This window comes from Canis aureus, chromosome 11 (genome assembly GCF_053574225.1).
Source record: "Canis aureus isolate CA01 chromosome 11, VMU_Caureus_v.1.0, whole genome shotgun sequence".
NCBI classification, from domain to species: Eukaryota; Metazoa; Chordata; class Mammalia; order Carnivora; family Canidae; genus Canis; species Canis aureus.
This window is the reverse complement of record NC_135621.1, coordinates 35,894,233-35,955,180: the sequence shown is the minus strand read 5'-3', so window position 1 is coordinate 35,955,180 and position 60,948 is coordinate 35,894,233. Positions and strand designations below refer to the sequence as shown.

General features: G+C 42.9%; 1 protein-coding gene and 1 long non-coding RNA gene across 6 annotated transcripts; one reads left to right on the top strand and one right to left on the bottom strand.

Moving 5' to 3' along the window:
- The first annotated feature begins 388 nt into the window (after window positions 1-388).
- C11H12orf75 (chromosome 11 C12orf75 homolog) lies at window positions 389-38,091 on the top strand. Of its 3 annotated transcripts, none has more exons than XM_077914797.1 (6): window positions 389-1,001; window positions 13,603-13,627; window positions 32,588-32,623; window positions 33,410-33,489; window positions 34,310-34,339; window positions 37,199-37,337. In XM_077914797.1, exons 1-5 carry the CDS (start codon window positions 404-406, stop codon window positions 34,330-34,332), a joined length of 762 nt encoding a protein of 253 aa, XP_077770923.1. In that variant the 5' UTR covers window positions 389-403; the 3' UTR covers window positions 34,333-34,339; window positions 37,199-37,337. The 3 variants fall into 3 exon arrangements, with proteins under 3 accessions (XP_077770923.1, XP_077770924.1, XP_077770922.1); XM_077914798.1 differs by having other exon boundaries at window positions 34,305-34,339; window positions 37,199-37,300; XM_077914796.1 differs by lacking the exon at window positions 34,310-34,339 and having other exon boundaries at window positions 37,199-38,091.
- An 18,554-nt stretch (window positions 38,092-56,645) lies between these two features.
- Window positions 56,646-58,970, bottom strand: LOC144323867 (uncharacterized). Of its 3 annotated transcripts, none has more exons than XR_013389228.1 (3): window positions 58,268-58,970; window positions 57,981-58,173; window positions 56,646-57,248 (listed from the first exon to the last, which is right to left on the bottom strand). It is a non-coding gene; the product is annotated as an uncharacterized LOC144323867 (long non-coding RNA). The 3 variants fall into 3 exon arrangements; XR_013389227.1 differs by having other exon boundaries at window positions 56,646-56,981; window positions 57,100-57,248; window positions 57,981-58,959; XR_013389226.1 differs by having other exon boundaries at window positions 57,981-58,970.
- Between the last annotated feature and the right edge of the window lie 1,978 nt (window positions 58,971-60,948).

Here is a 60,948-nt window from a genome sequence, read left to right as displayed (position 1 = left end):
ATTCCAACGGACTTAAGAGCAGGAATAGCTGGCATTTATTTAGGATCAGGCTCTGTGTTAGGTGCTTTACACGGACCTGACTTATTACTGCTACTCACAGGTAAAACAACGGATACACCAATGGGGTAAGTAACTTTGCTGAGGTCTCACAATTGCTAAGGGCAGAGCAGGGATTGTAGCTCGGCCAGTGTGACTCCAGTGACACTGGCCCGAATGTTAGGTTACAGGGTCCCGGTGAGTTCGCAGCTCCGTGGTGCCCCGAGGTCGGGCAGGCGTCGGGACTGCGGCGGGTGCAGCTACCGTGGAGCGGGCGGGTCGGCCAACCTCAGGGAGACTCGGCTCCCGGCCAGCCCGAGGGGATCCCCGGGGATCAGAGGCGCCGTAGCTTCCTGCGAAAGCAGAGATGGCTTTGGGGTCGGCTCCAGACCCGAGTACCTTTCAGGATGGGCGAGTCTGCCGCGGCCCCTCCCGCCCGCGCCCTGAGGCGGGGGGCGGGGGGGAGGGGCCGGGGGCAGGGGGGCGGGTGGGCGCCGCCCCCGCCTCGCCCCCGCCTCGCCCGCGCCCCGAAGCCCACTTTAAACTCCCGCCCCCTCTTAGCGCCGCCCAATGCGCGGCCGGAGAGCCCGGGGACGCCGGGGATTGGCGGGCGCCGCGGTTGCCGGGGGGACGGGTGGGCCCGGCGGGGACCCCGACCGCGGCCGGGGAGGGGGTGCCCCGCGGTGTCCGTCCCCGCCCGCGCCCGCGCCCGCCCGCCTCGCCCTGGCCGCGCCCCTCGGCGGCGGAGGGGCTGCCTCGCGCCCCCCGGCCCCGCGCCCCCCGCGCCCCGGGCCACCCCCCCCCCGGCCCGGGCGCCCCCCGCCGGCCTCCGGCTCGGGGCGCGCCGCACTCCGCCTCCGTCTCCGCCCCCAGCGCCCGCGGCCGCCGGCTCCCGAGCGCTCGCCCGGCCAGCGGCGCGATGGGCTGCGGTAACTCTACGGCCACCAGCGCGGGGACCGGCCGAGGTGAGCGGGGGCGACGCCGGGGGCTCGGGGCGGCGGGGCGGGGCGGGGCGGGGCGCGGCGGGGGCCCGGCCGGGGGAGGGCGCGCTCGGGACCGGGAGGCGGGCACGCGGCTCGCTTTGGGGGCGACCGAAGCGGGGCACCCCCCCCCCGCGGGGGCGGTCACGACTGGACGAGGGGAGCCTGCGGGGCGATCCCGCGGGGGGGCCCTGCGGCGGGGAGCCGGGACCCTCCCGGGCGCGCGGATCCGCGGGGGAGGCGGGCAGGCGCTCCTCCCCTCCTCCCCTCCTCGCGCGGCCCCCGGACCTGGCGCCGGCCCCTCGGAACCCGACGCTGCCGCAGGAAAGTGCAGCAGAGCAGTTCACGACTCGCGCTGCTGCTGCTGCTGCTGCTGCTGCTGCTGCTGCTGGTTGGGGGGGAAGCGAGTTGGGTGGGAAGAACTGTAAGCGGGGCTCTGAAGGTTCGTCCGAGCTGTCCTGACGCCCGAGAGCCGCTGGGCTGCTCACAGGATTTCTCCGGAAGCTGCAGTATTAAGGATGTTTTAGAGAGTGTGATGGAGCAGTGATCTGTTCATGTATTTTTCATTAAAAATGTATATATTTGAACTTCTTTTACATCACTCCATTCTGTTGATTGGCAGGCGAGATCTCCTAGGTTTCCCCAGTCAGCCAGGCTTTGTGTTAAGTGACTTATTCCAAAACTCAGCCCTTCCTTCTTAACCGAGCAAGTGTCTCCCGGTTTAGGAATCTGGATCTGTTTTGAGTAATACCTGCTGGCCTATTTTAGAATCCTTAAGGATGAAGAACTCTTATCTCCTGCAAATGAGAGATATCAGATGCCACATCCTATCCCCACCAGCAAACAGCAGTCTGATGCTGCAGTATTTCCTAGCAGACGGGTGTGGATGCCCTGTCAATAACTTTGTGACCTTGGGCCTTTCACTTCCCTTCACCCAGACCTCTGGGGAAGATGGAGCCTAAAATTCAAGTCTGACTTGCTTATTTATTTTAATGTTGATTTTGGTATTTTCTTAGTGGAATCAAATGTGGAAATCTACTCCGTTAATTGGCCAGGATTGTTTTTTTCCTTTTTGTCCGTAACCACACATGGAATACTCTGTTTTCCGAGAAGATACTGAAATGTGGTGGGGTTCTCATCCTAGAGCTGTGAATGAACCCAGGTAATAATTCACTGGAAAGTTGATCTCTTACAGATAATCTTTACAATCTTGAATTAAATTCTCCTCCTTGTGATATGCAAGGAGCCGGCAGGGAACATATCTTTTCCATCTCCAGCAAGACAAGTTCGTTATCTTAGTTACCATCTTATGCCAAAAGGGCAAACAAGATTCTGAGAGTGGCCAGAAAACTCTGCATGGAAACCTGGAACAGTATCAGGGCCACATCCTGCGCCATGCATTGTATCTCTCAGTCTACCAGCTACTGGGGCCCCATGCAATCCACCGCATGAGCACCCCATCTTTAGAAGGGCTAAGAACTATTATCCGCATTAAAAAAATCATAGAAAGATTTGTAACATTTTCTTTGCAGTGGAGCTAGGTTAGTTCATTTACATTTTTATTTATTTACAAACTGCTTGTCAGATTTGGGGGTAGGAGGGAGGGGTTTCATTGATAAATCAGATGATGATAAGGTCATTTGGAAATGGTGATATGAGGAAATGGGAAAATCTGATTCTCCTTACAGATACTTGGTTGACCTTTTTTCTCCCCTGAGATACACATCCCTTATTACATAAAAGTATAGTTATATTGAAAGAAAAAAAAAAAACACTTGAAATGCACAGCTTCTTGTTGAGTAGCTTCTGTTTTGCTGATGAAGAGCAATGCGTGTAAGAGCATGTTGTCTCCTCTGGCTTGCTCTTTGCTAAAAATTACTTTTGGTTCAGGGAAGAGCAAGATAGCAAGTGCAGACTGTAAAGCATTAAGGAGAAAACATTATGAGGAGGGACTTATTGCATCACCTCTTTGATGGATCTGCCCTGGTCTTTTGAGAAGTCATTCTCTAAACATTTCCTTGCTGGAGTCCAGCTGGCTGGCTTTGGAGTTTTGGTCATTGTTATTTAGAAATTTTCTATCAGCTGGTGGTAGGACTTCAGTTGCAGAAAGGAAGTGCATCAGGATGAAACATGTAAGATGAAGAAAAATAAACCTCAGTGCAAAGATATTTGAATGTCTTTTCAGTCGTGAACTTTGACATCTGCATTTGATACCCTATGGACCAAGTTGCATACTTGTGGTCTTGAACCCAAGTGGCATGAAATAAATGCATTAAATAGATGTGTCCCTGGGATGCCTGGGTAGCTTAATTGGTTAAGCATCTGACTCTTGGTTTCGACTCAGGTCATGATCTCAGTGTCCTGGGATTGAGCCCCACATCAGGCTCCATGCTCAGTGTGGGGTCTGCTTGCCCCTCTCCCTCTGCTCGTTCCTCCCCCCAATAAATAAATAAATAAATAAATAAATAAATGAATAAATAATCCTAAAAAAATAGATGCTGTCCCTGTCCTCCAGGTACTTACGATGCTCAACTTCTGAAATGTCCCACATACATACAATCCAGTAGTTATATTTAAGCTTTTCAACAATTTATCAGTCCATCCATCCATCCAGCCATAGATACATAAACAAAAAAAATACAGAGAAAAGGTGAGAAAGGTGCTAAACTTGGAGCCTGGAGAGTGAGGCTCAAGCTTCACTTTGGCTCTGTACTGGTTGCATTGCATTCCATTTCACTTTTCTGAGTTACAGAGTGAAAGCACTGTGTAAACTATAATTATTCCAGAGTAGTGGAATATTACCACATCGAAGGTGAAATGGCTTTCCCTGAACATTTTTCTACAAGAACATGGCAAATCTACTTCCAAAGGGTGAATTAGTACATTATAATAATACCCTTAAACCTGAAATCTCCGTTATAAGCCCTGTTTAATTCTCCAAGTAACTCAGGTAAAATGAGATAACTGTATCCCCTTTCCCTGAGCTACCTGAACAACTGCGTTTCTTGGCTTTTGTGTAGAAAAACTGGTTAATATGACAAATTGATATTTAGTAATATTTAGTGCTTGAGTAAACTTGATTCTGTATGTCTAATATGTGGGGAAACTGATATGTGGTAAAATGATCAAACAGCCATAAGAAATCAGTTCCTAGATCACTCAGGCCCTGGATAATTCCAGTTAGAGTTGTCCTAAAGATTTCTAACTGTAAGTTTATATCCATTGCACTGCTACATGCAGAGCACTGTACTTGACTAAGAACTTTTGAGGCAAAGGTTGGGCAGCCAGCAATGGACGGTTGGATGAACTCAAACTTCCATGCTCTTGAGAAGCTGATAGTCTAGGTAAGCTTGACCGTTGGAGAACGGTAGCAGAGCACAGGATGAGAGTACATTGATCAGCCAGGTGTCCAGGAGATGTTGAAGAATATAGTTTAACCAGAGAAACTTCGGGAAGGAGTTGAGCTGTCGGTCCAGATGGGGTCATGAGGACCATTTTGATTGCACGAGAGCTCTCTCCATTTTCATGTTTTACTAAGATCACTCTCTCAGTGTAGGAATTTGATTTCCCCCAACCTAGAACTGTATTGGGAGGACTTCTTATATTTTACGTTCACTGAAGATTCAGGACATTTTTCCTGCATAGTCTAGAGTCTAGATCCTAAACCGTAGAGAAACATCTGGATTAAAGAATCCATTTTAAAAGTGTTGCATTTTCCATAAGGCAGGGAGCTCTTGCTCTGTTTCTCTCTGCTCTCTAGCCCCACCTCTCTCAGCAATCAGATTCTCTGTCCCCTTGTTTTTCCTAGAACATATTTTTTAACTAGGCAGAGAAATGAGCAGCCCTGCGTTTAAGCTAATGATCTAAACACGTTGCCGTCTGTATACCCGCACATACAGATGGGTAAGCAAGTCTGTAACATAAGCCAGACAGTCTCTTTTCAGGTAAACCAGAAAATCCCTTGAAAAGTTTGGGTGGTTCCAAATATCTACAATAGCCTGTTTCAGTGCAGGCTAAGGCTGTAGAAATTCTTTGCAGCAGAGGACTTATTTCAGAAGTATTCTGCTCATGAGAGTTGATTGAATTTTTTAGTTGTAGTTTTTCTACCAGAGATACGTAACTGGCAACTGTCTGTTCATAACTCTGGCAGTTTATTATCAGAATGTTTCTGTAATGGTTCTTCTGCTATTTATATAACAATAGTCTGAAGAGGAGAAGTTTAATAATTATCCTATTTTGTCAGTGTACCTGGGGAGTTAATACAATCCTTTTGGATCCAATTATTTAGATTAGTTTTCTCTTCATCCTCAATTAGCTAGATAATTGCATTCTCTTCTTTTGATGTAGCTGTATGGTCCAGCCGTACTTTACATCTATAAATGCTTTGGTAGATCTGCGATGTTGCCACTGTGCTTAGCATGAATCTAGGCCAGATGGAGGAAATAATATAAAATTTTGTTGATAGCGTTCAAGAAGTCACTTGCATCTTGTGCATTTCCCTGCTACCACCCTTAGACTCCAACCCCACCATCCTTCTTTCTATTCCCTAAACCTGCTGAACTCACTCATGTTTTCTCTCTGTTTGAAACACTTTGCTGGAGAGCTGATATTTTGTTTATTTATTTATTGCCTCTTCTGTTCCCTTCCTCCAAATATAGGCCTCATGAGAGCCTCCTGCGGCTTGTTCCCAGCTGTACTCTCAGTCTCTAGACTGGCATCCAAACTCTCAATGGAATTTTTGGCTCTCAAAGAAATTTTTTGCTGTTGTTGAATGAATGAATATATTGGGGAAACAAGATACAGAACTAAGTCCTAAATTGTGTGGCTGATAAGAGCAATTGAGAGAATAAAATAAAACCAAAAGTAGTCAGGGTAGCCTGCTTGGAAGAAGTGGCACTTGATTTGATTCTGAAGAATAGATAATGTTTGGATAAGCAGATAGTGGAAGGGAGGGCATTCTTAGTGCTGTGTGAAATCACAGGGACTGAAATGGGCTCTGTGCATTTCAAGGCCGTAGGTCTGGCCTGACTGGATTTGGTAGCTCACATTGGTTATAGGGTGTTGGGAATGAAGAGCATTTAGAATAGAGAGCGAAGAGGACAGACAGGAAAGCTAAGCCTCAGAGTTGAGGGTAGGCTCCGATGCCCAAAGGCCCCAGTTCACATCCTACTTTTGTCATTTATCAGCTGCGTGACCTTGGGCAACTTGCTTAAATTGTACCTTGATTTTCTCAACTGTAAAATGGGAGAGTAAGAATAGAACCTGCTCCAAGATAAAATGAGCTCACATAAGTAAAGGGTGTAGAACAGTGCCTCGTATATTGTAAGTACTCACTGCTATTTATTAGAACGACTTTTGGGTCTGGTGTAAAAGAAAAGAGTGGGCATACAGCAGTGACTGTCTGGGGTCGGGGCAGTGAGAAGGGCCTGGAGGTGGTTGATGTCTGAGACCCCTGGGACAGCCAGGCTCAGGATGGACTGCATGGGACAGAGAAATAAAAATGAACCCAAACTAATGCCTGGGCAACTGAAAGGTTCTGCTGCCTCTGAAGGGAAGGTAGGAAGGTGCAGGTGATCAGTACGCTCTTGGAGGGTCCTCTTTGGAAGTGATGATGGTGAGTGACGGAGATTCGGAAGTGCCTCTGTGCAGGTGCTTACACCAGTGCTGCGACCGATTCAGACGTTCAGGAGTCCCAGTTCCTGGCCCTGACCTTGCAGCCACGTGGAGGAGTGTGAAGGTGACCTGCATGAGTCGTATTCAGTTCTGTCACAAGCCACATACCACGCGTATAGATGTGGCTTAAATTATAATATAGCAGCCAGATGTCAATGCCTTCCCTTAGGTGTGTACTTACGTGGCTGCCTTTATTTATTAATTTTTAGCTCCCCAAAGTGTAGCTACTCAACAAGAACAACCTGCAAATGAAGAGATTTTCTGTAAGAGCTTCCATATTCATGAACATAATTTTATATTTCTAGGACACATTGGCCTGAATTTTCTTTCTCCTTTATTGAAAAAATGATTTACGAATCTTGTTCTTTTATTGGCTTCTTGAAAAAAGAACATTGCTTTGGATGAACTTAAGAGTTGTTATTCTACTTCTTTTGGCCACACTGAGACTATGACATAGTTTTGGAACTATTATGGGTCAGAGGAGACATCACAAGCTGTCAAAATTAAAGACAGCTTTGTTTATCTTTTCTGGAGTTATGTTTATACAGGCCTCAGAGGGCCTTTTCTTTTCTTTTATAAAACAAATAAAAAGTAAGACATTCCTGCATATTTTTATTATTTCTCACAAGAGCCATAATCATTTATGTTTCTGATCATTTACACTGAGTGATATGAAAAATCTTTAGCGCTTTTTAGAAATTCTTCATGTAAATAATTTTAATTTTTTTGGTACGTGTGTTTAAATCATTACCACTCAGTCGGAAGATAGAAATACAATATAAAACGTAACTTAGCAATTCATTTACTTGTGAATATTTCCAGTCTATTCCATAAATTTTATACAGTGCAATAGGACAGAGATGCAAAAAAGTGTCCATAGGCTAGTTTTTCAAATGAAAAAATGTATGTGACCTTTCTTTTTAAAAAAGATAGATCTTTTCTTTATATTAGAATTTGGCATGTGGGAGGAAACTCGAAAGGGTAAATGTACGACTCTGAACAACGCTGAAAACATAATGGGCAGTATAGCTCACTCTTCTAAACTTGTAAGACTGATTAGATTATAAAAGAACATTTGTCTGTAGGAACCAAGATGTTCTATCTACCTAAAACTACTGAACCCATGCAGTGTCTTGGGGCTGGCTTGCTTTATTCACAAGGAATAGCATTTTGTTTCTGTCTGTGAGATGTATGTTATGTTACATTAAATTTAATCCCCAAAGAGAGTTTTTGGTTTTGAAGGGATGGGAGAGGACAGGATTAAGAAGGTATAGAGGGTTCAATGATGGTCTCTAAAAAGATGTCCACATCCTAATCCTTTGAATGTGTGAATGTTATCATACTTGGAAAAAATGATTTTTGCAGATGTAATTAAGGATTTTGAGATAATTTGGGTGGGCCCTAAGTCCAATGATAAGTGTCCTTATAAAAGAGAGAAGGTGATGTGGGGACATGGGTAGGACAGAGTGTGCACCACCTTGCCACAGGCCGAAGAATGCCAAGGCAGGAATGCTCAGCGTGGAATTTTGAATCTGTTGACACCTTGATTTTAGGCATCTGGCCTCCAGAACTCTGAGAGTATTTATTTCTGTTGTTTTAAGCCACCCAGTCTTTGGTGATTTGTTACAGCAGCCATATGAAACTAAAGCAGAAGGTTTTCCTGGAGTTATTCGGGAATGGGATATAATTAGAAAATAAGGAAATATAGCTTATGAACTATACCAGGAGTGTAAATAATTATTTGCTGTAGCAAGTACTGTACAGTTCAGTCTTGGTGTGTGATTCAGAGAGCACTTCGAGGTGGTTTAGAACCTCAGTGACCTCTTAGGACACCCCATTTTTATAAAACCTGTTATAGAACATGAAGAATACCTGAGAGGTTTTTTTCCCAATCCAATTTTCCAGTTCTCTGACACCAACTGGGAGTCCTACAATGCAGCTCACTTCTGACACCAACTGCCTGCAGTCTGTGTTAGTTGCTACAAGTTTAAGGGCAAGGTTCCACAAGATACCCTCACCTCTGACTCCAGTCCCAAGTATCGGGTCCTAGATTACTCCGACTTGTATCCAAGTTGGCAACAAAAGTGGGGGTTCGCACAGCTCCCTTTCTGAGTTTGATAATTTGCTAGAATGGCTCAGAATTCAGGAAGGCATTTTGCTTATGGGTTTAAATTTACCAGTTTATTATAAAAGATACAAGTAAACAGCCAGATGGAGAGATGCAGAGAGTGCTATCTGGAGTCATGGGTCCTGAGCATGGGATCTCTGTCCCCGTGCAGTTGGGGTATGCCACCCTCCTGGCACAAGGATGTGCTCACCAACTGAGAAGCTCTCAGAGCCTCATTTTTCAGGGTATTTTTTTATGGAGGGTTCGTTACAGAGGTGCGATTGATAGAATCATTGGCTATTGGTGAGTAAGTCAATCCCCAGCTCCTCTTCCTTCCCTGGGGACAGAGGTGAGGCCAAAAGATCCAAGCTTCTAACAAGGCTTGGCTTTTCTGATGACCAGTCCCCATCCTGAAGCTATCCTGGGTCCCATTAAGAGTCCCTTCTTTAGGGATCCCTGGGTGGCGCAGCGGTTTGGCGCCTGCCTTTGGCCCGGGGCGTGATCCTGGAGACCCGGGATCGAATCCCACGTCAGGCTCCCTGCATGGAGCCTGCTTCTCCCTCTACCTGTGTCTCTGCCTCTCTGTCTCTCTCTGTGTGACTATCATGAATAAATAAATAAAATCTTTAAAAAAAAAAAAAAAAAAAAAAAAAAGAGTCCCTTCTTTAGAATGGAAGAGGCTCCAATTACCCTTATCATGCAGGAAATTCCAAAGGTTTTAGAAGTCTTGTGCCAGAAAGACGGGACAAAGCCCAAATATCTTTCTTCGACCCCACAGTATCAGGTTAAGTTTTTTGAATGCTTGAATAAATTGGGTTTGCTATGCATTTTTTATTTTTAAAGATTTGTTTATTGAGAGAGCACACGGGGGTGGGAGGAGGGGCAGAGAGAGTCTTAAGTGCAGAGCCTGCTGCTGTGGGGCTCGATCTCATGACCCTGAGACCACAACCTGAGCTGAAACCAAGAGTCAGACCGGTAACCTACTGTACTACCCAAGCGCCCCTTGCCATGCAATTTTGAGTGACTGAGACTTTTGACTTTGAGACTCATTAACAAAATATTAAAATCTTTTGAAAGGTGTAAAGTAGAACATATACACAGTCTTGGTGAAGTGCTGCTTTGAACAACCAACAATGTTTAACTGTTTCCTACTTTCAGAAGGAAATGTTCTTCCTTACAGACCCCTAACCATTTATAATTATTATTATTCTTTTTTGTCACTGAAACTGCATATAATACTTTTCTGAGAATAAACCTTTGCCCCGTCTCTTTTTTAGGAAGATACTTAAAATTATCATCCTTTATACAGTTTTGGAAAAGAGTCATCAAATCTTTAGTCTTACATACTTTGTGGTGCTTTCATTCTATGATGAGCATTGTTGCCTTTTCCCCATCTCTGTTTCTTCTGAGGCCATTATAGTAATGCATCAGGCTGTGTTTAAACAGTCAAGAGTCATTTTGGCAGGAAATGAAGTGGTGCTAACAGGAATCAATGGTCTATCCCAGGGGCCTGGAAGGAATTAGATACCATTGTAAATATTTGTTTAGCAAAGGATATACCACATGAACCATAAACACAATTTCAGGCAAATGGGATTTTGCCACTATCTGAATTGTTCTAGATAAAAGTGTTTTTTTTTTTTTTTTTGCATAAATTCTCTAGAGTAGAGATTTCTTAATTACAATCAATATATAGGTGAAGTGTGATTACAAGGTTGTAGTGAGGGTAATAATGATTTTTCTTCTATTTCTATTAATTTTATTATCTTTTATTTTTGGAAAACAAAGATATTTTACATTTTGTATGCCTGATGGTTATGCCGAGGGTTTCCAACAATGACACATTTTCTCCCACTCTGAGAGGTTGTGTTTTGGGGCGTCTTCTTCTACCTGTCCTGGTTGTAAGCTTATCATTAATACCATGCTACCTTGCTTCTAAGATGCACATTTTCTTCCCTTAAAATAAAAAAAGGAGCACATATTACAATCACGTGTATATTGGATGTGGCGTTTCTGACATTTTTGCCCACCGCACCCCTGCGCTTATGAAATAGATAGTCCCCTTTCAATGAGGGACATTTGGGAACAGAAGAAATGGTGTGCTGACTTCCATTTGGAAGTGACCAGGCATCTGCCTGGGGCCTACTGGGATGCGAGGAGCTGATCCCTGCCAGGAAGCCGCTGTGAGGGTGCCTGGAGCCCAGGGCAGTTGGGGGCGGTGAATGGAGGGTTCCTGGTGGCTGATTAAAATCGGTGCTCCTGCTCCTTACACTGCGTGTTGCTGTTTTGAAACAAGTTAATGCACATGTTACTGCCTTGTCTTCTCCGGTGCCTCTATCTGCCCAGTACTAGAAACTGAAGCAGCGATTTTCTGACCTTTGGATGAATGATCTGAGCAGGGACTTGGTGTCGGTGTTTGCACACCCCCCTCCCCCTGCTCTTTCCCTACCACTCTGGGGCCCTCCCAGAGCCGTGTGTGTGTGGGGGGTGGGGGGGTGGGGGGGGGTGGGGGGGTGGGGGTGTGGCTTCTGTGCCCTCTGTTCACCCTGTGGACCGTGTTAGGTGGCCCTTCAGCTCTGCTGAGGACTCACGGGTCTCATTACAACCTCTGCTCTCTTCCCTGTGTAAAACCTTACAGAATCAAAGTTTCTGACGCCTCTGGCTCTCCTGTCCCCGGCCCACAACAAAACCCCAAAACATTCTCTGTACTTTTGCATGAATGTGAAAATACAAAAATCAGGATATTACCTTCTTTCTAGACTTTGTTCCAGGTTCTGATGCTTGTTTTGACCTTGGAATAAAGCATTCATCTGCATGGGTTTTTGGTAACATTAATCCTTTGCTTATTTTTTCCTAACAAAACAGCCCTCTGTTCTTATGTTAAGATGTTTTTTTTTTAATTTTAGCTTTTTTTATTTTTTGGTTTTATTATCTCTGATTCCAAAGCAGTTATTTATTTATTTATTTAATGATTTTTAAAATTTATTTAAAGAGAGAGAGAGAGAGAGAGACAGAGACGGCCTGACCATGAGGGGCAGAGGGGGAAGAAGAGAGAATCTCAAGCAGACTCTATACTGGGTGCAGGGCCCAACTCGGGGCTTGATCCCAGAACCCCAAGATCATGACCTGAGCTGAAAACTGAAACCACGAGTCAGACACTCAACTGCCTACACCACCCAGGCGCCCCAAAGAAGTTTTTATTTATATAATTTTAATGATAGTTGTGACATAGAAATGTTAGTCTTCCCTAAAGAAAGGAACAAGGTTTGTTACAAAGTTGAGGTTTGGTCAGAGCCTTGAGGAATTTGTTTGAGACATAGTCTTGATTATCTTTATCCTTTGATGTGAATTTGCAGTACTACAGATCTTAAATTAATATCACCAGGGTATAGTCTTTGCAGTTTTGGCACTAGCCTTTCCTGCAGGCTTATTTGCTTACTTTGTAGCACATCTTTCTTTATTTTCACATCTGTGTAGCTTGGACAGAGGTTATTTTAATTCCCATATGGAAATTGAGGTATTAATTTTTCATTAAATTGACTGCTAATAATAATAACTTATTGAGCTGTTTTTATGTGTCAGTTTGTGTTAGGTGTTGACATGCATTTTTTTAAAAAGTCTTCACAGTAATGTCAAATAACAAAAGACAAAACTGCAAGCTGCAGAATTGAATATGTGCATTTATTTGGGGTCTTAGGGATTGCAATTGAGGAGACAGAGGATTTGACCAAAATTGAAAACATGCTCTGGAGAGACAAAGGAGGTTAGAGTTTTTAAAGAGGAAAGAGAAGACTTGCATAAAAGTTTGGTCATGGTTTAAGTACAGTTACGTTAAACTATGTGTGATTGACTGCTAGCACTGATGTTAGAAAGTCTGCTTATGTCTATTATGACATAAGTGTCGACACCTTAGCTTTTTAGCTGAGTTCAGCAAAAAAATTCTGAGAATTTGGGACAGAAGATGTGCATGAGCCCCACATCCTCAGTGTCCTCCCCACTCTCTTAGCAGTGGTTCTATTTATTCTCTCTGTTGTATATTAACTTTCGAGAAAGATACTCTTAACTATCCTCATTTGACACAAAGAGGGAAGTGAGGTTTTAAGAGAGTAAAAGACACTTAATGTTATGTACCTGGGCAAGTTGGAACCGAGTTCTGTGTGGCTCAGATGAGGACAGTTGGAGGAGGGAGTGCGAACATGGGATGGAGCATGTTGTGACCGAGAATCTGTGATGAGTGATAGGAATGGAGTCTGAAAGAGATGGGTTGTTTTTGGTCTGTGGGTGGGAAGCAGAGATGGGGATGGAGTTCAGTAGCAAATAGGAACAGAGTTAGAAATGCATGTGACTCCCTTTGGAGCTAGGCTGGTATCCTAAGACTTCTAATTTTCTGAGGATATCACCTCTGTTTTGTCTTGTAATTTTACGTTGTGACTTAGTGCTCAGTATGACTTAGAACAAGGCCATGTGGACACTGGTATAGGAGGTGTGTGACTTAGAAATGTATGTATTTCCCATCTTGGTCAGTTTGTCTGTAAAACAAAGGGATTGGATTAGGTGATCTGTAAAATCCCTTCCAGAGCCGATACCTTATAACTTATGGGAATTGTTAAAAATGGGCAGAATAAATTCAAAACTTAAGATTTGAATGTAATGATTTTTTCCTACTCTTTTTTTCTTTTGAAATGATCTTTTTAAAATGCATATTTTCAATTTGTTTCTTCTAGAACATTATTTTAGATGGATATTGGGCTTCACATTTTTGTATTACTTCTATCACAATAATGCAAACCTTTTTTCCTTCTCCAGGCCCTGCAGGAGCAGCTAAAGATGCGTAAGTAGTTAATATTATGATTTTCTAAACTCTTTTTGAGGAAGACACTGTTTTTCATGATCATGACCTTTTGGTATATGTAGGTATACCTGAAAAGATATGGGAATACATGCTATATTATGCAAAAATCAGGATTATCATCTAGTCCATAACTCAAGTGCTGTTTGAAGAATATCACTGCTTTATTATTTATTCTGCCTTTCATTTGCACTGTAATTCAGAACCTTAAGCAAGGGAAACATTTACTTGTGCTTTCTTCCCAACTTAGGCTAAGATTTCTTCTAAGTGAAAGCAAATGGATGTGGGAGAATTAATTGAGCACACAGCTCCTCTGACTATGTGTCAGCTTAGCCAGCCGGGAAAGGCTGGAGCGAGCACGGGCCAAACACGCACTGAATTGTCTTAAAGTCGATGATTAGATATTTGAGTGAATGTATATGACCATCCAACATTGTCAATATTGAGTTGATATTTACATCACAGGACATTTAATCAAGGGGCATCCATCTCCCAAGATGTTTCTGGAACTCAGGAGCCCTTCCAGTAGTTCAGTCCTGCCCCTTCTCTGCATCTTTCTACCCTTAAACTAGGACAGTAAGGACATTGTAGTAGTTCACTAAGAGTTTGTGGTTACTCCATGGAGAGTGGATGGACCCCTGCCCTACCCACCCATAGTCGGTTTGGATGTTAATACTGATGTTACCACACACACACACACACACACACACACACACGCTAAGGAGGGTCCAAAGATTTCATACTGAGTGGGCCTGGTTGAGGGCTCCTGTGCATGGGGAGAGGTTTGCATGGTTTTATCGTCCCCACCAGCACAAAGGAAGGACTTCCCCAGCATTCTTAGCTTGCACTGAAGTGAGGCAGAAGCGAGGGTGGTGGGACTTGAAAGCTGTCAGTAGTCAAATGTCAAAAACAGATTTATTATTTTTATTAATAATAATTATTATTATTAATAAAAGAGGAATTCAGAGAAGATTAGAATGTACTGTAAGTTTTCCCAAGAGTTAAGTAAATATTTTCTATGGGATTTTAGGTACCCAAGAAGCAATATACATTGTTCAAACTTCTGGTTGTAGTATTTGAGTTTATTATCAAGACATGTAGCAACAACTAGTTCAGCATCCTTACCTTATTTCTCTCATTGCAGTGTCTGGGTCTCCATCAGCCTCTCCCTTTCCATCTTTCTTTCTTTCTTTCTTTCTTTCTTTCTTTCTTTCTTTCTTTCTTTTTCTTTCTTTCTTTCATTTATTTATGAGAGACACACAGAGAGAGAGGCAGAGACACAGGCAGAGGGAGAAGCAGGCTCCCTGCAGGGAGCCGGGTGTGGGACTTGATCCCAGGACCGCAGGATCAGGCCTTGAGCCGAAGGCAGATGCTCAGCCACTGAAACCCCCAGGCGTTTCTCCCTTCCATTTCTGTACATTGTTGCCAGATTCATTTCCTCAAGCATTCCCCTGCCCTGGTACGACCTCTGCTCAAAAACTTGCAATTATTCTCCATTGCCTGTTGGACTGAGCCCAGAATCCTCTGGGAAAAAGAAGGCCATTTATGCTTTTAGTCTGTATTTGACAGATTGTGCATGAGGTGGAGGGAAGCACTGCAATCAGCGTGAGCAAGGCCGAGGACAAGAAATGAACTGAAGTCCTGCACCATGAGACCACTGAGGGGCTCACACTGACCTCCCATGTTCTGTCTCTGTTGTTGCTGTTCCCTCTGCCTGGAATGGCATTTTTCTCAATTCTGTTTGTAAAAATTGCTATCAATTCTTCAGGGCTTATACCTTGTTCTTTGCAAGAAGAATTTCTTGGAGCTCTTAATTGGATAGAATGTCTTTTTCTTTTGAACTTTCATAGCGTTTTGAACCTTTCTTATGACACATCATATTGAGCTTTTATTAGTTATTTATCTTCTTGTCCCTCTTGGGTAGTGAAGGAAGTGAAATGTCTTACTCATCTCAGTGTCTCTCATAGTTATTTATTAATACTGTGTTTTGAACGTGGTATTTAATGAACAGTTGCTGAATGAATCCCATTGTTTCTATTCAAGGAGAGATTGATGTCTTGACTTCTTTCTTTTAGAGGCATGGACATTTCTTTTTTCTTTTTTAAAGGTTTTATTTATTTATTCATGAGAGACACACAGAGAGAGGCAGAGACACAGGCAGAGGGAGAAGCAGGCCCTTTGAGGGGAGCCAGATGTAGGATTCGATCCTGGGACCCCAGGATCACCACTTGACCCGGAGGCAGATGCTCAACCACTGAGCCACCCAGGTGTCCCGAAGCATGGACATTTCTAATAAAATTGAGTGATGCCTTGGTCAATGAAATTAACTATTCCACAATGTAAGATGCCATTTAATTACTTTTTGAAATCCTGAATTCTCCAGATTTCAATTTATTTGTGACTATATATACCTCATTGTATGTATTACGAAGACATAGTTTTATTTAATAATTGACCCTTTTAGAAATAAATGTAGTAAACTAGAAAAAGTTAAAGAATATTAATTATAGTATTATTTTTTCTTGCACAAAAGGTATATTCAAACATGTTCTTTTTTTATGTGAAGTAGAAGGTGTAGATTTATAAATCTTGACTATGAGTGAATAGGGAGCTAAGAAATTAAGACAATTGAAACTTTTTATTTTGAAGATTTAAAAATTTCTTTTTTAACCTAGAGAGACTGATCCCAAACCAAAAAAAGTGGCCAAAATCACATAATGGGTGCTGAGTACAGAACTTCACAAAGGGTGATCACCATATTATACAGGCAACGTAAGTCTTTTGTGGGGTGAATTCTGGTAAATTTTGGAAGAAACAAATATTATAATCACTCTCTAAATGTAACACAAAATCCATTCTCTAGGGGAGATATGTGATTTTTAGTATCTCTCTCCTCTTTGTGTTTTTTTTTTTTGGCCAATTTTCTATAGGCAGGAAGCCAGATTATAATAACAGAGAAAATGATACCTCTGGCCTTAAGTAGGTTAGTATCTACTGGGGTCTAAAATACAGTGTGATAAGTTCTAATTATCGAAATAGTCAGAATTTAATGCCGGTTTGGGTCTTGAGGGATGAATAAGAGTTTGTGCAGAGAAGGGAAGAATGGAAGCCCAGAGCAGAGGAAAGAGCATGACCAGAGGCACAGGGGTGCAGGTGAGCCTCAGCTCTTCTAGGAGCCTGTCAGTTTGTTCTGGAGCCCGTGGGGCATGCTCAGCAGAGATGAAGGATGAGGCCCAGGGGCTGGAGCTGGCTTGTGAAGGGCCTGTGGTGCCGGGCCAGTAATTCCACTGGATATTGTACACATTTAGAGCCATTAGGAATTTCAAGGCAGGAGAATGCAACGATTATGTTTGAGCTTTAAGGTGACCGTTCCCAAAGCAGTGCAGTGTGTGAGATTGGGGAAGGGTGAGGCCCAGGAAGGGCAGGGGCTGAGGCCACGAGCGGGGCAGACTGCAGACAGCAGCAGTGGGAAGGAGAAGAGCGGACGTGTTCAGAGTCCGCTTGGAATATGATTAAGATTTGCTGAATGACAGAATGGGGAAGGAAGGATGACGCTGTGGTTTTGAACCTGAGCCAACAGGAGGGGTGGCCGACAATCCAAAGAGGTCAGATGGGCTAAAAGGGGAAGGGAAGCCACTGGCGGGGTGCGATGCCGACACTGGTCACTTAGGGGATGGTGGTTTCCAGCAAGTGTTGTGAGGAGTAGTTGAGTCAGAGTGGAAGCGGTGCATGGCCTCGCATTTACCATGTTTGCCATCAAGGGAGGGAGGGACGCTAGCAGGTTGGAGAAGCTGTTGGATGGCCATGTTGAATCATTGTATGGTACACCTGAGACTAACATTACGCTGTATGGTCACTAACTGGAATTTCAGTAAAAACTTGTAAAAAAAAGTTACCAAAAAAAGTAGCATATTTTCAAGAATATATTTCTTTTTTTTTTTTTTTTGTTAAAGACTTTATTTATTTATTCATAGAGACACACACACACACAGAGACAGGCAGAGACACAGGCAGAGAGAGAAGCAGGCACCATGCAAAGAGCCTGACATGGGACTTGATCCAGGGTCCCCAGGATCACGCCCTGGGCTGCAGGCAGTGCTAAACCGCTGCACCACCAGGGCTGTCCTCAAGAATATATTTCTGTTAAAAAAGGAATACCTAGAAATTTTGGAGAAAAAATTTTTAAAGAAAAAAATTGGCTAGTATCTCCCACCAGAGATAGCCACCATTAACATTTTACATGATTTTCTTGCATTTCTTCATTTCTTTTATTTCTTCTGCCCTGTTGTGTGTATGGATGATTTTGTGTATGGAAATTTGTTTTGCCTTTTTTGTTTATTTTTTACACATCTGTGGACTTGAGGGTAGGAACCAGTGGAGTAAGAAGCACAGAGGGTAGTTTGGGGAGGGGTCACCTGCGAGGAGTGGATCCCAGAATAGGTGGGGAGGCTCAGCAACTTAGAATGTTAACCTTAGAAATTTGAGATGAGGCGGGTGGCAGGGGTGAAGATGTACGGGCATATCCTCCTTTTATGGCGCTCCACTTCTACGCTTTGCAGATAACACATTTTTCACAAATTGAAGCTTTGTGTCACCCCTGCATCAGGCAAGTCAAGTCTCCTGGTGCCATTTTCCCAATAGCATTTGCTCACTTCATGTCTGTGGCATGTTTTGGTGATTTTCACAATACTTCAAACTTCTTCATTGTTACAGTTGTTATGATGATCATAACATAACATCGGTGATCAGTGATTATGACGTGCTGAAAGCACAGAGGATTGTTAGCATTTTTTAGCAATAATGTAGTTTTTAATTAAGGAATCTACATTGTTTTTGTAGACAACGTTATTATACACTTAATAAACTATGGTACAGTGTAAACAAAGCTTTTATATGCACTGGGAAACCAAAAACTTCATGTGACTCACTTTACTGTGATATTGATTTTATGGCCGGGGTCTGGAACCTAGCCTACAGTATCTCTGAAGTATGCTTGTATAGAAATTTAACCACCATAACACAGACTCATGCGTATCAGGGAGTGAGCCTTTCTTTTTCTCTCTGCCTCTGTCTCTTCGAAATTAAATCACAGTGCTGTAATATGCAAAACAAAATAGATGTAAATTTAATGTGATGACATTTGGCTGCTTTTACGAACCTGGAAAAATCAACCAGGCTTTTATTTTATTTCAGTGAATTATCTTAGCTACTTGGCACAAATAAGTTGCATTGGGATATTTTTGGTTGGAAATGGCAGAAGTCCAGCGTAAACTGGCCTAAACAAACAAAAAGGAATTTATTGGCATGTGTAATGGAAAAGCTCCAGGGGCTTGGCCCCAGTCACAGCTGGATCCAGGTGATCAAATGACAGGAAGAAACTCATTTCTGCTTTCCTGTTTCGGGCTCCATTCTTAGGACACTTTCCCCACTTGGTAATGGAGATGGTCATCTCTTATCTCTTATCAGCTTTAATAATTCCTGTGGGAAAAGAGCTTTTCTTTCCTAATAGTGTGAACAAAAGTCCTAGGATTAGGGATCTCCCTGCCACAGCGTGAGACCATATGCCTCCCTTGGGGTCAGCCAATGAGCCAGCGGAATGTGGGCTTCTTATTGGTTAGGCCTTGGCCAGGATGTGCCCATCTCAGGAGCCAATCAACATTATTACCTCCACCCTGACCATATGGTCAAAGCCTGGGGAAGTGGTGGTCCCCATTCTAAAGACAGATCCAGATGCTGTTACCCAAATGGGAAGCACTTAAGACTGGGCAGGTGGAAAAGTATGTTCTGCAGTAGGTCAATTTTCATGCTATTAAAAAAAAAAAACCAAAACCCTCTTTATTTAAATTTCAAGCGATATTTATAGGAACATTACATTTTTTTAAGAAACAATATTAAATAACTTGACACTAATTTAACGTTTGCTGTTGAAAATAAAAGATCATCACCACTCAGTTTAAACAGGTAATTCAAATATTTCTTTCACTTAAAACTTGTATGGTGACATTTCATGAAGATTCTTTTCTTGACGAGGCAGTTACGTTGTTATGGAAGGTAGTGACCATAGAAAAGAATATCTCAGAATGAGTTAACAAAACACACTAGAAGTGGTGCATTTAAATAAAATGAAATTATGAATCTTTCATTTTGAATGTCCTTGGAACTCTTTATGGATTTCTTATGTCCAGTGCGCCTGTCAGCTGAGCCCTCTAGTCCTTGTTACAAACCTGAGGGTATCTGATGGGCTGGCTCCTCCTCTGTGAAGTAGCAGGAGGTTGAGGAGGATGGTGTGGAAGTAGCATTTGAAAAACCATGTATTTTGGAAGCAGTGAGACCTGCATTTAAACTTCCTATGACCATTTACTAGCTATGTGATATTGCGTCCTCAGTAATCTTAGCTGTGAAATTGGGATAATTGTAGGTGTACAGGACAACCATCTTCATCATTGCCATCATCATTCTGTTACTAGAGCTCACCTTTATTGAGGACTATAACCCACATGGTGATTTCCAGATACTACCTTATCTCATTCGATACCCATGACAATCTGGTGGAGACAGTAATGCTGTTTCATTTTACAAGTGAAGAGATGGGGCACGGAGAGGTTAAGTAACTGCTCAAGGGGTTGTGATGGTTATTGGTACAGTATATTTAGTATCCCGGTGTAATACTTGGCATTGTGCTTTGCTGCTACCCATAGGTGGCAGCTAGAATAATTATTAGATGTTTTAGGTGTCGTTGAAGAGGCTTGGCAGAGGCTTGGCCATGAATATCCGACGTAGGAGAATCAGTACATAGCTGCAGTTAGGAATTACACAGACCCATTGTTTGCCCATCAGTACACAGTCAGATAGTCCTTAGTAGAGCCAGTGCAATAGGAACCGAAAGAAAGAAAACAGATGGGTGGGTCCATGCCCAGACACAGAGAGATTGGTAGTGACCAGCAAGTGCAAGGCTCATGCTAGAGAGGGCAAGCCTTGTGGGGCTGATGGATGGGGAGAGCAGGAGGGTGGCTGGACTGGAGGCTTCTTGGGGATGAGGGTGGGAGGGGAAGATTGGAAGGATGATTTTTTCCCCTTCAGGGAGTGAGATTGTCTACTGTAAAATGTCAGAGGTGAAGTCGATCCAGGAACTAAGCTCCTCTGAGCAGTCATGGGAGTGGGTGGGTTATTAGCATAGTAATAAAAGTTGTTGGATTAGAGGAAATCAGCAAAATGTGAATCAAGGGTCGATTGGGTGATTTTCATTGAATTTAAAATTATCCAAGATAATGATGGTTCAGAAGAAAAACCTTTGAGTCAGGGCCAAAAATCATTAGTGCAGTTGGAAGCTGCTATAGCGGGGTTCCAATGCCCAGAGCAGAGGGTTTGAGTGAAGGTGAAATCGGCCCCATCGGAAAGAGTTCTGGGGGAAGATCGGGAGCCTGCCGGCTTCATCTCCTGTTTGGAGACACTGGGATATTTTGAGAAAAGTGATACCATCAGGGAGAAGCAAGTTTTCTTAAGGTAAGGAGGTGGAGAGAACATTCCTGTCCTTAGCAAACGATGCTTCTGCCACCAATGCCAAAATAATCCTGAGCACCGTGTGCTTCTTAGAAGGAGAGCAGAAGGAGGGTAGGGAAATCACAGTTTGGCTCTTGATCCATTGCCTCCGTACAAAGAGTGAATGTTATTCATATTTCCCAGTTAATACATTCTGGAAGAGAGGGACCAATATTAGCCAAGGAGCTCATACAAGGAGAGAGATTTAAAGATAACTGTCCAAAGGAATGTTAGAATTTTGAAGAAATGAATGAGATTACATATAGTCCAAAATAGTCAATGATAATATATTAATCCTGCCCCAAATCCTACATAATTACGTGGCAGAATTGCTGGAGGTCACACTAAAAAAGCAGGAGCCATCATGAGAACATATTATAAAGAAAATTAAATGATTATACCTTATCTGGAGAGCTGTAGTGTCAAGGAAATAAACATTGTCAATTAAGAAGCCTATTCCAAAATATTATTGTGAATGGCAACTAAAAATAATTAGAGCTATGTACGTGGTCTTAAGACATTTCCATATTAAATTTTATTGTTTACAAATCAAAATAAGCTTAGCCTCTTTAGTGACACTGCAAATATGGAAAAAGAAAAGACTGCATGCTGTTTTTCTACTTCTTAGATTATCGCTAATAAGAATAGCTCTATATTTAGAACATTTTTCTTGATAAATAAGTAAAAAATAAATCATTTGTCACATAACTATGTGTGTTCTGGAAGACCATTTTGTTCTGAAAATGAGAACTTTGTGGATTTTAAGGCAAGCTATATAGCCAGGCTGAAACAGGAGATGCTAATTGGAGTGGCTGGCTGCTGGCGGGCTAATACTTGTCATCTATATTTGATCTTAAAAGTACACATAATGTATCCATGCCATGATTCCATTATTTTACCTTCAAAACTTTTTTTTTTTTTTAGGTCACTTGGGAAAGCTATTTTATACAACCTAGAAACCAAACTAATATAGTGACAAAAATATTTTGAACCAGGTATTACTGAGGAAGGAAATGTAGTGACTTATGTTTGATAGAGTAAATCTAAATAAGGTTTCTCTTAATTAATGTGATAGCTATGGATAAGATGACAATCACAGTGTAGTAAACTAAAAGGTTTAAGTGTTCTATTCGGATATTTGGTTGTAAACAGGCACTCACAAATATATTAATGCAAAAAGAATGGGCAGAGGGGAGCCAACCTGCCCCAGAGCAACCACAGACATGTAGCTGGCTTTGAGGCAGCTCATTTTTCTGAAACCTTGACTTTACAAATGTCACAGCTTATTTATATTTAGAGAGAAATTCAGTCGCTCTGGTTCATTTAGGAAAGGTCTACAAAGCTGGCATGAAGCAGAGGGAATTTGAGAAGTGTAGGAAGAGTACCCTGCTGGTTTAGCAAGTTCACAGGAAGCAGGCTACAAGTATTTGATGGAAATGCTGAGATATAAGAAAGGGGTTTTGAAACCTAAAGTTATCCAACTGTAGCTTAATTGTGGTGGTTGCCGTTGGTGGGTTGGGTTTTTTTTTTTTTTTTTTTTGGTTTTTTTTTTCTTCTTTTTCTGACATGCCTGTGGGAGGGCCATGGGTTAGGTCAATTTTGGTGAGATAGAGATTACTAAACAATCTACTACTCTGCATGGGTGTGTCATTTTAACTATCAACAGAGGATTTATCTTTTCAATAATCTCCAAAGTGGGGGGAAATATGTTGACTTGTGGTCCACCCTCAGTAACACTTGTCTCTGCAAACGTTGTTGATGCCATGACCAAGAATCTGAGTCAGAGCCCGAGAGCCTGTCATCTTACTCTAGGAAATTATCATGAGTGTCAAGGGGTGGCTTCACCCTCGACATGTTCTTTCTCCACGAACATCTATTCTTTGATAAAAGAAACTAAATCTTTGCCCACAAGAAGGAGACCCTATTTTAATAAAATGCCCACTGTTATTTCTTAAACCTGATCCAGAATTGTTCCTACATGTTCCACGTGTTAGTTAGAAAGGTTCTTGTGGCTTAAAAGATTTTCCTCATAGGATGGGTTGTGAGCTTATGATTAAGATGATTTCACTGTTAACATTTTTTTCAAATGTTACATCACTTTCCACACATTTGCATATGCTGTGAATGATCAGAAATAAAACATTCTCTTGATAGCAGAGAAAGCCACTTACCAGCAGGCTTTCGGTTGTGTTCCCTTCGGAGAAAACAAGTGCATCCTGCACACGCCCTCTGTAGAGTAGTGGCTCACATGTAACTAGAAAATGGAGCACCGGGGTGCCTGGGAAGCTCAGTGGTTGAGCATCTCTGCCTTTGGCTCAGAGGTTGATCCCGGGGTCCTGGGATCGAATCCCACATCAGGCTCCCGATGGGGGAGCCTACTTCTCCCTCTGCCTTGTGTCTCTGCCTCTCTCTGCCTCTCATGAGAGGCATGTGTCTCTCATGAATAAATAAATAAAATATTTAAAAAAAAAGAAAATGGAGTCCCTACTTAAAATTAATTCGAGCCTGTTAGCATGACTTTGCTCTTGTCGCTGGAGACATAAGCCTTGGTCCTGGGCACCACTGCAAAATGAACCTTGTGGATCCCTGAACCCTTGCTCCCAGTTCTAGACCCTTCCCCCAGACCCCCTTCCATTGCTCATGTACCTGCCCCTCCACTGAGACTAAGGTGCACATGACTAAGAACTTGAATCTGTAACCTGAGCCGTTGAATTAAACTCTATTTAAATCTTGACCTTTCCAGACCCTTAAACCTATTCAAGTAAGTGTTTGCTTATAGCACTGAATTAAAAAAAAAAAAAAAAAAAAAAAGCCTACTTGCCTCTTCAAACTTTTCCTTTCTTCTCATTACTCTTTATTGAGCTGGGGAAACCGGGAATGAAGGGAGCCGTGACTTTCTGTCTTGTTGTGTTTTGGGGCATTGAAATCATGTCAAATGGAAGAGCTTTTCTGTTAGTGGTTTTATTTATTTAAAACATTAAAAAATTTTTAAAAAACATTTTACTCGTTTAACAGAGAGAGTAAGAGTCCACAAGCAGGGGGAGCAGCAGAGGGGGAGGTAGAAGCAGGTACCCCACTAGGCAGGGGGCCCCACACGGAGCTTGATCTCAGGACCTTGGGAGCATGACCTAAGCCAAACGCAGATGCTCAACCACTGAGCCACTCAGGCGCCCCTCTGTTAGCTGTTTTATTTTTATTTATTTATTTATTTATTTATTTATTTATTTATTTATGTTAGCTGTTTTAGATTCAGTTCTATCTTGTAGGGAGCACTTTGTAGTTGTTCAGCCCCTGGTTTGGCTGGAGACAGCTGTTCTAGCCTCTTCAGCTTCTCACTCCTCTTGTGAGAGCACTAGACTGGCCTAAATTAGAATTGAGATGAAACTAAGCTGACTTAACTTTCCCCATCTTTGCCAGCCAGAAGCTTCCAATTTTCCCAGGAGTGCCTTTGGGAAGGGGATGGGTCAGCTAGGTGGGGGGAGTGTGGAGTTGGGTCTTCTCCCCTGGGGAGGTGGCCATGTTAGGTGATGCCTGTCCTCCAGACCTACTCCAGCCACCCTTTCCCACCTTCTGGCTCTAGTCAGTGCTCTGTGTGCTTCCAATGGACAGACACACAGTCTGACCTGAAAGGAATGAGCTTATATTGCAACGTAATTGCAGGATTTTATAGTTTATATTACCAGAAATCTAAGGCATGTTTGTGGAAATGGGATCCTAAGGGTGAGAGACCAAGGAGGAAGGAGTATATACTGATTTAGACTGAATTTATTGATAGTTTCGTGTTTATCAGAGATTCTGGATTTAATAATTTAAGTGCATGGTGGGGACTCAATGGGTTTATTAACCTGGTTGGCAAACTCAGACTCAATGAGCTTACACTCTGACCAGGGGCAGAATAGGCCAGAACTTTCCTGGGATGCCACAGAGGAAGGAATCCAAAGGCTTAAGGAGATAGGAATGTTGGTGTGAATTTCTTGAGTATGATGTGCTCCCCACTGCTGAGGATGCTCCCTCCCCTAAGGCTTTGAGAAATTTGAGGAACACTTAGTGACAGGATGTCCCTGATGGGCTCTAAGGTGGAGGTCCTCTGTAAGGTGGCTGTGGCTGAGGAGACACTACCCCTGAGATGGGCTCTTTATCTCCGGGCATGACGGGATCCCAGAGGACAGAATTTCTACTAAGCAGTAGAACTTAACCACCCGAGACAAGGTGAGGACATTTACCATTATGGGCAGCAGAGTTGGGATGAAAAGGCTGAAGGGCTCCTCCTAGAAGGCACTTTGATCATAGCTGGTTGGTTATAGTCTCCCTGGTGATAAATTAGGATAGCCTTCTAAAGGTTCATTTTCTCCCTCTCTATATTTTTATAAGACAAAAACTTCTGGTCTGTGAGCCAGAAGCCTAACTTGAGTCACCACAGTGGAAAGGCACAGCCACTTAACCCAGTTTCCAGACCCAAGTCGGACTCCCAGTGGTTGAGGCCATGTTGCCTTGAGGGAACTTTCAACACTGCCAACCATAAGTACTGTAGCTATTTCTCCAGGTTTTCCTCAAAGGGACTTGTGTCCATTTACTGGAGCAGTCGTATCCAGAGCAAATGGAAGTGTTTGAACCTGTTAGAGCTTTCTAGCTACTGGTTTTGAATTGGTGTTAATATCTGAGGACCCCAAATGCCACTGTGGCCCACCAGTCCATGGGCAGGCTTATGGTAGTCAGGAAATTCGGCTAATTAAACTGTGCCCTGTAGTCTGGAGACCTGTGCTCTGGCTTTCCCTTAGTTCTTGAATTCTTTTTTTTTTTTTTAACTTTTAAAAAAATTTTTTAATTTATTTATTGATAGTCACACAGAGAGAGAGAGAGGCAGAGACATAGGCAGAGGGAGAAGCAGGCTCCATGCACCGGGAGCCCGACATGGGATTCGATCCCGGGTCTCCAGGATTGCGCCCTGGGCCAAAGGCAGGCGCTAAACCACTGTGCCACCCAGGGATCCCTAGTTCTTGAATTCATAATTAGGGGACGTATTTTGCAACTGGCAGAAGCCACCTATTGCCCCCCCAACCTGTGAAGTCACGGCTGTCATGGCAGGAAGGCCAAGTGGAAGCCCATGGAAATTTCCTTCCCTGGAGTTGCAGAAATTAGTGCCAGCACGAGAGACTTGAAAAAATGAAAGCATGGAGATACTTCTCACATCCCCAATTAACTTGCCTGTGTGGCCTGTGCAGAAGGCAGGTTTATTTTAGTCAGTGACTTTGATTATTGTAAACTCCATGAAGGGGTGATTCCAGCTTCTAGTTAACGTGTAGTGTCTTAATTGAAAGTAATCAGCATAGCCTCCAGCTCCTGTTATGCAACCTTTGGTTGGCAAATACTTTCTCTCTCAACCGGTTTGCAAGATTACAGAAACAGTTTGCTTTTACCTGGCGTGACCAACAGTATATGTCACCCTCTGACCTGTTCCATAGATCCCCTGCTTTCTCTCATCCTCTGTTCTGCAATATCTTGATCTTACCGATAACCCTTCTGCACATCATACTGGTCCAGTACATTATTGGCCTGACAAACAGCAAGTAGCCAGTGCTTCAGCTGCTTTGGTAAGACATCTTCACCCCGGGGATGGGAAATAAACCCCATTCTTGCTACCACTTAATGTATCATTAATGTCCAGACAAAGAAAAGAAAGACACATTAGCTATTTTAGCAGAGAGAATTCACTATGAAGAATTGGTTCAGTGGGTCGCAGAGGATTGAGGGTGTACAAGAGGGAGACTGAGGAATTAGGGGTGGTCATAGCAGGAAGTGGCTACCACTCCTCGGGCTGGAGTGACAAAGGAAAGAGACTGGAGTGATCAAAATCTAGGATATAGAGGAGAGGGAGTCTACGGGACCCAGAACGCTGAGGCAGTGGGGCTAGGGGCACCCTGCCAGGTCAGTGCTGTCACATCTGAATTTTGTCATCCAGGGCTTGTTCTGGAAACTGGAACCAGCTGCTGGGGTGATGCAGACAGCACAGCAAGCAAAGCTGGGAAGAGCAGCCCTCTTTCCCTCCTTTTGCACTTATGTCTCTTATGTCTCTCTGGCCTCCCCTTTGGTGGAACGTAATGGGGGACCTCGATGACAGAGGAGAGTGTTTTCCAGAGTCCCAGCCCCGCAGCCCAAGGTATGGGGAGGGGCAGGATTCGGAGGCGGGAGACCACAGCAGACAGTAGACACCAAAGTTCAGCCCAGGTTTCCTGGCTGGATCAGAATTTGTCTTGAAATGCTGCATCTTCATCTCCAGATCACTCTTCTCTCCTTGGTAATTTGGGCGGGGTTTCCTTTCCTCTCCTTGTCCCCAGCCTGGGGCTCGTTGCTGGTAAAAGTGGGGCCAGGGGCGGGGAGGGGTGGGGTGGTGGTGGTGGTGGCAGGGAACTGGTAAAAGTTACCTTTCACCTCTTGTTTTTAGGTGATTTGGTTATGGTGGCTGGTCCCTTACCTCCTGTAACTCTGCTTTTTTTTTTTTTTTTTTTTTTTTTGCATTTTCATTCTCCTGGTAGAAACACTATTCTCAACATTTCTTTCTCATTTTGGGTTCATTTTCCTGTTTTCAGTGTCTCTGTGGTAGGGGTCTGGGCATTGACTCCTGAACTGTTTCAAAACTATTCTTTGGGAATGGATTACTCTGATAGGAGGCTCACCCTGGTTGATGTGTGTGCACTTGCTCCTTTTCTAAGGGAATGCGATTATGGGTAGGCCAGGTTTGTAGAAATATTTGGAACAACTAGCTCCTGAGGGGTGTTTGTTTTTGTTTAATGAGAGAGAGATAGAGAGAGAAAGAGTGAGTGAGCAAAGAGAGAATCCCAAGCATGTTCTATGCCCAGCACAGAGCCTGACGCAGGGCTCAATCCCAGGACCCTGAGATCATGACCCCAGCTGAAATCAAGAATTGGACTCTCAACTGACTGAGCCACTCAGGTGCCCCCTAAGGGGTGTTTTTAGCGCAGTAAAGCAGACTGCCCTCTCTTCCAGGTCACCTGCAGTGTATTGTCCATCTTTTCTAGCATGCAGCCATTCCATCTTCCAGCTCTTCTCTCAAAGGAGAGGTTCAAGGGTGGAGTCATCTTAGTCTTTGTCCTTACTACCCTGCTTTAGTGCCGGCAGAATGTAGGGTAGCGACGCCTGTTTCCGAGGACCTTTTTGACCATCTGTCCCTGGCTGCTGTTCTCACAAAGCCGGGGGAGGTGTGGCTTCCTGTCCTGCCCTCCCTTCCACTTCTGTCCCTGGGTTGGGGCACAGATTTAGTAACTGAGCAGCAGTGACAGCTGCAGGCCTCACAATAGCCACACTGCCTTCCCACTTAAGCTGTAGTGACCAGAAAAGAGAAATAATCAAGTCCTCGGTGAGAAACAGAAACTCCTCCATGGTGGGGGATGCTTTGGCCTGATCCTGGTTCCCAGACTGGCGTTCTGCATGAGCGGGGCTGAAGAAGGACCACACACTATATGTTCATTACTTCAGAAATGGAATGGAAAGCGGAGTGTGCCGGAAGGGAAGCTGCTGCCCAGGCTTACCAAAATGTAAAACTTATTTGCCTTTGGTTCAGAGGACACAGCACCTCCACCACACTGCAGTCATCCCAGGCTCATCAGACGGTCTCTTTGGCACTAATATGTCTAAGGAAATATCTGCAAATGAATTATTAAAGTGGTTTGATAACAAAATCTTTCAAAATACATTTTATGAGGAGAAAAAGCCCACAGTGATTCCTTAAAATGGTGTACAGGTGGGGCAGCCCAGATATTCTGAGAGCCAGGGCATTCTTCAAAACTTGAGAACTTCCCCAAGGATTAGAATTCTTTTTTTCTTTAAAGATTTTATTTATTTATTCATGAAAGACACAGAGAGGCAGAGACACAGGCAGAGGGAGAAGCAGGGTCCCTGCAGGGAGCCTGATGCAGGACTCGATCCCAGGACCCTGGGATCAGGCCCTGCACTGAGGGCAGACACTCAATCCCTGAGCCACCTGGGTGTCCTGAGGATTAGAATTCTGAAGACTTAGTAAATGCTAAGCAGTATGCTAAGCTCAACACCCTAGTTTTGAACTGCCCCACGATAATGTCCACTTCTCTTATCAGTAAGAAATGACCTTTCAGGAACCTTTACTGCTGCCTGGTGAGTCATTCCTTCTTCTGATGCAGTTGGGGCAGGACCATATTACCCCAGCTGGTAGGATGCTAACCTCTTGGACATGGGCATGGCAGCATTTGGTCCCCAGGCAGCTGAACACACCGGCTTGGACGTGTCTGTTCACAAGGAGATTGCTTTTAGACCAACCACTATTTTCTGATTTAACCTCAGTCTGGACTATATTGTCCAGATGAATAGATCCTAACATAACTGTCCGTCAGAGCCAATTTTGTACTTGGATACAAATGGGTTCTACAAGTTCTACAAAGATCAGTTGTTTTGGAGTAGTTAGAAGTTTCTTCTAATGCTAATAAAATATTGACTCAGGCTATTATTCTCTTGCTTCCCTCTTTCCTTCAGTGAGATGATAAAAATTGGAGACTCTGCTTGGGAGATGGAGATGTTTCTCTGATACACCTGAGTATGGGCTCACAGTTTATGAAGTGGGAGTTAGGAATCACACAAACCGTGGTTACCTAGCTGTGTAACCTCCGTCCTGCTCCTCAACCTCTCAGAGCCTCCGCTTTTCACCTTTAAAATGTGGGTAATTGGGCAGCCCTCATGGCTCAGCGGTTTAGCGCTGCTTTCAGCCCAGGGTGTGATCCTGGAGACCTGGGATCGAGTCCCTCATCGGGCTCCCGGCATGGAGCCTGCTTCTCCCTCTGCCTGTGTCTCTGCCTCTCTCTCTCTCTCTCTCTCTATGTCTCTCATGGATAAATAAATAAAATCTTAAAAAAAATGTGGGTAATCCCCACTGTGCAGGATTGTGCTGAGGAATGAAGGAAACCATGCTGTTACATGTACAGCATGTGCTGTACAGTCCACGGGAGGCTGTGAGAGTGTGCTGATGCTCAAAGCGTTTGTTGGGACTGGTGCAGAGGTGGTCCCCGGGTCCAGGGTGGCCACCTTGTTGGTTTCTCACTGGCGGTGTTTTTACTTTTCCATCTTCCTATTTGAGAAGCAAGGGATGAATTATAATATAGAGCATGGGTTTTGGTATCAGATGGGGTTTAAAGATTTTATTTATTTATTTGTCAAGAGAGCACGTGTGAGAGAACACAAGCAGGGGGAGCGACAGACAGAGGGAGAAGCAGGCTCCCCCCTGAGCAGGGAGCCCGATGCAGGACTCCATCCCAGGACCCTGGGGCCATGACCTGATCCCAAGGCAGATGCTTCACTGACTGAGCCCCCCAGGGGTGTCAGATGGAGTCTAAATGTCTGTCTTACTTATTGGTCTTGCATATTTATTAATGACATGATTCTGTGGACCTATTTTCCCAGGTCTAAACTCTCAGAGCTGTTGTGAGGAAAATCACACTAATGCCTATAAAGTGCCCTGCCCTATATCTGACACGCAGGAGAGACTCAATGATGCTGCCATTTTTACCTGTGTGGTCCTTGTATTGTAGAATAATCGTTTGTGGAAGGAATGGATGAAGCAGCAGCTCATAGGTGAGAGCGTATATGCAAAGGCAGACATTGTAACTTACTTGAAGGCTTAAAAGAGTAGACATCCAATGAGTCTTTATAAGTGGTATTTTTAATGATTTAGTCATGTCTGAAGCTTAATTTATTATCCAATACATATGGCAGCTACATTATCATTTCCTGCAAGTCAGATGTACAAAGTTGTTGATTAATTTTATAGTGGAGAACACAGAGTGGCTTCAGGGTATTGAATACTTTGTAAGAGATAGTAGATTAAAGATCATTTAGTGTTTTCTTACACTTGGGGGAGTTAAAATATATTTGAAAACCTTTAGTATATCCTTAAGCAGAATTAGGCAAGGGGAGAAAGAATTAAGCAGAGTTGGCTCTGAAAAGAATAGCTGTGCTAGAAAAGAGACATTGTATATGTCCAAACCTACCAGTGCCACCTAGCCTCAGTAACAACGTCATGATAGCATTAGTCATTTTGGTCCGAGGTAGACAGTCCTAATATACTCCAGCAAGTTAGTCATCATCATTTTCCTGTTGTCTACACCAACAGGTTACAAATCAATTTTAATTAAAAGTAGTGAACACCACTTTGTTATACTACTTCAATAAGCATAACTCCATTTCTAATACAATATGGCTTTGACACCTTTGAATTAAAAAACGATCCAACTTTAGCAGGAGATGAATGTAGTTGACAGTTATCTGGTGAATTTAGGTTGTGAGCTCAATTTGGATAAATTAGATCTCAAGGTGGATTTTGCACTCTATCAGAGTATTAGCTGTGGGCATGGCCAGTGTTCGATGGATGATTCCCAGTTCTACACCTCCCTTCTTCATAGGCTTGAGATTTACTGGCAGATGCAATGAAGCAAAATCTCCTATACATATACATTTGAAACATTCACGGCTTTTAAATGGGTGAAACCATGATTAGACAGTCCCTAAAATTAGAAGATTCAGTAAAGCTGTTTAGATGTTTTTATTCTTTCTTCTTGGCTGAAGCCCTTTAGAATTATATGCTGAGTTCAGCCAGATACATTTGAATCTTGGGGTTTTTTTCCTTAAGAAAAGTAACTTATGTATGTTAACTAGTGCTTGAAGGAAAGCTTCCCAATCCTTTTAGAAACATGCCAAGGAATATCAGTAGAATATGGATTCCTTTCATGCAAGGAAAGAGGCTGTGCATTTTAAAATAATGATTCCCTCTAAAAATTTCCTTTTAAACATTTGCACCTTTTCTGTGCAGATCATGTATAAAATGGCCTTTTTTTTTAGATAGAAGGAAGTCAAATTGACATTAACTCTTTTGCACTAAAGAAATCTTTCATACCTAGAGTGGTGCCACTGAGTGGTATGAGTGTCACAGAATCATAGTCCCCTAAGACTCGAGGGGATCTTGGAACCATCTGGTTGACAGCCTCATTTTACAGATGAGATGCAGGCAGGCAGCTTGCCCACAGCCTGTCTGTGTTGGTGGCACACGGAGGACAAGAACCCAGGCTTCCTGATGCAACGTTAATGTGGTTTTTGCAATCTCGGTTGCCCTCCTTATGTCCTTTTGTTTAGCAGTTGGGCTTCTTAGCATTTGCTGGATTTGCACATTTTGTTGAGTAGAAAATGACTAATTTTTAAATACATGAATGAGGTGGAAACAATGGTGTGTTACAGAATTACTTGATAGAAGAACTTGAAATAAATAGAATTGACTTTAAGTCAGTAGCCCTCTTTTACTCATAACCAATAATGCAGTGTCTGACTATGTGACCAACTGGCTCATAGCAAATATTTTTGACCTTTTAGAACAGAAGAATCGATAACGGAAGATGACAAGAGGAGGTATGTTTGACCTAAGTTAAATTAAAGCTGGCTTTAATTTGAATAATTTTGGCCACCTTCCACGGATTAATTGAATGCACAGATGTAATTTAACACCGTGTGGTACATCACCAATAACACAGATTACACCCAGAAAACTTCTGGTGCATGGAATACAGGTAGGAGCATGTGATCTGAAAAAGAACTTGCTCAGGATTCATAATCTTTGCTTTCAAGCAAGCTTGGGTTTTGTCTTGTGCACATGGCCTGCACTGTTTTCTGTCCTATGGTTCTTGGATGTGCTATTCTCCCTAATGGATTTCCTTCCTTCATTCTCCCTCTCCTCTGGTTGACTGCACTCTAATCTCATGACTTGTTGGCTCTTTCTCCCCTCCTTTTATGTTTGTATCTACCTCTAGGGAAATGTTGCATAGCACCTACTACTCTGTTCACCACTCTGAATTCTTGATGTATGTTGACTGATTAACATGTTATTCTATGGATATTTATTACTGTACTCAGTTATAAAAATACCAATTTCTTTTCTTCTTCCTCATCCCAAGTTAAATATCTAAAACTTCTACTAACTCAACATAGCTTTCTTTTTTCATATAGAGCTTCTTTTTAACATAGAAAAAATTTTATTTTTAAGTGCAATAATATTTCAGACCCTACTTTTGAGAAGTCATGAGTTGTTTAAATAGTTCTATAATTGTTGGCTGTATTCCATGCTTCTATCACTCTTGGCAAATATAGAGTATCATTGAGATTGGTCTGAATTTTCTATATCTGCTTCTTTTCATTAAGAAACTACGGAGGGGTATATGTAGGTCTGCCATCTGAAGCTGTCAATATGATATCTAATCAAACAAAGACTGTACGCAAAAGTAAGTAAAGTTGTGATATTTACTTTCCCTAAGTATTTATCATTTTGTTTTGTGAAAAAAATATGAAATTTATATTTCAGCTTGCCTGACTCAACCTACATATTATTCAGTTGCAGTTAGCCATGTAGAAAAACCATTATCTGTTCATTGTAGTCATTTGTTGAAATTGCCACCTACATGATGAGAGTAGTTCCAGAGCAAAATTTAGCTTCTATTTGTGGTTATGTTCCATGGATTTATAAAGTTTTTTTCCATGGATAATTTAAACTTACTGTTAATTTCAGTGACAGTCGGTATGACAGTGAAAGCAAGTGTTTCAGTAAGTTTATGGAGTTTTTGTAGAACATAAAGGTAAATTCTTATAATATATTCCTGTGATGTATGATAGCAGTCTGATGATTAGAGGAAAAACAACTGTGTATTGTATAATTAAATGAAATGAGGCCCCCTTTTCTACTTCAACAAGTAGTAATTGTGGGGCTAATGTCTTTCTGATAACAGGCATGAATGACAGCAGCCTCATAGCTAGTTTCTTGCTCAAGTGTGTAGCTCATGGTAAAGAATGCTGGTTTACCAACCACTATACAGTTATCCGATGCATAGTTTTAAAGGACTGTTAATATGTTTGATTGGCGCACAGGGTGCATTACCTTATTTGTAACATACTATAGTTATTTGTTCCTCATTGCTGTTTCTCTGCATTATGATTTGGACTAGCAAATACATATATGTCACTACTATTTGTCATTTTATAGGAAACTAGAATATGTTCTTTATAATCCGAACAATTAACTTTTTAAAATTTTCTCTTTAAGATTAGAAGAAAATATCATGACTCAATAATCAAGAGGTATTTTTTTTTCTATTTTTACTATTTGTATTTTTTAAAAATAATTGTATGTATTTAGTCTCAATGATGAATGAACTGTAGATATTGTTGCTAGGTGTTTCTCAGAAATCTCAAACTTCAAGATTCTGTTTTGTAAGGAGAATCCAGCCTTTGGATCCAGACCCAAAGCAAAACTGACTTGAAACTGAACCAACTTCTGGCTCAGGGCCAGTTACTGGAGTTGGTGTTTGGGATGGGGAGGGGTCACAGAATAAGAGACAAATAAGCTTTCCCACTGTGGGAGAGAGACACAGAAACTGGGTAAGAAAGAAATATAACAAGAAATATGACAATCTTGGGTAGCCACTTCTGAGAAGATTTTCTTTTCAAGGTGAAAGCATTATGGAGCTATAGTCCCTAGTGCCCATGACCACAATATAGAGTACTGAGTTTCTCTTTGGGAATTTGCTGGAGATTTTCTATTTCTATTATTTTTAAGAGCTCTAACCCTCTGGATTCCCGGCTAGTTCTCCACTGCAGAAGTACTTTTGTTATTTGCATTAAATAGAAAAGATAATCTAGATGAAAGTGAGCATATGTTATTCTCCTGAAAATAGGTCATATTTCAAAAAGCATGGGAATAGAGTAGAAAGAGGTGTCAGGTAAATAGGTATTGGGGAGGTGTGGTAGTTCTGTTACTAACACGGCACCTCACAGGAATCCCTAACCTTCTTCTAGGCTTTCTCAAATTTGATTTTCTCATGGGGTGGTTGGACAAGATGGTTGTTCACCTTTATGTATGGATCTTAAATTCCCTGATAACAATTTAGCAGTCTTGCTGGTAAACCAGCCCACCACTTTAGACTCCTAGCTAAAATATATCTTCACCGCTCACGACTATATAAACATATATTATTTTATTGCCATCTCTCTCCCTTTGAATCACCTGAAAAGTGTTCTAATTTGAAAGGCTGTCCTTTTCCATAGTTGCTAAGCATCCACTGTGGTACTCACCTGTGACATGTCTGAACTCATGGCTTTCTGGGCATAAGTTATTGAGAAACCCTGAGGAGAAGACTGTCCTTTGTAGAGGAGGATATTTTATGGAAATATTTTTTGACCTAACATGTAAAATCTCTTGAAGTAATTCCATTGAACTCCCTCCATGACCAGAGTTCAAAATTATTTTGGTTACTTTTTGAAACAAATCGGGAAATGATTTCAGAATCTCTTACAATACTACTATCATGATACAAAAGCATAGTTTCTTCTGCCTATGACTCTTGGGTGAGAATTATGCCCACTTAGATGTGTGAAGCACTCGCAGCACAGAGGACTCTCAGTGGTGCTCTCAGATGCCCGTTGGAGAGACTGGCTGGAACAAATTCCCCCCGGATAGCTGGAGCGAGTGTGGATGGTTACACCTCTCCCAGCAGGGTCCCACCATGTAGGGAGGGGATGGGATTATGGCTGAGCAGTCTGTATGCTTAATTTGGGTGATGTTGATGTACAGCTTGGTCTGGGCATTATCATGTCATATTTTATTTTATTTTTTAAAAATTTTATGTATTTGAGAGAGAGAGAGAGAGAGAGAGAAAGAGAGAAAGAGAGAAAACAAACGGGGAAGGAGAGGGAGAAGCAGACTCCCCACTGAGCAGGGACCCAGATGTGAGGCTCCATTCCAGGATCCTGGGATTATGACCTGAGCTGAAGGCAGATGCTCAACCAACTGAGCCACACCCAAGTGTCCCTATCATGTCATATTTTAATTCTAAGTTTATAAGTCTCTTTGCTCACTGCTCTTTTCTCTTTATGTAAATGTCACCAGTGCTTAGCATTGTACTAACCACACATTAAGTCTTAAGTATTGAATGAAACTTGAGCATGTTTTACTGAAAAGAAAATCAGTAAATATGGCCAATAAGCACATGAAAAAATGATTCACATAACTTGCCATCAGGGAAATACAAACCAAAACCACAATGAGATACCAATTTACACCAGTGAGAATGGCTAAATGAACAAGACAGGAGACAACAAGTGATGGAGAGGATGTGGAGAAGGGGGAACCCTTGTGCACTGTGGGTGGGAATCCAAGCTGGTATAGCACTCTGGAAAACAGTGTGGAGGTTCCTCAAGGAGTTAAAAACAGAGCTACCCTATGACTCAGCAATTGCACTACTGGGTATTTATCCCAAAGATACAGATGTAGTGAAATGAAGTGAAATGAAATGTAGTGAAATGGGGCACCTGTTCTCCAATGTTCATAGCAGCAAAGTCCACCTGTTCCCCAATGTTCATAGCAGCAATGTCCACAATAGCCAGATTGTGGAAGGAGCCTCAATGTCCTTCAACAGATGAATAGATAAAGAAGATGTGGTCTATATATACAGTGGAATATGACTCAGCCATCAGAAAGGACAAATACCCACCACCATTTGCTTCGACGTGGATGGAACTGGAGGGTATTATGCTGAGTGAGATGTCGTTCAGAGAGACAGTTATCATTTGGTTTCACTCATATGTGGAATATAAGAAATAGTGAAAGGGATTATAAGGGAAGGAGGGAAACTGAGTGGGGAAATTAATGAGGGAGACAAACCATGAGAGACTCCTGACTCTGGGAAACAAAGGGTTGCAGAAGGAGAAGTGGGTGGGGGGTTAGGGTAACTGGGTGACGGGCATGAAGGAGGGAACATGATGAGATGATTGCTGGGTGATATACTATATGCTGACAAAATGAATTTAAATAAAATAAAGCACTGAATGTTAAAAAAAATCAGTAAATAATTTGTAGGCTTAAAGCTGATTTATTTTTTTCTAAGTTGTACTATGTTAAGCTTGCTGACTCTCCCCTTTTGCTGTTTGTTGTCTTCACAGCTTGCTCATTGAGATTTGGAAGGAATTGCATTCCATGGGACATCATAATGTGTACAGAAATTTCCAAGGAAATTCTAAATAGTCTCCTGCTCCGCCTCCCCTCTCCACCCAAATTCTTAAGTCTGTAATTGAAACCATGGGTACATGTTGAATGTTGTACTAGAAAGGAATCAGGTCAACAATACACGGGTATATGGAACTTTCTGGGGTCCTTCTGTGAAAGACATGGTGACAAACTGCTATCTGGAGCTAGCCTGCTGTGTCTGGCAGGACTTGTTCCCTGGCCATTCAGTACAGCTCATGAAGATCATGTCTTTTCACTGATACTTTTTTGATAGTTTTTATATAACAAAATCCTTATTCTATTTATAACTTCAGATAAGAAGGCACTATAAATGAATCCCTAACGTAATATATTTGTGGGTTACCTTTCACTATTTTTATGTCACATTAATTTTTAGCTGTAAAATGGTTAAATTGATTCTTAACGGTTCTCTCTTGACTGTTTTTTATGTTTTGGTTTTCAGCTTTGTGTAAGTGTCAGAGGATTTCTTCTGTTAGGAACAATGTATGACATTGCAATGTTGAAAAATAAGCCACCAAAATTCGCATGCCTTATGCATGTTTTGATTGATTTTCTATTTTCTTTAGTCAAAGGCTGATGTCACCGTGAATCCTTTGCAGTCATTGATTCTCCCATTCTCCTTTGTGTGATCATAGCATCTCATCAAGTTAATCCTATAGTATTTTCAAGGACTTGTGATTGATGGTTAGTGGGGTATTAGGAAAGTTCTTAATTTGAGGATGACCATGTGTAGCCACTTAGTACTACAATGTAGATTACTCAATTTACCAATATATTTCAACAATTAAAAAATTTTTATCCCTCTTTACTTGGGTTTCTTCATTGTTTTTTAAAAGATCACTTTCAAAGAAGTCACACGTGGTATTGTGATATTATAGGTACTCTATCAGTAAATAAAGCTAATGTATAAAGATTACCATGAAACACCAAAAGTTTTCATTAGAAGGAAAACATTATCTTATAAATCTGGTCCATAAGGTGATCAGAGGGATATCAAGCTGATAAAATATTGAAGGTGCTTTTCTGAGCAGGTGGCGAGAGCTGAGCCTTGGATCATGATCCGGGCCCTTGCTGGCTGTACCTGGGCTGTGACGAGCCCTGGGACCCAGCTCTGAGGAAAAAAGTAAAGCAAACCTAGGAGATCTACTTGGTCCTAATAGCTGTTGTCAATATTTTATTAAGACAATTTATTGGGAGGAGGTTTAAGATAGCAACATAGAAGTGTACTAACCTCATCTCCTACAGACACAACACATCTACAGCCACATATGAAGCAATTCCCTCTGAAAAGGGCCTCAAGCTAGCTAGATGAACAGTGTCTCCACAACAAAGGATAAAAGGGCCGCATGGGGATGGATAGGAGGGGCAGAGACATGGCCTTGGAAGGAAGCCCACCCTAGGCACAGAGACCAACAGTTGGGAGAATCTCATTAATATACAGCCTGTCTCTGAGGAACCAGGGGTTTGTGCTCCACATCAGGCACCCTGGCCCTTGGGAACACATCAGAGACATGAGCCCCCAAAGCACCCAGCCTTAAAACAGGGCTTATTGCCGGGGGAGCCATAGGGCTTTAAGGAATGAAAAAGCCACTCTCGAAGGGCTCACTTACAGTCCGGCTCATCCTGGGACCCAGCACAAAAGTAAGTTTGAAAGATGCCTGGACCAGATGCTTAGGAGACTCCTTTGTTAATCTTGTAGCATCTCCTGGAGAGACAGGAGCTGGCTGGGGCTCTCTGGGGACAGAGTGCTGGCCAGACACCGTGTTTTGCATTTTCCGTCTGCCTTGGTGGGACCAGTGCTGGTAGTTGCCATCTCTGTTCCCCCAACCCCCCAACCCCGCCTGCTAGCTCTGGTGGGAGTGTCCCGGCCCCTTGCACCACAGCCAGGGCCGACCTGCCCAGGTGAGTACATTCTCCCAGGGCCCACCCTGCCAGCCATCAGCCATGTGCAGCTCACACAGGGGACACCCCTTGAGCACTTGGCTCTGGGGCCAGGTAGGATTGCCTTTCTTGTCCTTGACAGGTGACCTTCTCCAGGGCAATGCACAGACAGCAGATGAAATGTACCCTGCAGGGTTTATGTGAAAAAGGCATATTTCTTATCCTAGAGCCTCAGCCTGAGGGGCAGGCTTCAGGCTTGTCATGTATTCCTAGGCACCCCCAGGGAAGATGGGCAAGGAGATAACCATATTGTGCTCTCTTGTGGCCATGAACAGCATCATGCCTCCCAGAAAGGAGCTTATATACATCTAAAGCCACGAGTTTTGCAATTGCCACCCTGGGGACACCTCTAGATTTCTTGGTCTGGAAGTCAGCGGGGTTTAGGATTGCAGACCCACAAGACCGCGCGTATTCACATACCTTGAAAGTTGCTGCCTGTGAATCTGTCTTACTCTATCCCTAAAAAACTAGAAAAAAGAACAAGGGCATCTGGGTGGCTCAGTCAATTAAACAGTTGCTTTTGGCTCAGGTCATGATCCCAGGGTCCTGGGATTAGAGCCCTGCATTGGGCTCCCTGCTTTTCTGGGAGTCTGCTTACTCCCCCCTCCCCCCCCAATGTGCTTGCATGCTTTCTCTCAAATAAAAATCTTTAAAAAAAATGCAGCCTAAATTTAGAAGGAAGGAAAGAATAAAAATCAGAGTGGAAATAAGTGAAATGGAGACTAAAAGAATAACAGAAAAGATCAATGAAATGAAGAGTTGGTTCCTTGAAAAGATAAGCAAAACTGATGAACCTTTAGGCAGGCTCACCAGTTAAAAAAGACAGGACTCAGGGATCCCTGGGTGGCGCAGCGGTTTGGCGCCTGCCTTTGGCCCAGGGTGCGATCCTGGAGACCCGGGATCGAGTCCCACGTCGGGCTCCCGGTGCATGGAGCCTGCTTCTCCCTCTGCCTGTGTCTCTGCGCCTCTCTCTCTCTCTGTGACTACCATAAAAAAAAAAAAAAAAAAAAAAGACAGGACTCAAGTAAATAAAAAATTAAAGAGAAGTTACGACTTATACTATGAAAATACAAAATATCCTAACAGACCATTACAAGCATATGCCAAACAAACTGGCTCTGGAAGATATGGATAAATTCCTAGAAACCTACTATCTTCCCAGACTGAATCTTGAGGAAATAGAAAATCTGAATAAACCAACTGCTAGCCAGGAGATCGAATTAGTAGTCAAAAACCTCCCAACAAACACAAGTCCAGGACCAGATGGCTTCACTGGTAAATTTGACCACACATTCGATGAAGGTGAAATACCTATCCTTCTCACACAAGGACCCCACAAAGAAGGAGGTTACTGGCCAGGCCAATACCCTGATGCATATAGATGCAAAGAGTCCCCAACAAAATCCTAGCAAACCAAATCCCTTCAAAGGATCATACACCATGATCAAGGTTGATTTCTCTCAGAGATGCAAGGATGGCCAACATCCACCAATCATGTTGACACTTGCACATTAGGACCAGCTGCTGGGTGGAAGGAAGCACGTGCGAGAGGCCAGGAGAGGGAGAACGACCAGAGTTCCTAATGACTGAACAGTCCTGGTGCCAAGCTGCACAGGGAGTGTGACTTGGCTTCTGTGAAATAAATTCATGGCCCTGTGATAAATTACCCCCCAACTTTCACTGTGGCTTATGTTGGTTTCTGTCCCTGGATACCAATATGTGTCCTCACTTTGCCATCTACGCTACCTACCACCCTGGTCTCAACTCTCACGAACCTAGAATTTTATAAAAGCCCATGGAACTTTAGCATGAAAAAAATATATATATAGAAGTAAGAATCAGTAAGACATGATCATAATACACATACTCCTGTCCCATAATGTCATTTAGGTGGGTCAGCAGCAGTTTTGCACAGTAAGGATAACAATAACTTTTTGAGAATTTTAAATTTTGAAATCATTTGAGATTTCTGGAAGAGCGTAAGTCAGCACAGACAATTCCTAAATGTCCTTCACCCAGCTTCCCCTAATGTTAACATCTTGCATCAACTTGTCGAAATGAAGAAATTAAACATTAGCATAAACTAAACTACAGCCTTTCATCACATTCCATTAGACTTTCCGTAAATGTCCTTTTTCTGTTCTAGGACCCAATCTGGGATTTCATCAAATCCCATCATATTTGTTCATCGTATCTCCTATCTTCTTGTCCTGATGGTTTTTCTGTCTTCCCTTGTCTTTCATGACCTTGACACTTCTGAAGCCTACTGATAGATATTTTGTAGTATTTCCCTTAATTTTAACAGATCTGATATTTTCTTGTGATTAGACTGAGGTTATGGATTTGGGGGGAAGAATACCACAGAGGCAATGTGCCTCTTCATCACATATCCTATCTCACAACTTTACCATGACTTGTTGCTGGTGATATTAACCATGATCACCGGTTGGTGAGGGGGCATCTGTCAGGTTTTTCCACTATAAGGTTTCTAGTTTTTCTTTTCCAAACCTGCCTCTTATAAGTGAGTCACTAGGTTCATAACATACTCAAAGGAGAATAAAGCTCCACCTCCTGGAGGAAGGAGCATCAAGGAATTTGTAGACATTTGTTAAAAGCACTTACAGTAATCAGTATTTTGAGGGAGATACTTGATTCCGACAATGTCCAGTTTCTCTGTAAAGATTTGCCCAGTAATTGTAGCATTTGTCCTCAGATGTTGCCTGCAGCAACCATTACTATGGTATTCCAGTGGTGATTTTGTTTCTTCTTCACATGTATTACTTGGAATTCTTCTCTAAGGAGTATTTTCCCCTTCTCCCCTATTTACCTATTTATTCAATTGCTTATTTATATCAGTATCGACTCATGGACATTTGTTTTGTTCTTTCGGTTGTAATCCAATACTGTCAGTATTTCATTGCTCAAACTCTTTGAGCTTTGACCATGGGTCGTTTGTTCAGGTTGGTTCTTGATATAGCCCAACTTATCCCCAACCCCCTGCCTTAGATTGACCTCTTTTTTTTTTTTTTTTTTGATTCATGAGAGACACAGAGAGAGAGAGAGAGGCAGAGACACAGGCAGAGGGAGAAGCAGGTTCCCTGCAGGGAGCCCCATGCAGGACTTGATCCCAGGACCCTGGGATCATGACCTGAGCCAAAGGCAGACGCTTAACCACTGAGCCACCCAGATGCCTCTAGATTGATTTTTAATAGCAAGCTGGCCTATAAAATAAAAATCCAATTCAAAAGTTAAAACATATTCCTAGGGGTTCCCTGGGTGGCTCATCAGTTTGGTGCCTGCCTTTGACCCAGGGCGTGATCCTGGAGTCCCAGGATCGAGTCCCGTGTCAGGCTCCCAGTGTGGAGTCTGCTTCTCCCTCTGCCTGTGTCTCTGCCTCTCTCTCTATATATATATCTATCATGAATAAATAAATAAAATCTTTAAAAAAAATGTTCCTAAAACTTAATCAAATTTTATTATAAATGAATAGTGTTTTCCATATTATGACAAGTCTTAACATTTTCCTTCAACTAGACATTATATAAATTTAGAACCTTGTGATTCTTACATGTTAATTATGCTTGCCACCCACTTACCTCTGTCTTAAGGCTAGTGATTATATTCTTTATTAAGTACTTCAAGAATCTTGAGTGAAAGACTTAAAGCAGGAGAACTATTAACATTAAGATCTTTCAAAAGAAAAGTGAGAGATTGGTGAAGGCTTAATGCCTGAAATTTAAGAGGTAACATTTTTTTCAAACAATATATCCTTGTTTTTCACAAGATTATGATTAGAGAACATATATACCAGGAAGATGAGTTTCAAAGAATTTCTGATTAACACATTAGAAAAGGTCTTCTTCAGCAACTTTCTAAGCTAGGAGACATTTATTCCTAGTCTTAGTTATGAAAGACTGCTTAGATTTAGCTTTGGAAGAAACAGCCTGGAATGTAGAAGCCAAGTACAACCAACTTCAGAGGTGTCACAGAAGAATGGCTGGTTTGATAAACTGAGTTCTCAAAAGTGATCTGGAGTAGGCTTTGCGGACAGAGGCAGAATGAGGCTAAGCACAGTGGGAAAGCTGTATCTGGGTGTTTGGTTTGGTAAAAATTTGAAAAGGAAGAGAAAACAGGTTCAGTTTTGCAAATGGGAGCTTTGTGTAGCCATATTGTATCCATGTCCAGCGTTGTGAGGAGTTTCAGGAGTGAAAAATTATGTAAGAGACTTATTCCTGGAAAAGATATTTGCTTATTTGGTTATTTTTATTGGATACATGTGATAAATTCAAGCAGTACGAAGTGCTGTGTTTTTCCATAGATTGCGTTCTAATACCCAGTTCTGATCTTCAGTTGCTTATCAACCATCACCAGTCAAGTCTTCCTGGGCCCAGGTGGGTACTAGTTAGGGTGTGGCTGAAAGCCTCAGTCCCTGCATTCTAGACTCTTTAGAATAGTGGGGATATACCGGGTAACCTGCCATGTGTATACAGAGCATGGCCAGTATTGGCATGGATTACTTTGGGAGATCACAGCACAGGAGTAGCTAAGTCAGACCGGTGGGTTGGGAAGACTCCCCAGAGGACATCTGCAGAACTGCATGGGAGAGTGTGAGTTGGCCAGCCAGAAGTGGGAGAAGAAAGACTTCAGGCAGAGAACCCCAGGTGCAAAGAAGGCCCTGAAGACCCTTGGTGTGTCCTGGGAACTTCTAGGAGTTCATCCTGGCTAGGTGGGAGCTGGTGCTAATTGGGCGGGATGGGTGACAAGGTGAGCTTGTGAGGTGCTTCAAGAGCCTTGCTGGAACTTCTGAAGGGGGGAAACCATTGGGGAGGGAAGTAGTCATGGAGCTTATGTGCTGAGTCCTTCCATTTATTTATTGTCTGGGAGTCATTGGAAGATTTGCTCTTGCTGGCTATTCTAGATCCTGGTTTGTGGGTGTCTCTGTGGGAGACATGAGTAATTCTATTAGTTCTATATAGTGACGGTGGGGCTTTCTCATTTAATCTATCATACAAAATACCTGGAGTTTTCAAAAACAGTGCAATTTATGGAAGAGTTTTAGAGGCAACTGAGTTTGATAAGGTTCATCTCCTACACAAGACCACGTCTTCAAGATGGGAGAGGTGGCTGCTTATTTAATGTATAGAAACCAATACAGAGAGTCAAGGAAAATGAAGAAACCTAGGCATATGTTTCAAATGAAAGATTCCATGAAGAATATCAGAAGAATTGCTTTAAGGCAGGGCCATGCCCCTCCCAGCACCAGGTGCTTAGTCATTAGGTTTTGATAATGTTGAGGTCATCCTATTGTTACATGTATTTCTCCCATTTCTTCTTCCACAAAACCATTCCATTAAATGAAGACAAATTTCTTTGTCCAGTGGAGATTTTGACACTTAGATAATTGAGCACTTGATTACATTTTTTGCTTATTTGAATATTTAATATGAAAGTAATACAGACTGTTAGAAGACAGGCATATTCTTGTATATTTGTATATGATTGTATATTCTTTTCCATTCTTCTTAGAATTGGATTCCCTAGACCCACCCTATGAGGAAATGGCCTTATGTTGGTGGTGAAAGCAAAATAATTTGTGGCTCTCAGGCAAGGAACAAGTGTGGTGTCTTCTCTAGAGCAGTAGTATCTTTGAGGCAATTTTAAGGCCTCTGGCAAGTCATTTAGTTTTTGTGCACCTTAGCTGGTTCCAGTGAATGGAACAAAATCTATTCTAATTCTCTTCTAAAACTGTTAGCAGAATTCAGTCATTGCTTGGTTATTTGTCCCAACAATTATTTCTGACCATCCACTCTTTGTTTTAGGCAATGGAGATACAACAGTGAACAAATCAGAAAAAAAGTTCATGACATCATGGGGCTTATGTTTCACAAAGAGGAGACACACTAAATGAATAAATATTATATATGTAGTTCAGAGTAATACGTTCTATGGGGAAGACTAACCCAGAGAAAAGGGAATAGAGAGCTAGTTGGGAAGGTGGGAATTGCAACTTTAATCTTAAATAGGATGATTAGGGGATTTCTCACTGCAAATATGAAGCTTGAAGGCAAAGACCTGAAGTAACTACTACCCATGTTGGTATCCAGAAGAACAGAGGGACAAGTTAAAATGCCCTGCACAGGTATGCATCTGGTATATTTGAAGAGGGCAAATAATTCAGTGTGGCTGGGCAAGGGTCACAAATAGGAGAGAAAAAGAAGAGGCTGGAGGGCTGCTGGGGAAGAGATTTTGGAAGATTTGGTCTGTCAAACCAGTAGTGTTGTAAGTTATTTATATATTTTAGAATAACAATTGTATATATTTAAGGTATACAACACGATTTGATATACAGTCAAGTTAAGTAACACATCATCTCCTCAGATTGTTACTTTTTTGTTGTGATGAGATCACCTGAAATCTCTCTTGGCATATTTCCAATATTTAATTCAATATTATTAATTAATTATTATTAATTAATTATAATCATTATGCTGTACATTAGAACTCTAGACTTATTCATCCTACACAACTGACTTTGATGAACATCTCCCCGTTTCCCCCAATCTTCCAGCTCCTGGAGACCATTGTTCTACTCTCTGCTTCTTTTTCTTCTTCTTCTTTTTTAGTCTCTGCTTCTATGAGTTCAACTTTTATTTTATTTTTATTTTTTAAAGATTTTTAATTTATTTATTCATGAAAGACACAGACAGAGAGGCAGAATTCAATCCTGGATCCCTGGATCATGCCCTAAGCTGAAGGCAGAAGCTCAACCACTGAGCCACCCAGGCGTCCCCCAACTTTTATTTTTAGATTCCACGCATAAGTGAGATCATACAGTTGTCTGGCTTATTTTACTGAGCAAAATGTCTTCCAGGTTCATCCATGTTGGTATTAGTGGCAGGATTTCCTTTTTCATGGCTGAATAATATTCCACTACATATCATATAATAGTATTAAAAACATAACAGCATAATATATATAATGGAATATTCTATATTATATAAGCTATATATATTATTATATATCTTCTTTCTTCTTTATTTTTTTATTTTTTTTTAAATATTTTTTTCTTTATTTATTTATGATAGTCACACAGAGAGAGAGAGAGAGGCAGAGACACAGGCAGAGGGAGAAGCAGGCTCCATGCACCGGGAGCCCGACGTGGGATTCGATCCCGGGTCTCCAGGATCGCGCCCTGGGCCAAAGGCAGGCGCCAAACCACTGCGCCACCCAGGGATCCCCTTCTTTCTTCTTTATACCCTCATCTGGACACTAGATAGTTTCTATGTCTTGGCTGCTGTGAATAATGCCACAGTGAACATAGGGGTGCAGATATCTCTTTGAGATACTGATCCCATTTCCTTTGGATATATACCTGGAGGATGGCTGGATCATTTGATAGTTCTATGTTTAAGTTTTTGAGGAATCTCCATATGTTTTCCCATAATGGCTATGCTAATTTATATTCCAATCAACAGTACACAAAGGTTCCCTTTTCTCCATATCCTCACCAACACTTGTTATCTCTTGTCTTTCTGATAAAAGCCATTCTAACAGGTGTGAGGTGATACTTCATTGTGCTTTTGATTTACATTTCTTTAATGATGTCAAGCATCTTTTCATATATTCATGTGTCTCTTGGCCATTTGTATGTCTTCTTTTGAGAAATGTGTATTTGGGTTTTTTTTTTTTGCCAACTTTTAAATTGGGTTATTTAATTGGGTTATTTGCTATTGAGTTGTTTGAATTCCTTATATATTTTAGATATTAACCCCTTACTGGATGTATGGTCTGGAAACATTTTTTCCCATTCTGTAGGTTCTTTCTTCATAATGTTTGTTTGCTGTGTGGAAGCTTTTTAGTTTGATGCAATCCCATTTGTCTAGTTTTGTTTTTCTGTGTGTAGACCAACAAAGAAGAGTGAAAAGCAGTAGCCAGAGAGAGGGGGAGAGACTTGGAGAGAGAGAGAGAGAGAGAGAGAGAGAGAGAGAAAGAGAGAAAGGTCTAGGAGGGTTTGGTGTCCTGGAAACTACATGCAGAGAGCTGAATGGGGTACTGTATGAGAAGTGCCACACAGTGGTAAATGGTTAGGATAGCCATTCTCTCACGGGCACAAATTCCCATAGAAACAAAGCCATTAGGAACAAAGAAGAGAGTCTGGAGATACTGATTTCATTTTAGGCAAATAGTCTGTTAAAAAACAACCCTCTTTAGATCTATTATAATTGTCAACTTAGGTATATTTTCAACTGATGTACATTCTATTTGGAGCTAAAGAATGAAATCCATAGTTTGGGATTTCCTAATTCTGTACGCAAGGGTGGTATATTGAGAGGGAATGATTGAAGGAGATTGTCTCCTTTATGGACAAGTTATTGTCTTTCCATAATTGCTTGTAGCTTTAGTGCAGTTACATCACAAAAACATGTGAACTGGCAAAGTGATGAGTGGAACATGAACATGCCCTCCGGGGTCTTAGAGGGTGAATAAAGCCACAATAGCCACAATAGGGCTGGTACAAAAATGGAAAGATTGACAGAAAAGAAGAGAAACACATATAGATCAATATAAATCTTGCATATCCTGATGTCATTATCAATTAGAATGTAAAGAAAGATTTACCTCTTTAAAATGGTGCTGAAAACCATTTACTAATAGGGTGGAGAAACGGCAAGAGTCACCAAATAACCCATAAATACATTTGAGTGCCTGTGAACATTATATAAGTGCGAAAACCATAAAAGAAGGAGAATATTGGTGACTATTTATCTGACCTGGACTGGAAAAGAGATTTATCTGAATGACAGTGCTGAATCCATAAAGTATTGTTGGATTTGACTATGTAAAAATATGAAAGCACGTGTATGTTTAAAAAAACAAGCCTGGGACGTCTGGGTGGCTCAGCGGTTGGGCATCGCCTTCAGCTCAGGGCGTGACCCCGGGGTCCAGGGATCGAGTCCCGCATCGGGCTCCCCGCAGGGACCCTGCTTCTCCCTCTGCCTGTGTCTCTGCCTCTCTCTCTTTGTGTCTCTCCTGAATAAATACATAAAAATCTTAAAAAAAAAAAAAAAAAAGCCTGGAGACATTTAACAAGCAAATAAATGAGAAAAAAACAACTAAGCAATATCTGTGACAGAAGATTAATGTGCTTTGTAAAGTGCTCATCGATGAAAGGCCTCGAAAAACTATGAACAAAGGCACAAAAAGGCAATTCACAGAAGGAATACAAATGGCCAGGAATCAATGCGGGGAAAGTTCAAGCTCATTAAAGTCAAATGCTGCTGATAAAGGGACCCTCTTCAGGTGGCCCCGCGCCCCGGGCCGCCAGCAGTGTCACGTCACAGTGGGTCGAGAAGCCCCCTCACCTGCTCCTGGCCTCCTCGTCAGCTCGCTCGTCCGTCCTTCTGTCCTTCTGCTGCGATCACTGACTGACGAGGACCCCGGGCCAGGCCCCTGCTGCACAGGCGCAGTGGAATATAGCTGCCCAGCTATAGCTAACAGAGCCGTCCAGGGGTCCACGTGCTGCGCCCCCCTCGATTTCCACAGTCCATTCAGACTTCCTTTCTTTGATGACTATTTCACATTTTCCCACTTCTCAAACCTCCACCATAGCCTCCCCGTCCTCCTTAGCTGACACCGTTGTTTCCTATTTCACTAAACAAATATAACATAGAAACAATCAAGCTCCCCCAAACTCATGTACCCCTCATCTCTCCCTTCCCTGGCAACTCCGAATAGTCCTGCTGGAGTGCACTGTACCCTGTTCACTCTTTTACCCAGTTAAGGCCTTTGCTCCGACAAGTCTCTCCAATTCTCCAACAATTCCCAAAACAGTTCTTCCCCCTTTACGGAATTATTTCCATCATCATAAAAATGTGCTTTATTTCTCCTACCTTAAAAAACACCCCTCTCGGGCCGCCTGGGTAGCTCAGTGGTTGAACGTCTGCCTTCGGCTCAAGGCATGATCCCAGGGGCCTGGGATTGGAGTCCAGCATCAGGTCCACGCAGGGAGCCTGCTTCTCCCTCTGCCTGTGTCTCTGCCTGTCTCTGTGTCTCTCATGAATAAATAAATAAAATCTCTAAAACAATCCCTCTCTTTTTTGACCTAATACCCCTTTCTTTCCTTCCGTTTACAGCAGAGCTCCTTAGGATATTGGCCTATACCTACTGTTGCCAATTTCTCTTCCTATTCTTGAACCGACTCCATCCAGATTTTCACTCCTCTCCCTCCAACTAAAACTATTATTCCCATGGTCATCAGTGACCTCCTTTCTGCTAAATCTCACTGTCATTTCTTGGTCTTCAACTTGCTCTTGATGTTTCCAGCCTCCTTGAAACACTCTTCACTTGACTCCTAGGTCACCACATTCTCCCAATTGTCTTCCTGCCCTTCTGGCTGGCTGCTCATTCTCAGTATCCTTTGCTGATTCCCTGTAACACTCCTAACCTAGGGGTGTTACACCAGCTCGGTCTTTGAAGAATTCTTTTTTTCTGTGTATGTGCTGTGGTTTCCTAAGTGTGTGTCCTCAACCTTGACCTGTTGTGAAACTTGAATCCTCTATGTAATTGCCTGGTCTATATCTTCATTGGAAGTCTTAAAACTTATGTCAGATTTAACAAGTCCAAATCTGTATTATCTTCCCTCTCAGTTTTACTTCTATTGTGGACTTCTCCAACTCCGTAAAGGGCAAATTCTGCAAAAGGCTGAGCTTCATGCTTGATGCTTCTCACCTATTTTCTTCCTGCTACATCAGCAAATCTGGTAGGCAAAGGCACCACCTTCACGCCACTTTGTGTCTGCATTTCTATTTCTTTTCTCCATCATATGACTGCTATCTGGTCATACGTGGATGCCTGGATTATCTCCTGGGTTATCACAATAGCCTCTTGAATCCTGGCACAGCTCATGTTTCTTCCTCAGCCCACTCCAGCCTATTGTGAGCACAGCATCCAGAAGCTTCTTGTCAAATGCCAAGTCAGAGCCCTCCAGTGCTCCCCTTCTGTTCTAGGGAAGAGTGGAAGTCCATATAGCCCCGCACAACCAGCCTCTTACACTACTTCAATTCTGATTACCCTTCTGACCTCTCCCTTTGCTCTATTCAGGCCAATTCTGCATGACCTTGAACTTGTCAATCAGGCTCTTGAATTCCATTTTCACACTTGCTGGCCCACCCATACCTATAGTCTTGTCCTGTAGATGGTTGCACAGCTTCCTCCCTCCTTCAGGGCTTGACTCAAATGCCTCCCCATGAAGGCCCTCCATGCCCACCACATCTAAAACTCACCTCCTTACTCATGCTTCTAGTCCCACTTCCTTGGTTTATATTTTTTCTGTTTTTATTTTTAATTTTCTCCTTAGCGTTTATAACAAATACATTCTATACTTTACATATTTCCTTTATGTGGGGTTCTCTTGTTGTGGCTGCAGTGGATGCAAGGGGCTGCAGAAGCCAGATGCACTGTATGGTGATGGGAAGGGGCTCCGTCTTGCAGGTTGAGGTAGCATCCATGCTGGACAATAGGGAAGAAGGGAGCAGGAGTGACGTTACCATTTCCTTTCCTGTTCCATTTGCTCTTTTCTTTCAGCTTCTTAAACCCCTAAATGCCTCACTTTCACAAGACTCCAGCACTCTTGTATATATCTAATAAACACAATATTAAGATAAAAAAAAATTCCACTGGGATGGAAGCTCCAGGAGGCAGGGATCCTTGTCCTTCTTGTTCACTGCTTTATCATAGCACCTACCACAGTGCCTGGCACATAGTATATGCCTAATAAATATTAGGCATTAATTAGGCATTAATTGGGAGGTCCAATTAATATAGCCTTTCTGAGGGCAGTTTGAATCAAGAGCACTTAAAAATGCCCATAGCCTGGATTCAGGAGTTCAATGTTAGGGTTTTATTTTAAGGAAATAATAAGGGATGTAGAGATTTACATGAAAAGAATGTCCATCAAAGTTTTTATAGTAAAGAGACATTGGAACCAATATAATGTCCAACAATAAGAGAATTGCTTAAAAATTATGAATCAGCTATGCAGGAATATTACATAGTCATAAAATCATGCATTTGAAGAATATGTAATTTAATGGGAAAATGTATATTTCCCATTATACAGTATATTTCAAAATGTACAGTATATTTCAGAAAGCAAAGGTACAAAACTGTCTACAGAATTATCCCATATATATATGTACACACCCACACATATACAGAGGTTTCCTGTCTATCCAAACATAGGTGTTCCTATGAAAGCTTTTGTGAGGTGAAATGGCATAAAACAAAGAAGTAATTACTATTAATTTATATGGACCCCAAAAAGTAACCTCTCTTAGACTTTTCTGATATCTCAGGACTCACTTTGCTAATGGATGCACAAAATAAATCAAGATAAAGCACAGATACTTCCAGACACAGTTCACTCTGGGGGCCTGATGCTTAGATACTGAGTGTAGTTCCTGGGGAAGGAGCTTGATGAGGCCACTCTCATTGCTCTGCTGCTGCTCAATGCTTGGGGTCCGCGCTGCTCCTCTAACAGCTCTGCTGGGCTGCAAAACAAATGCTGAATGCAATTTTCCCTTTTCACGTTTTTTCATAAAAGGAAACATTGTCTTTGGATTTCTTTTGGTTAGCAGAAACAGATACTAATGTAGATCTTTTGTAAAAGTGAAGCAGCATAATGTAAACACTCAAAAAGCAAGTGATACTTGTATAAATATGATGTGTCTATAAATGAGACGATAAAGAAATACTGCTTTTCTATGAGTGACAAAGTGTATATTCTTTATACATTTCCCATTTATTTATTCATGGGAGACACACAGAGAGAGGCAGAGACAGAGGCAGAGGGAGAAGCAGGCTCCTTGCAGGGAGCCTGACGTGGGACTCGATCCCAGAACCCCGGGATCACACCCTGAGCTGAAGGCAGATGCTCAACCACTGAACCACCCAGGCACCCCCATAAACTTTATTTTTAAAGGCAAAATATTAGTCTCCCACCTGTCTTGGGTGTGTAACTTTCTTATTTGGGGGCTGGGGATGGTATCTCTCCTTCCCCTCCAGCTCATCATACAGGGCTTGCTGAGCATCCTCTAAAAGGCACAAGGACCTTCCAGGCTTTGCAACCTTTGTCCAGAGTATTTCTTCTTGGAATGTTTCCCCATTTCCCTCCATCTGACTTGCAAGCTCTTTTTGATTTTAATGCTGATTCCAGTGTCATCTCCAGGCAGAACTGGTCACTCCCTCTCCTGTACTCTTGCATATGTGCTTCAATCCAGTACTTACTACAGTGTTTTCCAAATTCAGTTTTGGCCAATCACTCCAAACATATACAGGGCCCCTGGAGTTCCTTCCCTGTTGCTACCACTCCATCACCATCATGTGCTTGGACTATTGCTATAATCTTTTCACACAGCACAAGGGTGGGGGGAGATGGTAGGCTGGTGTGGCGGTCCTTGTCTTTTCTTGTTCAGTGAACGTCACGCCTGGGACACCCTGACCCCCAGAAGCTAGGGCAGTGCCAGTCTTGTCAGAGTGAGTAATAACAGCTTATTGAATGTTGATGGGAGACCTTTCATTTGCTTGACAGTTTACCACACGCATTATTTTTTAATCCTCACCGAAGTATTCTACACTTTAAGGTAATAGGGAAATAATCTGAATCTATTTCTTCCTTAATAATCAGCATAAAATCTGTGCTAAAATTGTTTAATGTCTTAAATTAACAACCCATGGTTAAGCGTAATGCTTGTAGAATGCATGCATCTACTGCCCCCCAATGGACCTAGCTTATCACAGCAGCTTTATTTCCCCCCCCTTTATCGCTGGTAGAAGTAATTATCTCCTTAATATATTCATGGATTCCAGGATTCCAGTTTCTTCATAACAGCAGGGAGTTTGTATCCTGGCTTTTCCACTTATCAGCTGTGCATCTTGGGCAATTTACTTCTTTGTGTCTCAGTTTCCTAATCTATAAATGGAGACAGTACCCATGAGGCCATTCAGAACTAATATGTACCACGTGCTTACAACATGCCATGCAAAACTCATTGAATTTCCACAGCAAACATATTATATAGGAACAAATAGTATTTCCACTTTACAAACAAGGAAACCAAAGGCCCAGAGAGAAATAGTTCCTACCTCTCAGAAAAGTGAGAGAATTAAACAAGTTAATATGTGTAAAGTGATCACAAGATGGCTGGATACCGAGTAAGTGCTCGGTAACATCATCATTAGTATCAGAAGACTGAGTGTATGACAAAGACACTGCTGTGAGCCACGCGGACCCTTGTTTGCATGTGGGTTGCTCTCACTTGCAGCACTCACTTGCATAATCAAACATACACTAGATCAAATGGCAAGTTTAGACATATTTTTCTAGCCATTTTTCTTAAGACATAATTCCTTTCCATTCCTCTCCATTTCTGATGTAAGGTTGGCCTATTTTACTCTTGACTGCACAGGGGAAATACTGGGGGAAGGAAAGTAAGAGTAAAAGGGAGGATTTAGTACTTATTAGTTTGTAGTTGTCTGGAGGTGAGTGGAGTCCCTACACATTTTCCCAGCTCTGAGTCTGGAGAGTGGGGACGAGAGCAAAAAGATGGTGCCCAAAACTATTCATATAGCTCCTTACACTGCCCACTTCTTCATTCATCTAATCAAAACACATGTACCGAACCTCTGTGTGTCTTATGAGGTTCTAAGTGCCGGCCTTTCTCGGTTCTACCTTATGACGTCATGCTGCTTACACCAACAGAAATACAAGAACCAGAAACACAGATTAAGTTGTGAACTCCACCAATGTATGGGTTTTCTCTATATATTCTCTATATATTTTTTACATTTTATTTGAAAAAAGATTTTATTTATTCGAGAGACAGAGAGAGAGAGAGAGAGAGGGAGAGAGAGAACACATGAGCAGGAAGGGCAGAGGGAGAGGGAGAAGCAGACTCTGCTGAGCAGGGAGCCCAACATGGGCCTCAATCCCATGACCCTGAGATCGTGACCTGAGTCAAAGGAAGACAGATGCATAACTGACTGAGCCACCCAGGTGCTCCTACATTGCATTTTAGAAAGAAAAAAAAAAGGTATTCTGTTAAGCAATTCAATGGTGTTAATTAATTCAACGTCTGATACTTTGATTTGATTCTTGATCAAAGGGCTAATCATACAAAATTCAATATTGAACTTCAAATGAATTAAATTTAAACAACCAAGTCCAATATTTATGGAGACAGATTATCAGAGGGTGGGAGGGAGTCCATTTTGGAAATTGATTAAAAAAAAACCAAACAAACAGAGCACTTGAGGACAGGGTATGGAAAGCTGAGGAAGTGTTAGATAATGCTCCCAGGAATGACCGGGACACAGGGTGTTCCATGGAAAGATGGGTGTGGTGCCAAGTCTAACGTGAAGATTAGCGGTATACCGATAGCCCTGGCTGCTTCCTGGGATGGGGCCCTTTACCTAAGAGCCCCAGTCCTCACCGACGCTGATGCTGGGAAAGTGCATCCTGACTGCAGTGGGGGGCAGTTTGTTGCTCAGTTGGCTAAGCTTTTGACTCTTGATTTCAGCTCAGGTCATGATCTCCAGGTTGTGGGATTGAGCCTTGCCTCAGGCTCCGCGCTCATCACAGAGTCTGCTGGAGATTCTCTTTCCCTCTCCCTCTGTTCCTCCCCTGGTTTACGTGCGCACTCTCTCTCTAAATATATAAAATAATAATTTAAAAAAGCCACATGGGGCACCTGGGTGGCTCAGTGGTTGAGCATCTGCCTTTGGCTCAGGGCATGATCCCGGGATCCTGGGATCGAGTCCTGCATACGGCTTCCTGAAGGGAGCCTGCTTCTCCCTCTGCCTGTGTCTCTGCCTCTCTCATGAATAAATAAATAAAATCTTAAAAAAAAAAGCCACAGAAAGACTTATCAAATCTATAGAGGCTGTCATAATGCAGCAGGGTAAGCTAGGCAAAGGGCTAGGAAGAATAAGATGTCACCTGTTACTGATAAAGCTGATTTTAGAATTGTGCCTTTTATCTGTGGGCTAGTGGTTTTCCTAGTTCTGATCCCCACTCAGAGTTAGAGATGCTTGCTCACCCAGCCACAAGCAGTGCTAGACCACTAGGGGCTTCCACTCATGCTGGTCTGTCCCTGCCAAGCCTCCAGGGTGGAAAGGAAAGGGGAGCAGAAGGTCGATTTTCTGTGAGGAGTCACATCCCAACAGGAAAGGGCCACAGGGCTGTGTGTTCTGCTCTCATGGTGTGCAAGGGTCTGCTGGCAGGGCTGGTGTGCATCTCTGCCTTACTTCATGCTGGCAGCTCGGAACCAGCCATGATGAGCGGGAGTCTCCACGCCGGGAAATCACCAAACCCTGTGGATCACGCTTCCACCCCATGGAGCAGTTGTCAAACATTTACCAGCATACCACTGCCTGCTCCCTGGGTTTTCCAGTCAGAGTAAGGGGTGAGTGAGAAGGGTAGAGAGAGGCTGGGAGTGTCACACCAGCAGATACTTTCCACATGGAAGAAATATCAGGAGATTAAGTAGAGTTAAATTAATCTCAGGAGTTCCAAAGCGCAGTAGGCTTCAGAATCACCCCACCAGCTGGTGCTGCCTCTACATTCCCCTTTATAGCAAAACTCTTCAGAGTTGCCTACACTCACTGTCTTCAGAACTTTCCTTCGAGTCAGACCATCAGTGGGGTTGGGGAGATTAAGCTGCTTACTCCACTGGGAGGTCCTGTGAAGTTACTGGTTAAGGGGGGATGTGTTATCCTCTTTTCTTTTTTCTTTTCTTTTCTTTTTTTTCTTTTCTTTCTTTTCTTCTTTCTTTTCTTTTCTTTTTTTTCTTTTCTTTCTTCTTTCTTTCTTTCTTTCTTTCTTTCTTTCTTTCTTTCTTTCTTTCTTTCTTTCTTTCTTCTTTCTTTCTTTTCTCCTTCCTTCCTTCCTTCCTTCCTTCCTTCCTTCCTTCCTTCCTTCCCTCCTTCTTCCCTCTCCCCTCCCTCCTTCCCTCTCTCTTTCTTTCTTTTGTTATGAGGATGCTTAATCCTTTTCGAGAGGAATGAAGAAGTGGAGACCAGGATCCATTCTCTTACCCATAGGCCTTGAATGCACAGTCTGTCACACCATTCAAGATAATGACCATGTGCCTCACACACCCCACCCCCTAGCTTTACTTTTCAAGGACATTTTGTTTTGAGAGGTGACAGGTAATCATTTAATTGCTGGATTTACCCATGAAATGCCATGTGCTGCCAGAGTCCCATCCTCCAATTTTAGCTCTTTTCTCTTGACTTCTGACCCAACCAAGCCAGAAAACCCATTCTTGATGCCCATGTCCTTGAACATCTGCTGCCTGGGACCATCCTGATATTAATCACTGTAACAGGCAGACCTGGTGCTGAAATAGCAGAATGTGCTTGAACTAATTTTAGCAGAAAAGGCATTTATTAGAGGGTATTAGGAGTACACGGATCTGGGGGAAGAAGGAAGGCAGAGAATGTCAGGCTCTGAGGCTATTTCAGCCAGAGGCAACACCCAGACCATCCTCAGTGGCTGTCTCAGTGAAGATGCCACTATGAGGCTGCTGCTCAGCACAGACACTGATGTTGATGTGGGGGCTGGACACCCAAGGCCCTGCCTCTGCTGCCCATCATGTGTTTTCTTGGCTTGGCTCACCCCTCCACTGCTCCTTCATCTGAGTTACCCTGAGGTGGCCTTCAGAGTCAGTTGTCACTGCTTCTGGGAAGGCTTCCCTGGCCCTACAAAAGCCAAGGAGAATATTGTGTCCTCCATCCTGCCCTTCCCCAGTAGCATGTGTTAATGTTGCTGTGGCATTCATCATCATGATGGAGTCTCTGCAGACTGTCTTACCCATACCCTTTTATCTGTGGGGGACTGTCACAGAGCTCCACAGACTGGGTGCTCCACTGCCCACAGACGCTCCTCATGTTCTCCCTCACACTTCTCCTCTGCTCTTCCCTCAGGTTCTGGTGCTGCAGGTATGTCCATTTTCTTCTTACTGATGCCTTAATGGAGAAGAGTCATTAAAAAAAAAGATTTATTAACTTATTGAGAGACAGAGAGAGAGAAAATGTGTGTGTGGGGGTGAGGGGCAGAGAGAGAGAGAGAGAGAGAGAAAGAGAATCTCAAGCAGACTCCTTGCTGAGTGTGGAGCCTGATGCAGGGCTCGATTCCAGGGACCTGAGATCATGATCTGAGCCAAAACCAAGAGTTGGAACCTTAACTGACTGAGCCACCCAGGCACCTTGACTTTTAAAAATAATCCAGAACTTTTTTTGAGGTCAACACATACCAAGCAATTGCTACTTCAGTGGCTTTGGTGAAGAGTCAAATTGTCTTTCAGGAGTGCTTTGAGTGCTCAAAACAATGGCACCTAGAAGGTTGTGGCTGGAAAATCCGGAGGCTAAGGCCTGTGTATGGGAGTGGAGAGGGTGTTGCGAGGCTGGCACTCAGGCAACCGGAAAGAAAGAGAGGAAGAGGGAGATGGAGAGGGAGGGAGAGAGGAGAGTGAGTGAGTGAGCATGAGTGCTCTACGGGAGCAGCCCCTGGTGTTGGAAGGTCTTTAGGGCTGCCCTGTTCATTGTGGTAAAGCCATTGTGAACTCTCTTTATACCTATAGCCCTTCACCAAGTGACATTCCTACTTTGTTGGTCCTGCTCTTGGAGAACTGTTATTTCATGACCGATTGTCTCTCTCCTCAAGTGTAGGGGTGCTCCACCTGTGGTGTTTATTATTACCTCTCCATTTCCCACCAGGAAGCTGAGATACAGGAGAACGCTTGTCTCAAGGCCTGTGGTCCAACAGGGGATTCAGTCCACATATTTCCTGAACACCTCTGAGGAGTCGGGTGTTAAGAGCTGGCAGGTGGCAGGCTGAGACTTGAATCCTCCTGGAGCCTTGCCACTGTTGCACAGCAACATTTGTCAGACCCTGAAGCCACAGAGGAGTGGTAGGGAGCACAAAAGTAGGAAGAAATGACGGGGGAGATGAGAAAAAAGATGGAGGGGAGAAATGAGCTAATTACCGCGGAGTCTTAGATTGCACACTGCCAAAATCCGTGAATGCTGAACGTGGCTGTTGGAGCTTGAGGTCAACGACCCGTAGCCCTCGTTTTCTCTCCCAAGTGGAACCGGCTTAGAGAGAGATGTGGGAATCAGACAGGTGGGGATTAATATGCAATTCTTTTAAAAAAGAATCTATTTTGTTGAGTCGTGCTCCTGCCCCTCCTGCCCTCCTCTCATATTCAAGTCCACTCAGACTGTGACCTTATTTGGAAACAGCGTCTTTGCACATGTAATTAGCCCGGATGAGGTCACACTGGATGAAGCGGGTCCTAATCCAATATGACTGGCGCCCTTATGAAAAGAGGAAACCGAGACCCAGAGACAGGCTGGGGGGGCGGGGGGAGGGTCAGGTGAAGACAGAGGCGGCCACGGGCGGGGAGCTGCAGGCCGAGGGTCGCCGGGACCCTCGGAGGTCGCGAGGTCCTGCTGACCCCCTGAGTGTGGACTTCCAGGCTCCGCAGTGGAGAGAAGATAACTTGTTTTAAACCACCCATTTGGTGGCGCTTTGTTATAGCGAAGCTCATACTCCAATAAAGCAAACTGTCGGCAAGGACATTGCTCTGCGAAGAGATGGGCTTTCCCACCCAGCCGGAGGAGCGGCGCGGGGCACTTCCGGCGGCCATGCTGGTTCCTGGAGGGAGACTCCTGCGCATGCCCCTTCCCTGGAGCTCGCCAATCAGGGGAGACAGACTGGAGGTTGGGGGTGGCCTAGCGAAAGTTCCTCCCACGGGAAACATGAGTGGGGAATAAGAGTTCCTGCCTGATGGGGGCCTGCAGACGCGAGGTTTTCAGACTGTGCAATGTTTTTCTAAAAGTATTTGAATCCGTGCCCAACATTTAAAAGTTGGGAGGTTTTGTATAAAAATTCAGATTGCAAGCTTCTCTTTGGAAGATGGAAACTGTGGCCATACTAGGCCACGTTCCCACAGGGCTGTGACTCGTGGTTGCTGCAAGTGTGCATTCTCCGGATGGGGTGCAGGCTTTCTACCTCACTGCTCCACTCGCCGCACACCACCATTCCCCCCGGCCCGCACCACTCCTGTCTGCTCCTGCCTGGTGCCTGTTGACATTTTGGTTTAGTATTCCCAGAGTGGTGGTTAAGAGCAGAGACCCTGAAGTCATACAAGCCCTGGGTTCAGATTCGAACTCCTAAGAGTGTGTGTCCTTGGGCAATTTATTTAACTTCCCCAAACCTCAGTTTTCCAATTTGTAAAATAGAAATAATAATAGAACCTACCTTATGGGGCTCTTGTGAGAATTCAATAATGTAATCATGACAGTCTTTTTGTGCAGGCAAGAAACATGGTAAGTGCCGGGTACACAGGAGATACTGTTACTCTTTGAAGAGCAGCCTAGGAGGGAACCTGGAAGAGAAGGAAGGAGCCTCTGGCCCAAAGTATGCCTGGTCTGGTGTTAGTGCTGCCCCCCATCTCACCAAATTTCAGAAAAAATATTTTAATAAGCCAGCTTCCAAGGAGCCCCATACTGTAGTAAGGAGTCCAATAGCAGTTTGGGGAATTAGAGGTCCAGTTGAGGTTGTTTCCCTCCTCCCCACAATTTCATTCTCTTCTGGAAGGAGGTTTCAGGGAGGCAGGAAACTCTGGATCCCATCCAAATACTTTGATGTCTGGGTTTTAAAATAGCAGAGATCTTAGCTGGCTTTGCAGACGTCCTAGAGGCCCTCAAAGGACAGCTTCTGCTTTGACCAATCACTTCTTCTAGGCGGCCCAGAATGATGGAAGATGCAGAAGGAATCAACTGACTTCAAATAGTCCACTTCCAGGTAGAGGAGAGAAACCAGATGGAATTGGGAGGGAAGTAGGATGACAGAAAGGAATATATATACTTACATATATGTTTATATGCATATATTTTAAGAAGAACATCTAAAATTCTCACTATGTAAAGGAATGCCCAGTTATGAGGCCATTAGCTTCTGAAGTGATTTCATGCTACAAAAACTAACTCAAGCCACCCTTGCAAAAAGATGATTTTCTTCAGAAGGCTACTGAAGTATTCCATAAGCAGGACCTCCCCACAGGCTAGAACCAGGAGCTGGGAAGGGATCAGGTGCTAGGTGTGAAGGATGTGGGTGCAATTTAGCCATTGATATAATAGAGGGTTACATCGTTCTTCAAGCACCAGGTATAGAGTAATCCATCTTTTCTCAACTGGTTTGAAATACCACATTTATTGCATTCTAAATTTTGGAGTGTCTTTGGGTCAGTTTCTGCTAAAATTCTACTCCATCTGCTATTCATGGGTGTTATGGCTGAATTGTGTCCCACAAAAGAGACATATTTAGATCCTGATTACCAGAGCCTCAGGATATAACTTTATTTGAAAATAGGGTCTTTGCAGAGGTATTCAAGTTGAAATAAGACCATGAGGGGGACCCTAATCTAATATACCTGGGGTCCATAAAAAAGGGGGAAATTTGGACACAGAAGCAGATGGGCACAAGGGGAAGATAGCAAGACGAAAAAGGAGAAGTGGAATGATGCATATTCAATCCAAGGGTGCCAAAGGTTGCCTGCAAACCACCAGAGACCAGGAAAAGGCAAGGAAGGATCCTTTCCCCAGTAGTGTTCAAAGGGAGCATGGCCCTGCTGACACCGTCACTTTGAACTAATAGCCCTCA

Coding starts and splice junctions, on each gene's coding strand:
- C11H12orf75 (XM_077914796.1), top strand. CDS start 404: ATGGCTTTGGGGTCGGCTCCAGACCCGAGTACCTTTCAGGATGGGCGA. Junction 1,002..13,602: donor CAGCGCGGGGACCGGCCGAG/GTGAGCGGGGGC, acceptor TTCCTTCTCCAG/GCCCTGCAGGAGCAGCTAAA. Junction 33,490..37,198: donor AACAAAGACTGTACGCAAAA/GTAAGTAAAGTT, acceptor TTGTCTTCACAG/CTTGCTCATTGAGATTTGGA.